Here is a 72,089-nt window from a genome sequence, read left to right as displayed (position 1 = left end):
TCATGAAAAGGTTCTCTAAACGAGCTATTAACCTAATCATCTGAATCAACTAATTAACTCTAAACATCTGCAAAAGATTCCTGAGGCTTTTAAAAACTCCCAGCCTGGTTCATTACTCAAAACCGCAATCATGGGTAAGACTGCTGACCAGAAGGCCATCATTGACACCCTCAAGCGAGAGGGTAAGACACAGAAAGAAATTTCTGAACGAACAGGCTGTTCCCAGAATGCTGTATCAAGGCACCTCAGAGGGAAGTCTGTGGGAAGGAAAAAGTGTGGCAAAAAACGCTGCACAACGAGAAGAGGTGACCGGACCCTGAGGAAGATTGTGGAGAAGGACCGATTCCAGACCTTGGGGGACCTGCGGAAGCAGTGGACTGAGTCTGGAGTAGAAACATCCAGAGCCACCGTGCACAGGCGTGTGCAGGAAATGGGCTACAGGTGCCGCATTCTCCAGGTCATGCCACTTTGGGCTACAGAGAAGCAGCACTGGACTGTTGCTCAGTGGTCCAAAGTACTTCTTTCGGATGAAAGCAAATTTTGCATGTCATTCGGAAATCAAGGTGCCAGAGTCTGGAGGAAGACTGGGGAGAAGGAAATGCCAAAATACCTGAAGTCCAGTGTCAAGTACCCACAGTCAGTGATGGTCTGGGGTGCCATGTCAGCTGCTGGTGTTGGTCCACTGTGTTTTATCAAGGGCAGGGTCAATGCAGCTAGCTATCAGGAGATTTTGGAGCACTTCATGCTTCCATCTGCTGAAAAGCTTTATGGAGATGAAGATTTCGTTTTTCAGCACAACCTGGCACCTGCTCACAGTGCCAAAACCACTGGTAAATGGTTTACTGACCATGGTATTACTGTCCTCAATTGGCCTGCCAACTCTCCTGACCTGAACCCCATAGAGAATCTGTGGGATATTGTGTAGAGAAAGTTGAGAGACGCAAGACCCAACACTCTGGATGAGCTTAAGGCCGCTATCGAAGCATCCTGGGCCTCCATAACACCTCAGCAGTGCCACAGGCTGATTGCCTTCATGCCACGCCGCATTGAAGCAGTCATTTCTGCAAAAGCATTCATGACCAATTATTTAGTGCATAACTGAATATAATTATTTGAAGGTTGACTTTTTTTGTATTAAAAACACTTTTCTTTTATTGGTCGGATGAAATATGCTAATTTTTTGAGACAGGCATTTTGGGTTTTCATGAGCTGTATGCCAAAATAATCAGTATTAAAATAAAAGTAAATATTTCAGTTGGTGTGGAATGAATCTAAAATATATGAAAAGTTTAATTTTTATCATTACATTATGGAAAATAATGAACTTTATCACAATATGCTAATTTTTTGAGACAGGCATTTTGGGTTTTCATGAGCTGTATGCCAAAATAATCAGTATTAAAACAATAAAAGTAAATATTTCAGTTGGTGTGGAATGAATCTAAAATATATGAAAAGTTTAATTTTTATCATTACATTATGGAAAATAATGAACTTTATCACAATATGCAAATTTTTTTTGAGAAGGACCTGTATATGTCCATGACAGGGTGGACATATCTAATGTTTTATGCTTCAAATAATGGCCCCTAATTACCTAAAAAAAAGGTGGGAGCTCAGCTAATATGTTTCTTTACTTAAGTGTCTACTATTTATGATATGACATTAAGCGAATGGGAAATTAATATCAAAGTTTTTTTTGTATTTTTATTGTGAGGTTTTTTTTTTTTACAATAGTCAGGGGTACATTGTCACAAGTTTTTTATAGCATGAATTGACAAATTCATGTGAATTGGCAAATTCAGGCTGTTTAGTGGCAGGTTTCATTGTGACAACTTGCACCTTATAAAAAGGTGTGTTAAATGAACAATATTTCTTTTTTCTTGGCTGATAATGGTGAAAACCTATAGATTTTAGTGGCCATGGGATGTTCTAATACAAAGGGAAATTCAAAAATGAAGAGTCTGACACTGACAACTAGCCTCCATCTCATTGAAAGAAGACAATCTGCATAATATTTTGGGACCTTTACATGTTTTATTAGTTATAGCCTATATATAAATGTTTTATTAAGCATTAAAACATATTTTTACGAACAAATATGTATGGACATAAATTGTCATTAGCTATCCTATAAATGACAAACCCTATAACTGACAAAGTCAATCAGACCTTTTTGCAAACCTGTTTGGGCAATTAGATCCTAAAGATTGCTTCATTTGCTCAAGGCATGGACAATTGATTCTAAGAAGAGATGACAGCACACATGGTTGTTGAAATAATGTGAGGGAAAATGATCAGTATACTAATAATATTTAACTGTGGCAAAGAACAGCAGTTTCACTGGGGTGGTCTGTGTCAGGACAGGAGAGGAAGGTGTTTGCGTGTGTACATGAGCGATTCGCCTTCAAACAGAATAGTGGTTGTGGTTTAGCGTGTGGTGTACGGCGGTAGTTGGTGCCGCGGCAAGGGCCGTAAAACTGGGAACAGAAATAAAAACTAATGATGTGTCATCGCCAGGGGGAGGAGCTTAAACGGATTCTCACCCTCCAAAGGCAACAGCCGTTTCTCATTACAGAGGGGAGGGCTGAAAAACGGTAGAGAGTGGACCGTAAATTACACTTTCATCCCCCTTCCTGATCATAAATTCTTGCGCCGGCTCCATGGAACGGAGCTCTCCCTCTCGTTCACCCTCTCTCGCTCCTCTCCCATCCTTTCTCTCCCTCGTTTCATCTCTTGCACCCCGGGGCCTCCCCTTCTGTCCCCCTCTCTGTATTTATTCGGCCACGTTTCCATTTGATCAGCTCTTGATTTCTCATTAACAAGCAGTCCCTAAGGGAACATAGTGATGAAAAATCTGAGAAGGGCTGAAAATTATATCTTCGATTTTATATTGCGTTCTCGCAAAACTAGGCCTACTGCATTAGCCTACTGTTTTTCCTCCTTCCTTAAAATTAGCTAGGCCTATTTCTATTGAAATATTAGACTATTTCTATTTATTTCTCAAAAGTTTTGCGAGTGAACGCACCTTTCTCGGGGGAAGTTTTAACACAAACGCATTAAATCATCCCCTCAACTGCGTTCGTTCACAGAAATATTGCAATAGGTAAATTGTCCCTTGTGCATTCATTTGAGATAGGCTACTTTAAGTTCTTATGTAAAAGTACTGACATTTCAAAACAGTTGATTTCAAAAGATCTTCTAAAGGATGCTAACATTTAAGGCTCAGTTCGTCGACGAGCCTGCATGTAGGCCAAACCTTAATAAATGACAAACAGCATTATACATATACCTCGGCTGAATATTTCACCTCGTGAGTGCTGAGCATTTTTGCTTAGTCACAGAACTCAAGATGTCCCCCGTCCTCTCTCAGGTCACAGACTCCACCGGGGTAAATGAGGCCACAAGTCTCCGCATGTCATATAGCCTACTCTCCGCGTATAAGCCATGTGCGCTCCCACTGTTATTACCAATTACCCAATTTCTGTCTTTCTTTCAAATCATAACCGAATCCAGCTCTCCTCACATGAACTCAGGGATTCCCCATAGAGAAAACCGCTCCACATTTTCATCTCTCCTGCTCTGAAACACAACAGCCTCTCTCGTATGGATCGAGATCAGAGGCAAGGGAAAATGGGGGCCAAAAAAGGATGTTTCTAAAGGGGTGCCTTTGGAACCGAGCATGATGGAGTGTGTGGGTGGTGGGATTTATAAGCTGGCACCGTGTTTGTGGTGTCTACCAGCGAGGCGCCCTGCCAGTGCAAGGAGATACTGGAACCCCAGAGGTTTTATGAGACTCAGACATGCAAGCTATATATAACCGAATCAATACAGCACAACATTCCAAATGGAAGCATATAAACATTAGAACTGCGAAACCTTTCGTTATAATCACTGTCTGGTGAGTGGTGAGACATACTCTTTCTCTTTTGAGATGATGGGCATCCACGCTGTAACAGAAACAGCCCTCGGTCAGCAGGTGCAGACAGGGTATAAAACGCCTGTGCGTGTCAGGATGAGAGCAATGGAGCCAAGAACTGTGCCTGACTTGCCTGGGAACTCCACAAACATCTGCTTCCAACCATTGGAAAGCACAGCAGCATTTGATTCACAGTTTAGGCTCTTTCTTATTTGCTCGCATTAGCTGATGCATTATTCTTGTCGGATTTTCTAAATCAACTTTACTGAGACCGATAAAGCACAGACTGCATGGTCAGCTTTTGTTGATAAAATAATTTTTAGGCTATTGAAAGGACAGCGACACAAATAATACCCCAGGTACAATTGTTTGCCTGTTAATAAGTAAGAAGAGCTCATATAAACAAGGCTAAATCATTTAGCCTACCTAGAATGATTCATTCAGGTCATCGCAGAATTTGTTTTTCATTGTTTAAAATGTTTGAAAGCAGCTTATCCAATTAGTCAAATGTGAAGTCCAGTTGTAAAGGAATTTCATCTGGCGATTTCATTACTTTTTAGCATTATATTGAGCATAAAGGATAAAATCACGCAACATACCATTCGTAGATTGTGAATATACTGTGGCTTTAGCTATGGCAATAGTAGATGAGTGCTGCCACCTAGTGGGTGTTGTACTCCAGTGCTAGTGGTCTTTGTTGTCTACAATAAAATCATGTTTTAATTTTACGGTTTAATTATTATATCGAGTATGTTGAGAGTTTCTGACAGTTAAGCTTATTGAAACATATATATGGATATATCCAGTTAATGTGATGAACTATTTATGTAAACTTGAAAGAAACTAAATTTTAACACACCTTGCATGGAAACATAGTTAAGGTAACTGGAAAACATGGCATCCAAGTGGGTGAGATACAGGTGCATCTAAAAAAAATTAGAATGTCATGGAAAATGTCTTTATTTTTTGTAATTTAATTAAAAAAAGCTAACTTTCTTATATTCTAGATTCATTACACAAATTGAAATATGTCAATAGTTTTTTGTTTTAATTCTGATGGTTATGACAAATCAGTATCTCTAAAAATTAGAATATTTTCTCAAAGATCAATCAAAAAAAGATTTACAAAACAGAAATGTTCAAGATCTCCAAAGCAGGTTTAATTATGCACTCAATACTTGGTTGGGGCTGTATTGTTTGTCAGATATTACTTAACTTCCTCTTCACAATACCCCATAGATTTTCTGTGAGGTTCAGGTCAGGTGAGTTAGCTGGCCAATCAAGCACAGTAATATCATGGTCATCAAACAATTGGAAGTGGTATTTGCATTGTGGGCAGGTGCTAAAGTAGGCTACTGCTGCAAAATGAAATCAGCATCTCCATAAAGCTTGTCAGCAGATGGAAGCATAAAGTGCTCCAAAATCTCCTGGTAGATGATTTGATAAAACACTATGGTGCAACACCAGCAGACGTCACGGCACCCCAAATCATCACTGACTTCAGAAACTTCACTCTGGATTCTGTGCCTCTCCAGTCTTCCTCCAGACTCCAGACTTTGATTTCCAAATGAAATGCTAAATGTAGTTTCCTCTGAAAACAGGACTGTGGACCACTGAGCAACAGTCCAGTTCTTTTTCTCCTTACCTCAGGTGAAATGCTTGTGACGTTTTCTTCTGGTTCAGGGGTGGCTTGACAGCTGTAGCCCTTTTCTTGAAGACGTCTGAGTGTGGTGACTCTTGATGCGCTGACTCCGGCTTCAGTCCACTCCTTGTGAAGCTTTCCCAAGTCCTTGAATCTGCTTTTCCTGACAATCTTCCCAAGGCTGTGGTCATCCCTGATGTTTGTGCACCTTTTCCACACTTTTTCCTTCCAGTCAGCTTTCTATGAATATTTTTTATAGTCTGTGAACAGCCAGCCCTCTCAGCAATGACCTTCTGTGGCTTACCCTCCTTTGTGGGTACTGTCAAGTCAGTAGTCTTTCCCATAATTGTGGTTGCATGTTCTAAACTAGCCCAAGAGGGCTAGCCCAAGAGTATTTATACTCAAAATTAATCAAACTAATCAAGCTCAAAATGAAATATAAATTTTTGTTTGAGATACTGAATTTTTAAGTTTCCTAAGCTGTAAGTCGTAACCATCAGAATTAAAACAAAAAACTCTTGAAATATTTCAGTTTGTGTGCAATGAATCTATAATATAAGAAAGTTTGCTTTTTAAAAAAAATGTTTTTATTAAATTACAAAAAAGACAAATTCCATGATATTATTATTTTTTTTAGATGCACCTGTACAATAACAGACAAACCACAAATAATGGAGTTTGACCAGCAGAGGGCGTTGCTCGTTATAGCGCCTTTGCACCTTTTTCGCTTTCATTCGTCTTCCTCAACTGAACTGTCTAGTGATAGCCTTAGGTTTGCCATTTAAACTAGACCGGGGTTAACGATTATTATAACGGATATTATTGTATTATCTTCAAAGTAAGCCACATACATAAAGTCTTCCAGTGCACCTTATAAAGACTGCGACTGGCTGCTTTTCGTTATGTTTCCATCACAGTAACTAGACTAGCTACCTTATTAAACCAGTTGAACAGTTCAGCTAAAACTAAGTTTAATAAGTAAACCAATATTCATAAGCAAATACATTGAACACACAGACTAGATTTATATATGTGAGGTAGTTTATGTCCTGTTTACAGGAGTTGTATTGATAAAACCTTATAATAACTTGAATAATATTAACAACCAATATGTAATGCTAAAATTTTTTTTATAACATCATGAACTTTCGATTCATATGATTATCATACCTGTCCATATTTTAATATTCATAATCTTCCGAGAAGTGTATTTGTAGGTTGTTCCAACTTGAGGGCTGCTGTTGTTTGTCTTAGTTTATTTGCTGTTGTTTGAGTCAGTTTAATTTAGTTTTGATATTAATTTCTGTGAATACGTCTAATGTATAAAGTGTCGGAATTATTATTTGTCCACTAGAGGGCGGCGCATCATAATAAATGAACTTGTTTTGTTCTGCTGAAGGAATGAGAATTTCACTCTGTGTTAACGTGAAAAATCACCTATAATAGCAGCAGAACTTTTGTAATCATAACACATATTACGAATGAATATAATGTGCGTATTAATACTACTGCTTTTAGTCAGGTCCTGTCTAAAGGATAATTAAGACCTTTAAATAATTCACTTTGATCGTTATGTGTGAAAACTGCCTCACTTATTATAGAGGTCAAATCTTTTAGAAATCAATGTCACTATTGTGAAACAGCTCAGAGCCACATGGCAGGTTGTCATGCTGAATCAATTTTAGTTGCACCATCCTGTTTGAACTCCTAAATGCTTAATTTAATGCAGTAATTCAATGATTTGTGTTGATAGGCCATGTGTAGTGTTTCTTAATAAATTTGACTTGGCTTCACATGACCTGATTTACAGGTGCAAAAGTCAAAGTGAACTAAAAATAGAGACAAAATAGACTACCAAAACCACAAATACAATTTAACGGCTTAAAGAAATGATTAGGACTTTTCCTATCTTAGAATAGTTTCTGTTGAAATGTTTTGGACTGACTATGTTCTTTTATTTTCAGTCAGTGTCAACATGACACTTTAAGTCACCTGGCTTTATGGCTCAAGTCGAAAAATTCAGAACTAAGCAAAGATGGTATGAAACCAAAAAGCACACTCATAGCACAAGATAAATAGGAAGGCTAATGGATAGGCTAGCTATTGGCAGGTATTACAGATCTTGGAGTTTTTAACCTTTGACTGAATTCCTTAGTCTAGAAGTAATTTGAGAGCATTAAATATAGAGTGTTTGTAATTGTCTCCTTCACCATATCTGCTTCACATTTGCTGTTCAATCTCACACAAGGACACAACTGTGTGTCTAGCCTTTTGTTGTTGTTGTTTAAGAAATTATAATTTCTTTCTTTTGAATCTATACATACCTCAAAATTTTGAATAGTAGGTGTCTCCACAAAAACATGAAGCAGCACAGCTGTATTCAACATTGGTAAAAAAGAAATAAGAAATGTTTCTTGTGAACCTAATTAGCATATTAGATTGATTTCTGAAAGATCATAATGGTACTGAAAACTGGAGTAATGGCTGCTAAAAATTCAGCTTTGGCATCACAGGAATAAATATTTTTTAAATAGAAAATATAAGTTAAAATAGAAAACATTTATTTTAAATTGTTAAATTCATATTTCAAAATATGAATTCACTTTTATCATTTAAAACAGTTTACTATATTTTTTTTATTTCATTTTAAATTGTATTAATATCAGAAATATATTGTTTATCAGCCATGAAAATAATAAGCAGTTTATAGCCATTGACCAAAAGTGTTATATCTGTGCATCTTATTTAAATATCATGAAGAAAACAGCTGATAATGCAAATAAATGTTTTGTTTCAACCACTGCATCTTGATGAAATTCAGCTCCATATGCACATCCAAGTACACGCTACTCTGCCAAGTGGAGTTTTGGTCATATACCAACACAAATGTAATGGCTGACGCTCTGTTGTCTTGCTGTAAGCCTGACACATTGTTATATTTAGAAAACGCAGCCCTTTTTCACCCACAGAAATGGCTGCTTGAAGAATGGAGTGTCGGATAACCGCTCAAACCATCATAGTCCATCCACAGGAAAGAAATGTCTTGACCTCAGAGCGACAGAGAAAGATAAAGATACAGAGAAGGGAGGAAGAATATATTTTGGGGAAAGCCAAACCACAGACGCAGCTTCCAGACCTTTAGCATTAAACATCGAGCCTGAGGGTGTCACTTAAAGACTTAGACAGATGACTTTGTGTTTTGCCATTGAGCTACAAATTCTCTCATCTCTCGTTTCAGTCTGTTGTGATGACAGCAATCGAGAGTGATGAGGTTTTTGAAAAATGTCTACAGCAAAAATACATCTGGCCCTGTTTGCCGAAACAGACCTCAGTGATGTTGTCCCTGACAGAAATATCAAATACATTGACTGTACTTTTGAACTGGATGAATACTGATGGAGAAACACCCCCTGCGACTAGTTTTAATTCCCCTCAGGAGTACAGTAGATTGCAACCAAAATCATCTTTAATGTTTGTCTATTATTTTGTGTTGTGAGTTTCTGCTTAATTTGCATATACAAGCGTCTTGTGTCCCCAAGTGTTGACTGCACAGACATGTCTGTGGCTAAAGCAACACCGAGCACCGTGTCAAGTGGACACCCGCAGTAAACCGAACGCTGACAGAGACTGGTGGAGAGCTTCTCTGGGATTATGAGTAAACCCTTGGAATGCACTGCCTGGTTTTACACAGCTCCTCTGTTGCATGTGCCTAGTGCCACGTTTCACAGCGGCAACAGTGAAAGGTCATCCCTTTTTTTCCCTTTCACAATTCTTTTTTCTCCTCCTCTTCTTGCTCCGTTTCTCTCACTAGTTTAAACACACCAAAATACGATGTTGCCAGTTTTCTCAACTGTCCGGATATGATGGTTATATACATGAATGAGAAGCAAAGAGTCAAACTCAACTCAATAGTGAGTTCTACTGTCTCTACGTGAAAATTCTTCTAGACTGGAAGGATCATTTGGCCTTGGTAGACAGATGACTTAATGCAGATGATGTGTTGAGACTTATTGTGTCTAGAGTTATTAAGAAGTGATGATGTTTATGTTTGTCATTGATTTATGGACAAGTAGTCAGAATTACAGCACTCTACAATACATGCCATCTTTTTGAGAGTAATGAAAACAGGCTGTGGAGTGATGCAAATAGTTCATGTTCCTTTGCCTATCCAGCTAAAAAGTGCCCAAACCCTCTATAAAACCAGCTAAGACCAGTTTTGTTTGAAATCATGAAAAAAAAGTTAAAAAAGCCTACAAATTGAAACATTTAATTAAAATTAAAAGCAAAAGTACTACTTATTTATATGTTGTTAAATTTTTTTTTTTTTTGACAATTAGTTTGTTGACTATAATTGTATTTATACAAACAGGCCCAATTTTGCATTAAGCTGACATTTCAGCCATTTATCCTGAGAAATTTGTATTATCTATATTCCATCTTATTGCAGAATAAGTTTCATTTTACTAGGCTGTTTCCAAAGCTGAAAATAACTAGGAAAATACATTTATATCACTGTACTTCTTTTGTAAGTGTTAGTTACAGACTTTGTCATCTTGACCTTAAATGATATCAGAAAACAGTCAAGTAGTTGATTTTTAAAAGGATATTTCGAAATACTCACACAGTAAAACCAACCAAGCTGACTAATTCTGAAAGCTTTGTCTAGACGTCTATCCTCTGGGAATCTGTCACCCTGTAAACTGCAGCTGTTTTGTGAGTGATATGCTATCAGCTCTGACATCATTTATGACCATAACAGCTAAATTTCTGTCTTTCATTGTTAAGACACATGGAAGAATTGAGCTGAAATGTGTAATCGATGTGAGTCATAAGTATTCTCTTCTTCTAACTGACTGTAAATCTTCTTTGCTCCCAAATTGCTTAGGATGTTGACCTTGTTTAGCCATCTTATACCTTATTTTTAGGTTTCTGTTGTGGTTGCCAGAATTCAACAAGAAGATCAAACTGACTACTTTACCTGGAAATAGGCTAGGTCCTTGATTTCTCAGGTCACCTACAGATTTCATAAAGGCCTTTCAGGTAAATAAGATTAAATGCACTTCTTGGAAATTCATTTCAACAACATGCTGACTTCAATCTAAGTTGTTCAGTTTGGCTGTCTGAAGCACAAGCTTTCAAAAGAAAAATTAAGCATTTGACATGGCTAACAATAATGTTTAAATTGTGGTCAAGTGTTTGTCATGCGGTGTGACCTACGTGGAGGATCTGCTAAATAGCCTGATCTGTGCTTTATAGAGCAACTTTCTGTTGAGCTGGAGTCCTGGTTTTAATGAGCAATTAAGTTCCATTAGCCCCTCACTAATTTTATAGGCAAATTTAGCGTGATGTCTTTACTGGTTAAGTAATCACTGTCTGGCATGTGTTAGAAAATGCGTCTTAATAATAACAAGCAGACACACAAACCAGTATTGCATTTCTTGTTAAGCTTAGGCTATCGGTTAAAAATATGTTATGAGACTTAAGGAATAGAAGAACCACAATCACAAGTGGCTTCATCGAGACACATTATGCCAAATAAAAGTGCACACAAAACAAGCTATTGTCTCCCACGGTGCTTTATTACTCTGCACTTAGTGTCATCATGGGAACTAGCAGTGTGTACAATAAATCATCTGGTATTTTCAGAGAGCATTTGGCTTTACCGGACAAGCTAATTGTTATGGACATTTCAGCACTTAATATACAAAGCTTTTAGATGTCACATGAGGATAAAGTGAGATGACTTCACACACTTTCTCATGGCTAGACTTTTCTCCTGATTCTCTGGACATGAGCTGGATAAATACGAATTGAAGCAGAATCCAAGGAATTCAGCTTAATTCTGTTTACACAAATTACATCAGTGATATTATTTTGGTTTAAAATGAACTTTTACAGCCTCCAAACATCAGTGATGTCTTGTTTGAAGAAAATTCACTTATAAGAAAATCAGATGTTCTTATTTCTGCTGTTTGTACTTTTATGGTCACTCTGGTTTTTGATACTAATTCTAAAAGTTTATTTTTACTTAGAACTATATATATTTTATATAAGTTTTAAAAGTATAGACAAAGTGTGTGTATATATGTATACATATTTGTGTGTAGGACATATTGAACATATCCAAAAGCTTAATAATCACTATATGATTCACTGACCACTAACTCTCAAACAGGTTTGGTAAATCACTTTAACTAACTCATTAAAAAGGACCAGTTCATTAGAGTAATTTTCATCACATGCTTTAACGTAGAACTGCCCTTAACTGCATATTTTTTGCTGTCAATAGCAACTAGCAATAGAACACAATTACCACCCACTGTTTTGGTGGTTTAAGTTCGAAAAAAGTAGTATTTTCCATTCATTTTCTCCATAGGCATTTTAATTAGCCTACTAGCTGCAAGATTGTTCAAACGACCTTAAAGCTCTTAATGGATTTTTTTCATAAAGTTTTGCTAGAAATCATTTTATCCAAATTATTGGAAAATCCAAGGACATATTACTTCAGGAACTATACTCTTGTGATCTTTAAATCTATAACACTTTAATGGGATCCTATGCTTTTTCACTTAAAATTTTAGTCAGTGTGTAGTGTGTATATTTGGGCATAATTACAAATCTCAAAGTCCACTCCAAAGGGAGATATTTCGTTTTTTTTTTTTTGTTTTTTTAAATCCCTTTTCAAGAACTACAACGAACGGCTCGTTTGGACTACAGCGTTTGTTTTCCGGGTTTTGTGATATCACAAAGCGGCCCATTAGAATATTATAGAAATTACCCCCTATGAAAATTAGAATGGTTGGGGGGTGGGGAGGGGCGAGGTGTTTCGAACCACCAAGCATGTTCTAGTACACCCCCAAAACAAATTCAAGACATTGTAAAAGAGCATAATAGAACCCCTTTAAATTGAATAATATTCCTTCTCTGTACTTTTTTGTACTTTTAGTTTCACTCTTACTCCTCTATTGCTAAACCTTTAATCTACTGTATTACATTAGAACGAAGTGAGATAACAATACTGGTGTTGTCATCCCAATCCTGAAGGAATGTTGTCTAGATCCTGCAGATTTAAATTACACATGTATCTTTCATCTCCCTTTTGACAAAAATGTGTTGGAGAGAGCTTTCCTGTCAGCTTTAGTTGCACCAGGTTTCAAATAAACCTTTTCAGTCTGGATTTCATTCTAGATATAGAACTGAGACAGTTCCCCACAGGTTGTTAATGACCTCCTCCTTTCTGTTGTCTCAATCTTCTCAATTTGAACGGTCAACCGTCAAGGACTTTGCATGCGATACTGTCTGCAGTAATATACAGTGGCGTGAAAAAGTTTTGACCCCCCCCCCTTTCTGATTTTTTTTTTTTTGCATGTTTGTCACATGGTTTCAGATCAAATAAAATGTAAATATTATTAAAATAAGTCAGTGCATGCAGTTTTTAAATTATGGATTTTTATTAATAAGGGGGAAAACAAAATCCAAAACTACAGGTCCCTGTGTGAAAAAGTGTTTGCCCCTAAACCTAATAACTGGTTGGGCCACAGTGAGCAGCAACAACTGCAACTAAGCATTTGCGATAACTTGCAATGAGTCTATTACAGCGCTGTGGAGGAATTTGTCCACTCATTTATGCAGAATTGTTGCAATTCAGCAACATTGGAGGGTTTGAGCATGAACCGCCTTTTTAAGGTCATGCCTGAGCATCTCAATTGAATTCAGGTCAGGACTTTGACTAGGCCACTCCAAAGTCTTCATTTTGTTTTTCTTCAGCCATTCAGAGGTGGACTTGCTGGTGTGTTTTGGATCATTGTTCTGTTGCAGAAGCCAAGTTCGCTTCAGCTTGAGGTCACAAACAGATGGTCAGTCATTGGTAAAGAGCATAATTCATGGTTCCATTTAACACAGCAAGTCTTCCAGACCCTGAAGCAGCAAAACAGCCCCAGACCATCACACTACCACCATCATGAACATTGACCTTAACTGTGGCAAGTGAGGCCTGCAGTTCTTTGGATGTTGTTTTGGGGTCTTTTGTGACCTCTTGGATGCGTCGTCACTGTGTTCTTGGGGTAATTTTGGTCGGTTCTCCACTGTAACATGTTTTTGCCATTTGTAAATATTGGCTCTCACTGTGGTTCGCTGGACTCTCTAAACTTTAGAAATGGCTTTGAAACCTTTTCCAGACTTATAGATCTCAATTACTTTTTCTCATTTGTTTCTGAATTTCTTTGGATTTCGGCATGATGTCTAGCTTTTGAGGATCTTTTAGTCTACATCACATTGTCAGGCAGGTCCTATTTAAGAGATTTCTTTGACTGTGAACAAGTTTGGCAGTAATCAGGCCTGGGTGTGGCTAGAGAAATTGAACTCAGGTGTGATAACCACAGTTTTAACAGCGGGGCAAACTTCTTCACACAGGGCCATATAGCTTTGCATTTTGTTTTCCCTAAATAATAAAAACCTTCATTTAAAAACTCCATGTTGTGTTTACTTGTGTTATCTTTGACTAATATTTTCATTTGTTTGATGATCTGAAACATTAAAGTGTGAAAAAAATGCAAAAAAGGAAAACTTTTTCTCACCACTGTACTTAGCAATTGGCATCGCTGACACAGTTCACTTCTTACCCTGTTGAAAGTAGTAGTAGAGTTGAAAAGTGGAAAAGAGCCCTTTTAAAAAGAGGTGTTCCCCAGGGATCTGATCTTGGTCCTCTCTTTTTTTGTAAACTGGTAAAACTACTATACAATAATAAAATGTTGAGAGCTTGCAAACAGTACATATCTTGTTTGCAATTAAATTTTGACACAATACATAGCATGGCTACTTTTGAATGGTTGTACCGTAGTATCCACATCTACCAGCAGGTGTCATGTTAACCGGCAAAACATTAACCTGTTGGTCTTGCCCCACAATACTTGCTCTTGATCTACTCTTATACTGTACCTGGAGTATCAGCCACAGTCAGTTTTACTAATTTATATTTAAGTGAAATCCATTTAAATGAGTTTTATATTTTCAGTCAAATTCAGACATGATAATGTCAGGCAAAAGTTAATCTATTCAAAACTGGATAATAGAAGAGTATTCATCATTCATCCAAGTACGTTTCAGTAGTTGTAGGGCTTCATCATTCATCTCAGAGACTATATCAGGTTTGGTGGCCTCATCACTTGATTAATTAAATACAGGAGTCACTTAAGTCAGTAAGCTTTGAATCACTTTAACTTCACAGTGTCCGTTTTTCCCACAGGCCTTTCCTGGTAATGATTCACCCACCACTCATGTGATCCTTCTAACCCTCCTCCATTGGCCCTCTCTTTTTTTCCCATAAACCTCTTGACTGTGTGCATGTAACTGAACCCCAGTGGAAGTGCCATGGACCAACTCCAAAAGCTTCAATCTTCCCTCCCTCTCTCCTCTGTCTTCCTCTCATTTTCATTTTCAGCTGTTCTCTCCCACATGCTCTCCCAACTCCACCAGTAGGCCTCCCTCCCCCACCACCATGTCCCGTTCTCCTTCTCCATTTCCTTCTTTGGTGAAAATGCTGAAAAAGAGAAGGGGAGGAAGACCTTCACCAGTGTTGAGAGGGAGCAGATTTGGCCACGTGTTTGTTTTAAGTTCTTATGCCTCATCAAGGCGAATAAATAGCAGACTCAGCAAGTTTGCACATAAACACACCCATCTAGAGGCACAAGGTAACCTTGAATGAGATTGAAGACTGTAGAGGATACTATTAGGCTCTAGGGTCCTTGGCCAAAGTCCAATTTTTTGCTAAATGTAGACTCTAAAAAAAAAAAAAATTACATCACAATTGATTTAATTTATAAAATATTTATCAACAATCAATCAATAAACTTTTTTTTTAACACACCTCAAACTTAAAAAGCTTGAATCACTTTAATTAAGAAATGCACATTAGCCAACTCTTTCTCTCCTGCATTAAAGCTCAAAGTGAATATATACTTGTACATTTAGAAATACTCAGAAGGTGAAACTAGTAAAATTGGCATCAATAAAATAACAATACGTAATGTCTCATTTTGACAAAGTTTGTCAACATGCATACTATCATTTTTGACATACTGACAAATATTGTTTCATTTCAGTCACTCTTAACACAGAGGAGGTTTATAAAGATTTAAAAAATTATGACTGTAGAGGTCATAATAAATGATCAAACAATTAAAAAACAGGAAGTGAACAGGAAATAATATGTAGTTTGTATATATACAGTGTAATGCGTGCTGTATCTCAAAAGTTTCTGTGCTTTTACAGATAATTCAAGCTATAGTAGTGCAAATGCAAGTCTGTCCTCCACCTGTATACAAAATTCAAACTCAATTTTCCCACACATCTCTAGACTGCAGAAACATTTCAGCTGTTATTTTTATTCTGACATTGCTATGCATTTTGGAAGACTCCTTCTGAAGTGAATGCATATGCGATTCATAAAATGTTGTTTGATGCTGAAGTTCTGCTAAGAAAGACAAAAGGTTGTAGTGAAGTTTTAGAAAAAGTGGTCACTAACTACAGCAGTCACACATATTTATGTGACATATATGGTTCGTAAATGCTTAGATGTTTAGCTTTTGGTGGCTGCTTCTCTAAGTGTAACTTTACTGTACCCAAAACTCAAAATCAGTTGTGCTTTCATTCACGTAGCCTACACTTTGCTTGGCACAGAGTGTTTGGAGCAGTTCTAAATAGCTGTTCAGTCACTTTAACAGAACACCAAACCTTTGACCTTTTGAGTGTTTATGAAGGAATCTGTTTGAGTTCTTTCACAGGCTGCAAACACAGACTACATCCAACCATTAATGACCATTACCAGCCTAATGACAGTTCTGAAAAATAAAGATGGGAATAACTAATAGGCAGATCAGATATTTTTATCTGTGCATAGAGACTTACAAGTTTATGGAATGTTGATTCTGGATTGTGCAATGGATAGACTGTAGTTGGAACTCAGCATCACGTAGCTTTCACAACTCAACATCAATCTTTGGTACATCTTTTAAAGTCTTGTTAATTCAATCGTAAACCAGCAAGCTTATTCTTTGAGTATTTTGATGAAGCTCAGACTATTGTGTGTGTGTTTGTGTGGGAGCAGACTGTTGGTGTGATCTCAAACGGCAGTATCTGCATGGGTGCAACTTGAGATGTGACGTTCTCATTTGAGGGCACAGCGGTGTGAAATAGACGTGTGCATGTATATGTATGCGTGCATATGGGAAGGTAAGGTGTGTGGATAGGGGTTGCGTTCTATAAGCTGCTGTTGCAGTTGCGACAGAGAATCTCATCTTGCTCGGGGAAGAAGCCTGCGCCCACCAGCGACACGGAGCAACGAGAGCAGGTGAAGCACGGCTGGTGCCATTGCCGTTCCTCGAACGAAATGTACTTTCCTCCACCAAAACCTAAAATGAATTAAAAACCATGTAAAATCTCTGTGACATTTCAGATGAGTTCATCACATGATGTCAACACTAAGACATCTGTCATCCCTGACACAGAACCAGTTGCAGCACCACTGTCCCTATCTATTTTTAAACCAAAGTGACATCCATGCATGTTACCTGTAATAGGTTTTTTGCAGGCTTCACACTTCTTGGCGTACAGATTGCCAAAACATTTGAGGCAGTATGGGCTGTCATCACGGGAGGTGAAGTGTTGGCCAGCTAGTTGGACTTTACAGCTTGTGCAAACAAAGCACTCCTTATGCCACGGCTCATCCCTATAGGTCACACCGCCTTTAGCCAAGGCCTGAGGAGGAGAGAGTTCATCAGAGACACAAACAGTAACCTGACAGCATGACTTTCCGTATACTTGACCTAAACCAAGTTACATGGAAAAAGGTACTGTATGATATTCAAACACATGCATAAACCCTCATGTCATGAGTGTAGATTCATATGATATTCAAGAATTGCATGCTTGGGATGGGTCACAATGGGTGTATAGTTAACAAGTTTGCTTGTAACTAAATTGCTAATAACTGAGCACCAAATTAGCATCGATCAGCATAGATCATGTGACAATGAAGACTGAAGTAATTTATGCTGAAAATTCATCAATGCCACCACAGGAATAAATTACATTTTTACAAGATTGCTGTTTTTACAGTATTTTTCATCAAATAAATGCTGCCTTGATGAGCATAAGAGACCTTCAAAAACAAACAAACAAAATTCATAATTATAAGTGTTCAATAATATCCATATATGTATGTGTGTGTGTATAAAGTAATTTTTTTTTTTTATTAATTAATTTTTTGTGTTTCACAGAACTGTAGAGCCAAAATGGCAAACAGATGGTGCTTTGTCAGGACAGGATGTGAAACTGACAGCCAGAGTTAATCAGTGACCAGTAAGACTTCTGATATGCAACAGGAAGGAGAAATGAGGTCAGAATTCTGATTCTATGTGGAGGAATGTGTGTGTGGACTGATGAGGAACACATGGTTAAAGATTTCAGCCAGAGAAGCAAGTAAAAACCCACCACTGACCTGTTTACATCGAGTACAGCGTGGTGCAAACTTGTTCTCATAGCAGGGTACACAATAGTGGTCATCTTTATCTGGAATAAAGGACTTGGAGCCTATTGGCTGTTGACAGCTGTTGCAAATGAAACAGCCCTCATGCCATGTGGAGCCGGCGTACTCGAGCTTCCTGGTTCCTGTGAGAGACAGAAAAAGGAAGGCAGCCTTTAAAATAAACAATTTCTATGTTTTCGACAGCTGTGCGTACCATGTTGCCATAAAATGTATAACTTTAATTCTGTCAGGACCCCCTGCACATTCATGCAGTCTAGCGTGCATAAGAGCAGGGAGAGCAGCAATAATCCCCCAATGTAACAGAACAGAACCAAAATAAATGTATTGGAGATTTCATTAGGTTCAATAATTTCATGTAACATTTTGAAATTAGTCTGATTCAAGGAGAATCAGAGGCTGAATCCTGATTGACAAGAGGAGTCGTCTGGGATTGAGGTGGGTAATTAGCTATTGAGCAACGTGAAGCTGGTGATGATAATACTGAAGGACCTTCTACAGTATATGAATGCTGTGATAAGCATCGCATCCATATAGATGCGACTCCGCTGAGAGTCAGCTGATATGAGCTTAACTAACAATGCTCTGCCAGAACTGACGCTACACTATAATTTAGTGATGTAACTTTACATATATAACTAGCACACTGAATTGATTATATGTGGTAAAGATCATGTTCCATAAAGATATTATGCAATTTTTCTACAGTAAATATATAAAAACGTCATTTTTGTTTTTAGTAATACGTTTTTGGACCCTCAGATTCTAGACTTCAAAGAAGTTGTATATCAGCCAAATATTCCCATATTCTAATAAACAACACATCAATGGAAAGCTTATTTATTCAGCTATCAATAAAAAAAAGACCCTTATGACTGGTTTTGTGGTTTAGGGTCACATATATTTGAATCAAATTAAGGACATGATGTGCTAATTAAAATCGTTTCAATTAAATGAATCATTAAGCATATAGTTAAACATGTAAATACTGTATATTTGAAATAATTCTGACATTTATTAAAGCTTGATTGTGATAGGATAAAGACACTGAAATATTTTCTCAAAAATAGAAGAAAGACTTAATAATAATAAATAAATAAAAAATACATGGTCAATTACACCATTGTTTGGTCCTCAAGTCAGGGGATTTGCAGAGATGTCAGATCTCCCAGTTAAGTAATGCTGCCATGTTGGTGGAAAAGAGTAATATTTCTTATTCTCTGATAGAAAAAGTCTTCTCACGTATAGGACCACAAATGGAGCATAACAAATAAATAAATAAATAGTAGGCCCATCGTAATTACCTTGATTCTTTGTATTTTCCCATTGTGGGACATGTTGATGAGCATGTCACCAACAGTCACTTCACCCAGTTTGAAAGACTTTTTTTTAGAAGACTACTTATCTCTTGGGTTTCCCTACAAAAGATGAATTTGAGCTTTCAAAGTGACAAAATGATGATCTGACAGTCAAGGTTCATCAAATGATTAGCAGGTTAAAGGTTGACGTTCATAATCCACTAAGCGTTTCACACGTTACCCAGATCAAAAGCCCTGTGGAGATCCTCCTTAAAGAGGCCCCACTCCCAAAATCACCAAAGCTTTACACAGAGAGCAAATGATAAAGGTCATAATTCCCTGGATAACAAAAAAACTAAGAAATATCAAGTTACAGCAAGGCCGCCTCGCTCAAGTTCAAAACTCACCCCAAAATATGTGTCACCACATTTATCAAAGCAAAGTATGAACTATAGTTGAGAGCCCCCCTCAATCCTTTGTCTTTCCCTTGTCATCTGCACATCACAAACAGAGGCCCTAACCACTAACAATGTGTTCCTCTTCCTATAAATGTAGCCCTCAGGTTACATGCATGAACCAGGACTCAAAATTGTGGCAGAATATTTTTTAGCTTCTTGTTTTTGGTTTGGCAATTTTTGGAGATTGTAATACTGCTTGATTTGTTAACTGGATTTACCTCAGAAAATAACAGCCACACATTTTTTAATGCCAAAAGCAACTAGATTTACGTTCACAGTAGGAAATAACAGAACTTTCAAGCCAGCTAAATTAATGTTAAAATTTCTGTCTTTGCAGTCTAAAGACGACAGTCTAAACCTGTAAAACCTTTGTTCATCAGAACAAAAATTAAGATTTTATGAAGCTATGAGAATAATTTTTGTGTGCAGGCTTTGTCACAATCTGTATTGTTAAAAGCGCTATATAAATAAAGGTGACTTGATTTGACCAAGACTATGGCAAAGCAAAATTTTCAGCAGAAATCACTCTGGTTTTTAATGCCACATGAAATCATTCTAATATGATGATTTGTGCTTAATGTTAAAAACAGTTGTACTGCTTAATATTTCTCTGGAATACATTTATTTTCATGAACAGAAAATTCAAAAGAACATGTTTTATAGAAATAGAAATCGCTTGTAATCCATTTAATAATCCATTTTATGCAATTGCTAAAAAAAATAAAATAAGATTCTTACTGACCCCAAACTTGTGAACAGTAGTGTAAGTGGTTTAGGCTGAATAAGTTGCAGAAGTTTCATACTTGGGTTAAAAACAAACTCTAACCACAACTAACCACATTTATGGAAAATCAATGCCTTGGAGGCATTAGAAAAATACATAAAAGGGCTTTCAATACAGGGCTCACTTTGCATGCCTTGTAAAAGAACAACATACGTAACCTTTTGGAATCGTTACCTGAATTTCAGATGGATGCAGCCTTGCTGAAACAGTTTACTGGCTTATCTCCTCCTATCATCAGAGGCTTGGATGGCAGCCATGCGCAATGATTTGGCTGAGAGATGGCAAGCCAGGCAGACTGGCAATTATTTTGTCACATCTAACCTGTGCAACACTCCCTCACTTCTCTCTCTCTCTTGATTTTAGTCATGCCTCTGGTACTTCAGATTTGCTTTGGCAGAACTTTGCAACTTTCCCCCTTTCTCAGTTTTGGCTTCTTCATGTTTATGAATCTAATGTTACCTGCATACCTGTGGTCGTGACATGCTGTCTGTTTTACAAGTGTGAAGACTTGAAGTCTTACACAACAGTATTGAGAACAAACTGAAGGAACGGTGCCAGAGTACGATTGGACTAGACTTGAGACCAGTCTGAACAGGATTTGTCAGGTAATTACATGAGTTATGACTGATGATGTGTGCTGATATCATTCATACCAGGCATGACAGTTTTATCGCAGGCCACACATTTGGAGGAGAACTCGTTGCAGTAGCAGTCATTGCACAGAAGGGCATCATCCTGGCTGGTGAAGGGCTCGTCTGCCAGCGAACGGTCACAGCGGAAACAGCGGAAGCAGTGCTCGTGGTAGTGACGGTCCTCATAAAATAGCTCCTGAATCACAAGAACAGAGATGTTATGAACCTTTAAAGGGTTAGTTCACCCTGTCATTAATTACTCACCCTCATGTCGTTCCAAACTCGTAAAACCTCTGTTCATCTTTGGAAATTTGGAAACGGTCACCATAGCGCCATTTTGCAGAGTAACCACTAAATGCAAAGAGCTTATGCTGTTCTGTGTCAGCCGTACTACAAGGACTCTCCAAAATGACGCTACGGTGACACGGAGGAGACGAATTGTTGAATAAAGTCTTTATTTTTGTTTTCTTTGTGTACAAAAAGAATTCTTGTAGCTTCATAAAATTACAGTTGAACCCCTGATGTCAAATGGATTATTTTACTGATCTCCTTGCTACGTTTCTGGACATTGATCGTGTTAATTACATTGCAGTCTACGGAGGGTCAGAGAGCTCTCAGAATGCATAAAAAATATCTTAATTTGTGTTCCAAAAATGAACGGAGCTCTTCTGGGTTTGGAACGACATGAGGGTGAGTAATTAAAGATTTTCATTTTTGGGTGAACTATCCCTTGAAGGTGAGAGTTCATACAAAAATCATGCGGTATGAACTTTTTTCAATGAAACACAAAAGGTAAAATGTTGAAGAATGTACTTTTGTTAGGGTCAGTAAATCATGAAAAATTGTTCATTTTTAAGGTGAAAACCAAGACGTTTTTACCACAAACATTAATTAGCAGAAGTGCACTGGTGTCTCCACATTAGAATATATAAAAATTTGCAGTTATTGTTAAAGACAAGTTGACATAACAACAGTTTAGTCATGATTATGAGAAAAAAGTCAGAAGAGGCCACAAATTAAACCACTTTTCCTCGATCCCAAGAACATTTCTGATTAAGATCTCAAGTAGTGGCTATTCAGCCTCTCAAATGCTAGCACATGTGCATCTAGTTATGAGCGTGTGTCTGTGCCTGGGTCAACTCCTCATGTAAAATATGTAAACACATAGTAATAAGACAGAAAGGGTGAACTTTATGACCTGTGCTGCAAATTGGCAAGACAAAAACAGTGACTTAATTTAGCATCTGCCGTCCCTTATTGTCAATAAGTCATCAGACTCTTTGTCTGTAAGAACATGGACTCGTGATTTCCTGTGGGGAGTTTACTACAGTGGTAAATGAACTGCATTGCTTGTTTTTTATTTAATTTTGAAGGGATTAGTTGCCCTCAGAATGGGAGGGATTAAAAACTCAGTTGGTTGCTATTATGTTTTGCCTTAGGTGTTTAACATTGTTGGCCTGACTGAAGTTGAATGACATTTCTAATTGGACAATAAATGCCTTTTTCAAAAGAACTGCAAAATGGACAGTTTCAGCCTGAAACCACATAAAAACGCTTTTACGGTGTAATTGAGTCTCAAAAATTTCCAACTACCATGGATAAGCTCTTATAAAATCAACATTTTGCATGTATTTTTTTAGGGAATCATTCAGTCAGAAGTTCAAATTTTGGAGTTCTAAAGGTGTGGTCAAATTTATCGTCATTTGCAAAATTTTGTAGGAGAAATCTAGTTATTCCAACACAAAGTCACATCTAGAATTTTGTGAGAGAAAGAATAGGAAGTAGAAAGCGAATAGAAAGTGACTTCTGCCAAACTACTGATAATGTACCTTTTTTCTTCATCAAAATGTGACCCTGGACCACAAAAACAGTCTTAAGTCTTAAGTCGCTTGGGTATATTTGTAGCAATAGGCAAAAATACATTGTATGGGTCAAAATTATCGATTAAATTTTCTTTAATGCCAAAAATCATTAGGATATTAAGTAAAGATCATGTTTAATAAAGATATTTTGAAGATTTCCTACTGTAAATATATAAAAACTTAATTTTTGATTAGTAATATGCATCGCCAAGAATTCATTTGGACAACTTCAAAGGAGATTTTCTTGCACCCTCAGATTCCAGATTTTCAAATAATAGTATCACGGCCAAATATTGTCTGATCCCAATAAACCATACATCAACCTAAATCTTATTTATTCAGCTTTCAGATGTTGTGTAAATCTCAATTTAAAAAAATTGACACTTAAGACTGGTTTTGTGGTCCATGGTCACAAATGTGTTTGCACCTTCAAGCAGCAGTCCATATTTATTGTCATTGTATTTAAAAGAGCAGCTTAAAAATATCTTCTTTTGTGTTCCACAGAAAGAAATAAAGAAAGAAAAGAACAGAAGAAATAAAGTAAATCAGGTTTGAAATGACACAAGGGTGAGTTCAATTAGTTTAACTATCGCTTTTATAAGCAAAACTTACTCTTGAATCATGGCCAATCAGCTCTTTGCACTCATCGCAGGTGTTGGCGAACAGGCTGTCGTAGCAAGGGATGCAGTAAGGGTTGTCCTCTGCCTGGATGTACTTCCTGCCGTATAAGGACTCCTTGCAGTTGTCACAGTCAAAGCGTTCACTCATGTTGCTCTGATCCGAGTCAGTCCCTGTAACAACACAAAGCAAAGAAGATTCAGGGAGGTGAGCTTTCAATCACAGCTGCATCGCACTGAGAAAAAAGTCACACACAAACAAACATAAACAGGCAGATCTGTCACAAAGCACTTTGCAAAACGTCTATTAAATTTTATAGCTCTGTGGTGATAGCTGGGAAATGAGAGGGAGGAAGCTGGAATTTTAGCAAGCACACAACCTTGTGCTGCATGTGACGTGGCAGCTGTAGCAGCGCTTCAATGGGAGGTCACTAGACATTTCTAAGTTTGACCCCCACTTTTTGAGAGATGATCACTGTGTTTTAAGAGATTTGTTTTGCTTGGCCACAGAGCAAAGACCAAAGTTTCTCAATGTTTTTCACTATGTCACACTGTGATGATTGTGTTTTTGAGACACTGTAGCAAGATAAAAGTACTTTAACTTTTAAAAAAGCACCAAGGTCTTTTCCCCCAAAACTTTCGTCTGCATCTTGCTGTTTTTGCATGAAAGTAAATTACCCTTTAACATGGCTAGTTTTTTAGCAAGTTATGTAAAACTACATAATCAGGTAAACATTAAAATCTAAATTTAACGTTCACAAACCAGTTATTAATGAGCATAATTTTTAAACCACGGCTTGCACATATGGCCAAATAGGCAATTAATGAGCATTGAGTTCCTCTTTGTAGTTTCTATCCAAAGCCCAAATTATTACTTCACATTTTATCTGTATGCTAGGCATATGCCTGCAGTGCGCGCAATGTGAATTTTGTCATCAGAATAGTATGTGCACCACCTGATTTTTGTAACCACATATACTTTGTCCACGCAGGTTGCACATGTGCATTTCATTTGTTTTGCACTAATCAATTGTTCCACAAGGTGGCAACACTGGCCTGGGCCACTGTTTCTCATTAGAAAATGGAACTAAAGGCACGGAACAACAACAGCAACAAAATAGCGAAGATTGCAACGACAACAGACGGCTGCATTGACAAGTGCGTCTGTGACACCTTGTCTACACCAGACGTGAGCAGCGCAGCACAAAAAAATACAATAGAATCCATTATAATAAGCAATGCTGTTTACACTGGTCATGGCACTGCACAAAAAAATCCAGTAAACTAATGCCTAGTTCTATTTGTAACGTACTGACCCATAGTTCAAATGACTTTTAACTGTTTTTTGTCAGGTCCAGTGTAGACAGACTTCAGCTGTTCAGCTGTCACGTCCAGTTAAGACACGTTGTGAGTTTTATGATATTGCTGCAACTTTAGTTTAAAAGAGTACTCAGCTCAGTAGTGTTGTCAAAATTACTTCTGTACCAGTCGGTACTGAAAATATGAAAACTGAAAATCATTTGAACGCTGTTGAATGGATTCCTAAACACTGCTCAAATGTTAGCGGCAAATGGACGTTTTTAAAATTTCAGTGCCTACTGGTCCCAAAGTCGGTTCTTTTGAATACACTATAGCACAGACACTAGACTAAGGTAAAGTTTTCTAGTGTGCATGTACCGTAGAAGTATAGTTTGGGCTTAACCCAGACTTTCTCACTTGGTCATCCACGTGCCAAAAAAAAGACAAACCCTTACTGCCTCACAAATAAAAGGCCTGCAAGAGTGGTAAGACTATATTGTTGGAGGTCTGTGCATTTGCATGCTTCACCAGCAAATATTTGTGAAGTAAACACTTCTGCCTTGGATGTGCAGACCACCTAGGGAGATTGTTTAGAAAACCGCAAAAGTGACAAGAACTCTTAATTTTTTTTGAAAGACCAAGCACTGATCCCAAACAACACAGATGGGTTTTTGTTTTTCATTTTGTAATGCCTGTCTTACATCAGACACACATCTTCATAGGGGAGTATGGATCAGATTTGTTCACATTCGGTACAAAAACATACCCCATGTTCACAATGCAAGGCGCTAAAACCATTTACAGTAATCACATAAACCGACAGTGCAATAAAAACACCAGCTTGACCTTAAAGTGAGTGTATGGCCGTGTGAGTGCCCGTCACGGAATAATATTGTTACAGCGTTGCGGCAACGCTATCAGGTTGCCAAAACATTACAGAGACGTTGGAGGAAAGCCTTATGATAAGTGATGGGCCTCCCTGGAAGAGACGAGCTCAGTGTATCAGTTTCCACCCAGCTAATAATAATAATAATCAGCCACCGCTGAAATAATGAATCTATTTGCACTCCCTGTCTTACACACGCCCACAGGGAGGGTGTAATCACAGGATGCAAGATGAAAGATATCAACCACCGTGTTTCATCTTTCCTCTTCCCCCTGGCATGACAAAAGGCTCAAATGAACGTGGGTGTGAAAGGCTAAGATAAAAAAAAGGGCAACGCACCTCCCGAAGCTTCATAAATAATCAGCTGACACTCTTTTACTACGATGATACCATTTACTCTCAGCTGAGAGCTGCTTTAAAAGCCTCTTTGCCCTGGATCTGCTCGTAAATTAGGGAGTGTTAATGTTAAAGGCTCCAGTGGCCTGAGGTGGCCCATGGTTTACATCATTACAGACCTACGTTTGAGGGAATATGATCCTTCTCTGTTCCCATCAAGGCTATAATGGTTCTGTGTTTCTCGTTGATTGGTAAATGACACCACATTTTTGTCTTGGTCATTAATTTAGTCAAAGGTACATTTCAATTGCAAGAATTTTAATTTTTCAAAATCAGATATAATTTGGCTTTGCAGATTCATGTTGTAAAATGTCATGTGGTGTCACTCTCCAAAAATGTATGATACTTAAGAATTAATAATTCATAATTTGTATAAAAAAATAGGTTTTGACCTTGAAAATATATACAACTTTTTAGAAAATAATGGAAAATTTGTAAGATGTGTAGATGGGTCTTTAAAATGTGTTCAAAACCAAACTGAATGAAATTAAAGCGTTTCTAAGAAATAAAGGCATCATTTTTTTTAATTTTGACATCTTTATTAATTTTGTATTTTTATTCTTAATTACTAATTTTTTTTTTTTTTTTTTTTCAGTTGGTTATTTTAGTACTTCAACTTTATTAGCTTCAGTTTCAGTTTTATTTTATTTCTGGCTCATTTCAATTAATAACTTTTTTTTGTAGTTTTAGTTGACAATAACAACACTGCTGCCCTTTGATGACAAGTAACAGGATCTTTATTTAGTACCAGAGGCAGTTTTCGTGCAGGTGTGTGAACACCTGGCATCCATTCCACAACCGCCATCTACTTCCTTCATCTTTCTTCAGATCGCCAGAGCTAATGGTTGTCATTTCCTGGCAACTTTTTAGGCTGCAAGAAGGAGAGCTGAAACCTGGCTTAGTGCTAAATGTAGCATGTTCTAAAAAATAAGTCATGGAGGTCCGATAAGCATCTTTTAAATGTATGTGAAGAAAATGCATTGCTTATAATGAAAGCTGACAGATCTATGCATCTCTTTTCTTGGATTTGGCAAGCATATGCTAAATTTCACATTCAGTTTCATCTAAACACAGAACAGGCTGTTTGCACACGCCAGAAAGGATCACCAACAGTGCTTCGAAGGCCTCATCGTTCACCCAAGTATCGTCAACAATAGCTGTTCTGCAGCCTGACTACAAGTGTGTTTACGGTCTCTGGGGAGACGTGAGCTTTAGTTAGAATAACTCGCCTCCTGGTAATTATTAAAGATGAGGTAGGACCGAGTCCTTCACTGTACGAGGGAAATATTGTTGCAGCTAAGACTATATATAAATACTTATTTTGTCAAGGGCGGCGGCTGTTATTACTTCCTTTCTGTTCTGAGTTACTAAAACTTATAAGAGCAACAAATGAAACAAGTAATATGAGAGTAAATGGCCAGTTTGGACTAAGGTGGAGGGCATGATGTCATCATTGACCCCAGGGCTAGACGTCCAGAAGTGATTCAATCCAGAAGCTGGGAAAATGAAGCAAGACCTCTCCCTTTACTTACAAAGTCAGAGCTGGCTTTGGTTGAAAGCTTACATGGTATTTTATGCAGAACCACAACGAACCCTCTGACACATTGCAGCTGAAAGTGTTATCAGGAATTTCCTCTCCTTTGGACAAAGTGTTTTGTGACTGATGAACTGGTCTGAGGTAAAATACCAGAACTCTGAGCAAAACAGTCCTTGAGGGTTGAGGATGTCCAACAAAACACCATGACCTATCAGCTGTTTATTTAATCTAGTCTGCAAAATGTCTGCTTTTAGACAAACCATCAGAACACAACACAACATGTCTTCATAGAAAACATGTTCTATCTATCTATCTATCTATCTATCTATCTATCTATCTATCTATCTATCTATCTATCTATCTATCTATCTATCTATCTATCTATCTATCTATCTATCACGTTCAAGGTCCAGAGAGGTAGTATGGACACTGATTAAAATATTCCATGTGACATCAGTGGTTCAACCATAATTTTATGAAGCTACAAGAATACTTTTTGTGCGCAAAAAAACAACAACAAAAATAACGACTTTATTCAACTTTTTTTCAGTTTCTTCTCTTCAGTGTCAGTCTTTGATGCATGTTCACAAAAATACCATGTGTGATGCATTAACAATGTCTGTACCACCCTTCTAGGCCTTGAATGTGTCAGTTGCATTGATGTCTATGCAGGGTCAGAAAGCTCTCGGATTACATCAAACATATCTTAATTTGTGTTCCAAAGATGAACGAAGGTTTTAAGGGGTTTGGAACATGAGGGTGAGTAATTAACGGCAGAATTAAAAATTTTGGGTGAATTGTCCCCCTAAACAACATACTAACCAACTAACAGTTATTTGACTTTTACTGTTGCTGATTGCTTGTAGTGAACATCCTGAGACAAGATGCAGCTTTGTGGCTTCCAGTGTAGACAGTTGCTACATACTTTCGTTGGTCACTTCCAATGCTGCCAGGCTGTCTTCCTGCACTACTATGAAGGAAATAATTGTTTTACCGGCCTTAGGCAAACTCTTAAATATTTCAGAGCAGCTATCTCATTGCCTTCTGGTCCTATCTGTATCTGAAGGATATGGCGGTCCTTCTCAGAACAGTCTGTGAGATTCTTGGGGAATGACAAGGCCACAATGGCATGTTTGTCTAACTTCAGAGAGGCCAGACTGAAAGGGAGCAGGGCAGTAGGGGCATGGGCAGCGTGTTCACGCAGACCCCTGTCCCGCTGCAGTTTCACAGACAACAGCACTAATCCTCTGACCAAACTCCCATCACGCTCCGCTTCACTTTAAATGGGCCGGCTGTGCCTCCCGCTGGGAAACTGACCCGGGCCTTTCCTGTTCCTAGGGTCCAGCCAGAGCTCGGCCTGTCAAACATCTGCCTGGGCAACAGGAGGCAATGGCTGCTTGCCATCTCACCGTGACTATTACACAACACCCCAGATTCAATAACTCACCTACTTTTACTGTATATTGTCAGATATAGTTATCAGTGAATCAAATATTCTGTCAATGGAATAACATCCTGTTCTGCATCAAGCATCCCATTGCAGAATAGATTCTGTCAGATTAATACTGAGGCTGCCATGATTGGCCACATAATTTCAGGCTTGTGGCAAATGTGATAAATGTAATATTCTCAGTTAGATATTAGAAAAGAATAGTATGCACTGTTTATTCAATGTGTAGCTTTTAGAAACTTTAAGGCTAAAACAGAGTGATAAAGGGCAGGTAGGACCGCAAAGGTTTATAAATTAAATTGGCGAATGAAAATGCAGCATATGGATAAACAGACAACAGCACACAGAGATCAGTCTGCCATTGGAGCAGCTCCAGGTACAGCGATAGCTCTACATTTGATTTACAGTCAGCAGGAAACACACCACCAGCAGATACTACTGTATATCATCTGAGGCTAAGGAAGCAACATTGTACGTCCAATACTGTATATACACACACAAACACACTTTTTAATGTACTAAATTTTTCACATTATTACAGTTTTTACACTAATCTTAGGAGGTAATATTTTTGCCCAGAATTAGTTTTTTCTATCCAACATTTTTTGCCATAACAAACACAGTGATAGTCCATCACTAATGCTACAGTAAAATGACACTTGAAGACAGTGGAGTACATTGACTCTGTAATGAATTTCAGAGGTCAGATATTCTTGACAAATCTGAAGTGCTAAAAATAATTGCTGACAGGTTCCAGAGACAATATGGAGGTGATGGCTGCCAGACAAAACACTTATGTTTTTGTTGTAAAGTCACAGTATCAGGCCATCCTTAAAAATATTCTTGTTTGGCGTAACCCGACCGACCCTGTCAATTTAGCACTGACTCAAATTTTTTTTTTTTTTGCTTTTAGTCCGACCGACTTGCCGATTGTAAATTTGCGTTAAGACCGACCAATTATTTTTTTACTCTTCAAACAACTAATACAAACGCAATAAAATACTATTCATTATATTTAAGTAAGTATTGTAAATATATAAATTGCCTTGGCCTACATACAAATGAAGGCTATCTTCTTTAATTAAAAAAAACCCCTTGACGTCATCTGTGTTTACACGGATGTCACACTGTGGCCTGTGCGTTCGCTTCGTCCCATACTCTCACTCACTGTTCGTGCTTGGTAATGATGGCTGCGGCTGCAGTAAACTAAATGTTCGCGGTCACTGTTCAAAGTCATACGGGTTCGGGCACCATAATACATCTAAAAAATTCATTAAAACAGCTCGACACCGCTTTAACTTGGCAAAAAGTTCTGGAAAAACTGTGCCCAGATCTTTTCCCATCACTTCTCCTCTCTAGTCTAAAACCGTGACCGTGTCGACTGTCACTTTATGTTCGAAAATCTATTGCACGAATCAACCAACACAAGTTTCGAAAACGAAAATAAGAAAATGATTTTAACGACCTTTTTCGGAGCGCGTCCAGGTTTTTTTTTTTTTTTTTTTTTTTGAACAGGCGTCTCACAGCAACTGCAGCTTCGGACAAACACGCATAACAGCAAATAATACTTCTGCACAATGTTTCTCTTTTTACAACAGAAATGTGAATTCAGCCGGTATTCAGTCTCATACAGTTTCGGGCTTGAATCGCCTAGGGCTGTCAAAATAGCTGAAAAAACTAAATTAGATTTTTTTTACTTAAATATGATCAAAATTCGAATTGTATTCGTATTTTAAATGCATAATTTCAGTTAGGTTGAAGAAAAGCTTTTTGCTTATCTTCTGAGGCTCAAGATAGCGCATCGAGCAAAATATTACTGCATGTTTATTCAAAGCATTAGAATACATGACTGTGAAAAAAACAATCTTTAAAATAATGTTTATGAACCAATTATTATTAATTAAGTTGCTTAAAGAACTATAAACAAAACAGCATCATGTATGCATGCATTGTTAAATAAATAAAAAAGGGCGTAAAACCAGTCACACAGGATACATTTTTTCATTTAAAAACATGAGATGCGCGAAATATGCGTTCTGTGCGAACGGCTTGGTTTCAGTTTTGAAGTAAACAAGATCTTCTCCACATGGATTTTTTTTTTAAGTGGCTTCAACTGGATAGGCTAACATAACCTTATAATGCAATGACACATATATTGTCATCGCATCTCGTGCGCGTACACGAGGTGAAAGATGAGAAAGCAGATCTGCGTGTCGAGCTCGTCCGCCTTTGAGAGTTGTGTAGAATCGCCTATGCAATTTTTTTTTGTTGTTGTTGTTGTTGAAATTTAATCGTAAACACAGCCATGTTGAAGCCTGCAGTAAATGTTTTGCATTATGGCAGTCCACTCTGCTTATTGTTTTTCGAAAATGTTGCACTCTTGTTTGTCATTTTGCACGTAACTTCATGCCAATAAATCATCAGAAATATTGGTCTTTACCAATATATTGAATCTTTACATTCCTCCTGCCTGTTGTCCGTGGATTTACCTATATTTGGTGTTATTTGCCGTATACAACTTTAGACATGCAAAATCGATTTTACAATCGATTCAATGAACACTTGTCACTCAAATCAAATCAAATCAAATCAAATCAAAAAATTTTCACAAAAGTGACAACCCAAGAAAGCAGCGGTGGATGCAAGTAAAACAGTACCTCATTTTTTTTCTCACCTGAAATTCATGCAATAAACATGTTGTTGACAAAGATTTAAATTTTTTTGTGGTCTATATAGCCTGCATCAAAATGAGGTTTGCAATGATGCGCCCGAAGGCACGGGTTGAAGACCCAGTCCGTGACGTCACGATATGCTAATTTGTTTAAATTCATACCGACGTCATCACCATCTCAAAAATGTACTTTTTTTTTACATTGAAACTTGAAAAAAAAAAAATAGACCGACCTACCGACCCTTTTTTTAAAAAAAATTACTGTTACTGCAAACCAAAATATTTTTAAGGATGGCCTCAACTTAATATGAGAATGCTGTGGTGGAGCAGATCTAGGGTATATGTGCACTTATGTGCCTTTTAGGATTGGCTCTTAAGACATCAGATAAGGCAAAATGGCATAGAGAAGGAGGAAAGAGAGGGACAGCGAGTCTTATCAGAGGAAGCAGGGAGGCAATTGCCAAAGAAAGGGGAGATAACATTAAAAAAAAAACCTGAACGTTTGCTCTCGCTCATTCACACATTATCTTTATCAGTTTTCAAAGCTTGACAGAAGAGTAATCTCCACTTACAATAGTTTTTTTTTTTCTATACAACACAGTACATAATATAGCCGTTTTCTCACATTGGCTGATGTTCACATGCTGAACAGTCATGCAAACTACCTTACTGAGTAAATTAAAATTGAATAAAAAGCTAAATAAATATTTTGTTTTAATTTCTGGACCACTGTTTAAGATCTTCTGCTGTAAAATATGCCTATTGTGCCTAATATGCCTAATGGTTTTGCTTGTGAAATTGGGCCTTTGTTGTTTACTCTTCCTGGAGAGGATGCTTTGACAGTGTTAGTAAATGATTTGTTCGACTGCCGCCACAGAGTTTAAAACCTACACATTTATTCTAGTGTGACGGTGATAACAGTTAACATTCGTACTGGCCAGACACCAAATGTCACAACCGCAGAGGGCTTGATCTCACTTTATACCATGAATCCATCTTCTGTTACAGGCCCAGCCATGTGGAACAGACGTCACTGACCACAGTTATCCTTCAGAATGACCATCATCAGCAAATAATCCACACCGAGACAGCTTTGCAAAAACAACAAGCTTTGACGTAAACCAGACAACAAGCCGTATAAACAAACGCTGTTTCTTTCTAACTCTTTTTATCAACCCAAAGTATTATTTACCCCTGCAAAAGATTAAATCACTATTAGCCTCACTGACGCATGAAGGCAGGTACTCTTGGCTGACTGATCAGTATGGGTCTGTTTATTAGTTTCTGACCCTATTCTATTCAAGTGCATGTTAGATGTGAGACAAGAACAAGACATACACAGAACAGACATACACCAGGCCTAACATGTCATTTCCATTGAGCCCTTAAAACACAGCTTTGTGCCGCATGAGGATGGCAAAGTCAGGTTCACCTCGTAAACATCAATGAACATTAATGAGCACCTGCTTCGGCAGCTAACATTAACAAGGATGTCATTTTCCTAGCTTTTGAGCAGAAGGGAGGTGTGGATATATGCCCTGAAAATCACCTTCACAAACCACCAACCCTTTAAGAGGCATATGGATGTGTCTGTAAGCCATCATCCAACGCTAACTCTAACTCCCTTCACAACAGTAGTAGCCTTATTTGACCCTTTTGGCTTTTTCATTATAGCTGTTTGACATTTTAGACTCGATCTGTGCCAAGACGGTTTAGCTAAAGGCTAGCGCAGTAGTCATTAAAAAGGACACGCAGAGCTGCACAGACAATTAGCAAATTCCCAAAGTCATTGTCAGCAGAGTCTAGCTAAAGCCTCTATGCTTTAGCAAAGGCCCTGAGGAGGAGGAAATTTTCTGTTTCACAAAATTTTTATTCTAAATTACAGCTCTGTATGAGAGATGCATTAAACCAAAGTGAGGGGGAAAAAAGAGACACAACAAAACAAATACAATAATGCTACTTTATATTTATGCTGCAGCTATAGTTAACTGGTGATCGCCTATACACAATGCTACAGAAAGTATGTAAAATACAAGTATGTTTACATAAAATAGTAACTACTGTTTTAACTTTCTATTGACCAAGGAATCCTGAAAAAGTATAATGGTTTCAAAATATTAAGTAACACATTTATTTATTTATGTGCATTAAAGTAGAAAAAAATTCTACTTTATTAAAGTAGAAAACAATTGGATTTTTTTTTTTACTAATGAAGCCTTGGTGAGCACAAGAGACTAATTTCAACAACATTAGAAAAAACATAAGAGACCCCAAAACGTTTTATAGTTATGTGTATATTTTCCGTGGGTTTGATGATTGATAAGTACTGAAAAGGTAGCACAGCACTGTGACATACTTTTATTTAAAAATCTTACAAATTTATTACTTTATAGAATGTTATGAAATAAACATGGTGACACTTTTTTATGTCTGCATTTCATTTCTGCTTCTGCTCAAGCTGCTCAATTGTGCCAAGAAAAGGTGAAAATTGAATTAGATTTATTCATCATCTGTATTTATGTCCATGTAGCTGGTTAAAAAAGGTATTGCCTACATATTTCTCACTGTGTAGTGAGAGACAGAAGGGAAAAACTTCCATACATTAGAGTTTAACATCTGCTTTCTATTGACAGAAGTATGCAGTTGACTCCAGAGTTTTAAAGTAGGTTTTGGAGAGTCACTGCCCAAAGAATGCAGGAAGGGCTGTCTTTTCTTCACTTTCTGTGGCATTTGCCGGTAAGTGCTTCAGAGGCAAGAAGAAAACAAAGATAGAAACTGACAGTATATAGGGCAGACTGGGATGAAGAGAAAAGCTTAAAAAGAGTAGGTTTGTATGGTTTGAGTTGTATCAGGTCATGGAATCCAAGACAAACCAGAGAAAGACCTGGTGAATTAAATGTTCACAGCTTTGTTGCATTAAAAGGAGGAGAGAAGGAGGGAAAAATGAGAGCGGTGGAGAGAGTCAGAACAAGAAGGAGTCTTTTAACTGGAGTGAAGACGACTAAGGTTGGGTTATTGATGGGGGAGGGGTGTTCAAAGGATAATGTAAGACAGTAAGAAAAAAGCAGTGAGTATATTATTGCTCCCAGAACAAACAAACGCAATTGTAATCCCACGAGCCTGCTCGCTTTTCTGTTTCCCAGTGGCTACGCAGAGTAGAATTTATGACCAAACATGGTCATTGGCGTCACTGTCCTCCATGTGTCATCAACCTTCTGTAACTGAATGTGCCTTTGCTTTAATCTTTGAGAACCGTAACCTAAAGTCACATAAGATCAGGTCAGTATCAACACATGCATCTATGAAGGGATGATGTGAGAGAGGGCAATAAGAGGTAAAAGACAGGGAGAATAAGGAAAAGAAAAAGGCAAAGAAAATGGAAACAAATGTACACTAAAAAGGAAATATAATTATTAAGGAAATAAATCATAAATAAGGGAAAAGAAAATAGGAAAACATAAAAGGGAAAAGGAAAGAGAAAAGCAATGAGAAAAGAAATGGAAAAGGAAAGCAAAAGGTAAAAGTAAATGGGAAATAAAATAACAAAAAGCAATGGAAAATGAAAGGAAAAGGTAAGTAACTGGAAAGGAAAAAAAGAAAAAATTAAAGGGGGAAAAAGGACAGCAAAGGAAAAGAGGAAAGCAAAGGGAAAAAGAGGAAAGCAAAGGGAAAAGGAAATTCATTTGGAAAGAAAAGGGGATAGCAATGGGAAAAGGAAATGGGAAAAAAGAAAGCAAAAGAAAAAAGGAAGCAAATGGTAAAATAAGTTGAAAAGTAAATGGAAAGTAAAGGAAAAAGAAAAGTAAAATGGAAATGCAAGGGAAGAAGGAAAGCAAAAGAAAAAGTAAAGGGAAATCAAAGGTTAAAGGAAAGAGAAAAGCGAAGTTGTAATGAAATTGGAAAAGGGGAAAAGAATGGGAAATAAAAGAGGAAGGCAAGGAAAAAGAAAAGAGGAAAAAAACGCAAAGGGAAAGGAAACAGGAATAGAAAAGAAAAATGGACAAAAAGAAAAGAAAGCAAAGAGGGAATGAAAAGCAAAATTGGTGATGAATGGATTGACTGACAAAACTCAAATAGCAAAATCAGTAACTAGCTTTCTCATTGAAGCTGCATTACACTCGACTTAAAGGCAGGGTAGGTAAAAAAACTTTTTTTCCAAGTTTGTTTAAACTTTATTTATATATCAATACATAATTAAAATGTAAGTACTCTGAAAAAGAAAGTATAAAAATCGAGTGACTGTAGACCTCTCACGACTGTTTTAAAGACAGCTCATTATTTCCATTCACTCCACCCCCTCCCTTCTGGGCTCCTTCCAAAGCCTCTACTACGGCTCGCTAAGTAATGTTATGTTAGCTATATTACGCAGCTAATGTGTGCTAATGACACATGCTTCATGAAAAAAATATGTATGATCAAAATACAAAAAGAAAGATTTACCTGTCCAGCAGAAATAAAGCCATCAAGGAGTCACTTTTCAGCCCCTTGAGTTCACTCAGTTCTCGCCATCGCTGGAAAGCCACGCCGATATAAACTCGCGTTTTATTTCTTTATTTCATTGCCTTTTCTTGTACTGTTATTGTCTTCCTTTTTTTGCCTGGTTTGCCTTCACTAACTGCATAGGCTGGTACTGTGAATTTTGCTTGCTGTTTCTCTGCCATTGTTTTGGTATTCCTAGGATCCGTGCCTGTTGAATCAAACGTGCTGTTTCCTCAAATCAAACGTGCACGCGCAAGTGGGCAGGTCATGTGTGGCAAAAGGGTGGTTGCCATGGTTGCGAGAGAGTGACAGTCGCCTAAGCCAATCCTATGTTTCGTCCCGAAATGGAAATAATGAGCTGTGTTTAATACAGATTAAACGGTCTAAAGTCACTCGATTTTTATACTCTTTTTATCAGAGTACTTACATTTTAATTATGCATTGATATATATAGAAAGTTTAAACAAATTTGGAAGAAAGTTGTTTATACATGTATTACCTACCCTGCCTTTAAATGGGACCAACTAAGCTGATCACTCATTAGAAGTGAAGTGTGGACACTGGATGCCTGAATTCTGCCCGGGACAAAATATTGCTCTGTATATTCCCAGAACAACCCTACGATTACAGCAGAGTGCTGCAGAGGCTTGGCAGTGCTACAAGTCAGATGTCTGGACTCGTTCTTCTCCATGCCGAGTAGAAAATAAAGATACAGAAAGGTGGTCTGGCAAACACAAGGGGCATTTGTAAAGCATTTCCTTGGGCTAAGGGTGGGCTCCTAAATTTCACTGGTGGTTTTTCAATATGCTGTAGCAGAGAGCTTTTTAACCTCTGAAACACTTGCCTTGATCAGATGTCTTTTGATGTTGTTGATGGAAACTGGTCTTAAGCACGCTTCATCCTCAACATGACAAATTATTTACAATGGTTAGAATAATCACTGGCGAGGTAGATTGAGCGTAACATTCATGTCTGACTTTCCAAACCCGGTTGCCAAATTACTGAGACGCTGTTCATTGACTAAACAACAGTATAATTGAAGAGCCCAAATTCATCCAGTCAGTTGCCAAAAACATTTATTTAAAACTCTTATGTCGTTTTCACTCTCTCGTTCCTCTTTTTCACCACAAACGTTTGACATATTTCTGAGAACCCAAGTTTGCACCAGTCTCTGACCAGTCTCTGATGTGCTCTGACCTGTTTGAAGTTAGGAAAACAATGAGAACAGTGGGAACATAATTGATTAGTTGAGTCAAGTTGTGATTTTCCTTTAAGTGCCAACATAGCAGGCTGAGGGGGTTCAAGGCCTTTCCTATTTGCTTTCATTGTTTGTACTTCTCTCTGCTAGGCACAACTGCTATGTGCTGGCATTCAAATGTGGCCTGTTAGGTCTAGTCTCCAAGGTTTTTCGTGCTATCTCCTACATTCCTTTTCATGTCAACACAGTAAATTAACTATAAGTGCCGTACTTTGTTTTTCTAAATCTAAGGTGGAGTATACACTGAAACACCTTTATTTTACAATAAATGTTCAGTGAATAGAGGTTTTTATTTTATTTTAAATTCTTAAATAAGATTTATTCCTGTTAGGAAAATTGTACACATCGAAATGCAGTTTCTATGATTTGTGCTATTAGAAATTATACCAGAATGGGTATCAGGGCTACAAATTTAGCATTAAATTAAACTATCACTCAGTAGAAACTAGCTATTTTGGGAATAAATGTTGGCTTGTAGTTACTAATAAACGTATATTTTCTCATAAATTGAATACATTTTGTTTTATAATATTATAATAAATATTACACTACGGTCTAAAAATGTTGGTATCAGTATGATTTTTTTTAAGCAAGTCTCTTATGCACACCAAGGGCATATCTTAATGATACAAGCTCATGGTATAAAGTGCTTGGAGCAGGTGCACTAAGGGCGTGTCTGAATCCACTTTTGCTAGTTTAATGACGGAAAAACTGTCGGCACACCCGGGCGCATGATCTAAATGGGTTATCCCTATTCTCATAATAAGTAATAGGTGTTTTAGGGTGTAACGTGCAATAAACCAATCAGAATCTCATCTCCCATTCCCTTTAAGAGCCATCTGTGCTTGTGCCATGACAGATTTGCTATATACATGGCCGAATTTGCAAGCGCAAAGACAGAACGCATCTCCAGAAAGAATACAGAGCTGCTTGTGCGCAAGCAAATAGGTAGACTAATTCTGATACATGCGATGACTATTCATTATAACATGTAGTCATTTTTATATTGATGTAGCCTACACAATATTATTTAATCCTTAATTTTTTTTATATCTGGCATGTTTGTGTGCTGCTGTGCGTCCCTGTGTGTGTGATAATCAGCGTGAATGCGTTCTGTAGACCCGTCTATACTAACGCGCTCTTTAAATAAAGAAAAAACATTGCGCCAGACTTTAGACCACGTTTGAGTTGGTCTATGGCGCAGTCTATTTTCAGTTCCTCAAAGTAGCAACAGTGCGCTTGAACACACCTCGTTTTCAGACCAGCACGCCCCTGAGTGCACAAATAGGCGAAAATGCATTTGCTATTTAAACAACGCGGTGCAGTATGGGAAAATTAGAACTGTGTTGGGCATTTGACTTTTGGTCGAACAGGGCATTTTAAATAGACTTTTAATTCTAGGTTAATTATTAGGTTAAATATATATCTCTACAGTTTGCCATTTTAGTGGAAAATGCATTTTATCTCTGGTACAAAATGTGCATTCGCACGGACATCATTCACCACAAGTATTATGATTCTGACAAACTCTGACATTTGTCTCAGGAATTAAATTAGGTCATGGAGTGGTTAAAGCTCTCTTTTCCTGAATGGTTTTCCTCTCTGATACTTATTTCTTGATGTGTACCTAAATAATAGATTTGATCTGTATTAATAATAGATTTGCTTAACAAATGTTTCCATTCATGGCAAGCATCCCAAATGAAAGGAACATAGTGTTTGTAATGATTATATGAATTTAGCACAGCACAGTATAAGAGTGCATGCTCACTTTCATGTAATGCATGTCAGTGGGTTTAACCACTGCACAGTACAAACATAGGGCTAATTTGGGTTGAAAACAGTAGCTAGTTGGTCCTAGGTGGTCTTTTTCTCACTTTGTTTTTTAATGAAAAGGCACTAAATCAGCAAGGTCAACCTGACCAGAATGAGAGAAGCAGCGGCTGCTGGGTCAGTCTGCACACCTGCAAGCAATCAAACCTCAACAAACACAGACACAAATTTGATCCATATAATAATATAGCTAAACTGAGGAAATGCGTGTCTTCACTTTTCACTACTATTTTGTAAGAGTATTTCATCCCAAAATTAAAATTGTATTATTATTATTTACTCACTCTAATGTCTAATGTTCTACTTTTTGTTCTACAGACAAAAGTAAGGGTTTGGAACAATATGACGGTGAGTAAATAATGACATTTGATAAGTAACTTGATACTATTTTTTAAGGCAATGCCTTAAAAAAAAAACATTTAGTTCTCACAAGGCTAAATGTTTGTCTTGTGTGTTATCACATTTTATCTAAAGATTAGCAGTGTGGCAGGAAACAGATTCTCTCACTTTTTGTCCCTGGCAAAGGCAAGCTGACATAAAGGGGAAAAAAATCTCATAATGCTACAGCATGAGAAGGGATCCTGCTAAATGGGAAGTGTCCGGTATGATTTACCATCGGAAGTCATTCCAGGATAATATCCTTTTATTTTTCTACCATCCCATTTATGGTTCTTCTCCTTGGCAACATGTAAACAGTGCCCTGGGTCCTCAGAGCAATAAAATACCCAGCCTTCATCATGTAAACTGTATGGGCATCTCTCTCACACACACACACACACACACACACACACACACTTTATAGCTTATCCTCATGGAACGTAACCAAATGAAGTCTCACAGGTTCCAACAGTTTATGAAATGTTCCAGTGCAGTTTCTAAATAAACAGCACAAGTTTTTAGTCTTGCGTTGATGTATTTCCAATTAAAACAGGAAATTTGTTGGGATGGATTGCAAGAGTTGGGTTCCAGAATAAAAAAAAAAAAATCTCATTCACTTTCTCCATAGGAAAACTGACTTTTAACTTAAAAACCTCAAATAGAGCTTAGCCAGATTAGTCTATTCAATAATTTACTAAATTTACTAAAAACAGTATATACTGAATATAAAACATAAAATAAATAATTATAAAAATATATTCTAAAATGTATATTTAAAATATGTAGGAATTAAAAAACAAGTGCAAATATCAAAAATATCAAAAGTTTCCTGCTGTTTTTAAGCCATGAAGGTCTGATGTCTTTTGTCTTTTGTTCAGCTGCTGGCAATACAACAGAAACTGACTTCCTGCTGTAACGTGACCTATAGCTCAGCTGCATTGTGGGGGTCTTCGTTGATGTCAGTTGATCTCAGACCTAATCTATAAAACATCTGAACTTCTGTAAATCCACGTAAAACTGTGCTCATATCATTATATTGAGACCCTTTCATTGGATATTAACTGAAAGTCTCAGTTTTCTCAGGGGCGTCTCTTCCTATATCCCTTCAGTAAGAGATCTGCCTATAGCATCTGACAGCTAGACAAACAATCACAATTTGTTAGTAACACAGACAGAAAAGCAAGACAGACATGTAGGATAATAATGGTGATGCACACATGCACAAAAATGAAAATAAATGCAACAGAGGATCTAAAGACAATGGGGGGAGTTGTTCAGGAGGGGCTGACACTCCGAGCAGCTGCATACACACATCTTTTCTTTAACTCAGTTGGTGGTTGCTTTCCACAGCGTAACCACAACCCCACACTGGCCCACTTCTAATCCAACGGACTAGATAAGATTATATAATGCGATAAAGTTTGGAAATGAGAAGCACAAGACTGTCAGGTCTAATTCCCAATGGTGGATGAATAAAAAACTATTTTATAGCACTCTGGAATACTAGATTCTGACTGGTCAGGATATCTGCAGTCAAATATATTTGTAAAATTATTGCTAAACTGACTATTGTGCCATTGTTTGTCATTAGCCAGTCAATACTGCAAAATATTACAATCCTATCACTATTTAATTTACTTCGCTAAATTACAAGCAAAGAATCCAAATTAATCACGCTGTTTCAACTCAATGAAGAAGAAAATAAATGCTCCTAAATATAGACTTGCATGTACATGTGCGCACATGTGCAAACACACTTTTTTTTTTCCAGTGGAAGGATCTAAGAAAAACACAACCGCCATTGGCGGCTGTATTGGTCTCCCTTGGTCCTCTTTTATGATTCTCCAAGGACTCATCTAGACCACCTCCCTTATTTTCCTCATCCTCTCCTTCTCTTTTCCTGCCACGTTTTTCTGTAACCTTCAAGATAAATGTCACATGCAGAAAAGCAAACCAAGAAAAAAAAATGTAAGCACATGGCTAAACGCATGCCTATAAATTGCAATAAAATGAGAAAGTGTATACTTTGCATGCAAACGGCTGTGGGTGTTGGCGACCTCCAGGGGTCTTTTTTCCCGTTTCCATTCGCAGGGGACTGAGCTCCAGGCACCAGAAAGCAGAGCACTGGCCACGCTGCTGGAATGAGCTCACTTCAAAGGTGACCATAAATCAAACAGTTGTGCCCCCGCCATCCGCTACACCATCCCCCAAAAACCCTTCTGTCATTCTCAAGATGGTGGGGCTGGTGGAGAAGCATTACCTCATAGACTCCGAGAACAGACTTCTGCACAGTCCCTATACGGGTTGTTGATTAATTCGCCAGTTTCTTGATTGTAAAACTGTTCAGTCCAGCTACACCATCAACTAATGCTAAAATGTCATATCTGTGGCTGTGTCCCTTCACTGGCATCCTAAATCTGAATCTCAGAGGTAACAAAATTAGGTCAAGTGACAGCAGAAACCCAAGTCGCAGAGTTCCGAGGTGGGTGAGGTAATTGTGGGTAAACTCCTGTCGATCTCTTCTGCAGTTCCCATGGCGCCTGTGGTCGGTTGCCGGATCAATGGTAGGTTAAATTGGTGGATGTTAAAACGGGTGCCCAATCCTGTTCCTGGTTACCCTACCTTCGAGCAGAGGTCATCTCCAGCCCTGATCAAATACAACTGAACCAGCTAATTAGGATCTTCATGAGCACTTGATAATTACAGTCAGGTGTGTTTGAGCTAGGTTGGAGCCAAACTCTGCAGGTAGGTAAATCTCCAGGAACAGCAGTTTTATTCCTATCATGACAACTTTCTGGAGATTTTAACATGGTATTGGATATGACAATGTTAATGTATTTGGTCTTGGCGGAATAGATCTGCTACGCTGCTGCTCCTGTTGGCTGGTGTTGTAGATTATTTATATTTATATATTTAGAGTTTCATGACAGAACTTGACATTCATTTAATGTACTTTAAGATGGACTTAATAGTTCTTAACCTTGGTTTGTTTTGCTAGTTGTATCATCACAATAGTTTTACTTGTATATTTGTTTTTGTGTAACTACAGCTTTTCACAATGCATCCACAGGGCAGAAATTAGCATGCAAATTAGCTTAGCACACATTCACATAGCTGGAACAATAAACTATGGTGTAGGAGTTGTCATCTCATAGATATGAGTAAGTCTGTTTTAAGGCATTCAGTAAGAACTGTAATACTCTACATTGATTGCTTATGTGATTTTTAGGTCTGATGGGGTAAGTTAGGAAAAAAATACATTTCTTTGACTTTGCAAAGGATAAGAAGGGCAATTCATCATGGTCTTATCTCGCTGCGTCACGTGGGACTCTCTTTATCATGCAGCCATGCAAAAACACCATTTGTCTTCAGTGCCTTGTTCATTGCAAGTGATAAAATGTACGTTCTTGAGTGAAAACAAAAAACGTTAGCATAGGTAGTTTGGCGAATGCCGATAAGACTGTATAGTTATGCAGATATCAAATCAGAAGGCCTCATCTAAGTGTCTATCAAACTTGGGTACCTTCTTCTATCCACAGCTTTCTGCAATGATGTTTCCAACCTCATTAAACCCCACAACCCTTTATAACCTCCATCTGTTCCACTTACTAAAACAAACCTGGTTGATTTACTTGACAAACTGAGTTCCACGGTGCAGTTGTGCATTTTTTAGGCCAAGTGGAGCAGCTCACCACAGATAAATGAATACGCAGACAGCCAAACAGACCCAAAGCCAGACGTAAAGACATCGGTCTTAGGTGGCGAGTGGCGCCAGGTTCTGCACATGGCTTTCTGAAAATCTCATCATAGATCATCCAAAAATATAGATTTTGTCAAGACAGCTGCATATTAATAGGAAAGACTGCAGTTTTTGGGCTGAGCTTGCAGCCTAGTTCAGAGTCAAGGCATTTTGCTCTATGTAATATTACTGTGTGTAGAGCATAATGCACATTAGAAAATATCTGCATTCCCATTCTTATCCATTTAAGTTTTTTTTTTCTGTTTTCATAATCATAAACAGTATATATTTAAGCAAAAAGGCTTTTAAGCTTAACATTTAGCAGTTAGATATTTTCAGAGTGAGGCAATGGCTTTTAGTGTCAGCACTCCTGCATTTGAGTGTAGTCAATCTGGCTCTTGTTTTGTGTAATTATGCATCTCATCCATTTTCCTGCACTGGTTCAATATCCCTCTGTCTCCTGTATATAAAAGAATGGCAATTTCATGCCATGGGGAGAAACACAATGTTATTGTTTCCATTGAAGAACCCCTCATTCCAATTCAGTCAATTTAATTCCTCTCGAATATCTCTTAAGATCTATTATTTGGGAAAAATCCTAATAAAGGATTGCTTTGACTTTTCTGGAGGGACAGAAAATATGGCCTCTCCATATAATATCCTTTAAGTGGTTTACAGTTTGACTTGTAAGTTTTTGCAAAATGCAAGTCTCTTTAGACAAGAGATGAAGAACTTCACTGAAAGAGGAAAATGACCATCTGTAATGCAAACAGCATGACAGGATGCGACGTAATGCAACAAAACTAGATGGTCCCCATTATAATCAACCCAGCTGTCAACACTGCAAGAATCAAAACATTGCATGCATGCAGTGTAGACAGCGCTGTTTATTTTATATTGGGAGTGACTGACTTTTGACACTATTCGCATGCGGACATACTCTGCATCCAAATATGACGATGGTTGAGAAGTGCGTTTAAAAGCAATTCATGGTTTGGTAGACTTCACGCGCAACTGCAAATCACTGAAGCATTCAAAGGGGCTCTGTCTTTGTATTCTCAAGGTTTTGCTCAAGGCGGCCTTGTCAACAAGTGTCTTTGCTTTCTCATCCCTCTGCTCTTATCCAGACCCTCTGCACTAAATCATCTTCATCTTTCTATCCACTATAGCCGCCATCCTTTTATAGACACAACAAGGACACTTTCTCCCATTTATGGGCTTCTGTGAAGTGCAGAGCCATGGTCAGCGAAAGTCTTGTGAAGGTGTTCACTCACAGAAGATGACAGCTACCTCCGCTTTCCCTGCTCTATGGAACATTGAGCCTCTGTGCCAGGTAGGATTGTCGCATTAACAAAAATTAGTGGCCATCAATACAAGGGAAATGTCATGATTCATACATATACACAAATGGGTTTTGAATATTTATTTTTGAAAAAAGTCTTGCATGCAAAACCAAGCACAAAATCAATAATATTGTAAAATATTTTTAGAATTTAAAAGAACTTGTCGGCGCCAATAGCCTTGTGGTTAGTGTTACTGCTCAAGGAAAAACTCTTATAATAGTCAAGTCAACGCTGAAATTAGTTAATGCTTAATGTTTTTGTGGAAACACTCCTTTTCCAAAGGTTTAGGGTTAGAAAGTCTTAAAAATAAATAAAAAGAATTGAATACTATTATAAAACAAGGGAGCATTAAAAAAATAATATTGCAAGATATTTCTATTGCAAATAAATGTATCACTGATTACTTTTTTTAACAATTTCAAAATTGATAATAAGAACCATTAGTAATAACTGAGCACCAATAATAATTGATAATAAATGTGCATTAAATCAACAAATAATTTAAATGATTTCTGCAGGATCATGTGACACTGGAGTAATGGCTGCTGAAAACTCAGCTTTTTCTTCACAGGAATAAATTATATAGATTTGAAAATATATTAAAACTGATATTTTAAGCAAATAAAATGCAGCCTTCTTTCAAAAACATGACAAATCTTCAAAAAAAAATTATTCAGACAGTAAAAATGTAAATCAGAAAATTCTTCTGATTGTAAATATGTGTGATAGAAATTCTGATATATAGCCTATAAAACAGAATACATAGTTCATTCAGAACTATAAATTAAATTTATGTTTATTAAATATATGACACAAACAGTTATCTGCATTTTTAATGCAAGGCACAGATTTATTTTGTCCTGCCTGTTTACAAACCGAATATGTCTACACTCATATCCAAGTGCATTTGACCATTCACACATGCATCTGCATTGCACTACCAGATTTCTCCATGATGCAAGTATTTTGCAGCTGTTTACTTAAGAGGGAAACACTCTCGCACAGCTGTGCATCACATAAACATCAGCATAAATTGGAGAGGAAGAGACAAAAAATTTCAGAAATGATCCTAGTGAGCACATCTTATTTAAATGCATTTCATTGCAGTGTGCTCCGTAGGTTAGCAAAAACGAGCCGGTTCATCCTGCTCCATAAAAGATTATGATGGCTCGTATGATGTCAAAGTCAAGGTCTGTTTAGAAGCCCAAAAGTAACCAAAATGAGTCATTCATCATCACGAAATGGAAACACTTGATTCAGATTTCCTCTCATCTGAAATGATGTCAGCCATTTGCTCTCATCTCTTACAGATGTGGAGGCTAATTAAGCATTGGGAAGTGATCAGCACTTACAATCCAGACTTGGCACTCTATAATGTGCTTAAATGTGGATCTGTGCATATGTGTGCTTGGGTTCAGATAAGTCCTGTGCAAAAAACAGGAACTGTGTGGTGGTGAATTGCACGTGTAAGATGTAATGATTGTGATTAATCTTTTTAAATGGCTTGTTGGAGAATTAATGGTTCCTCTTAGCGATTCCAGGCCAAGTAAAAAGCTAAGCAGATGGGCCACTGTCTCTGATTCACAACCAGTGGTTTCAAATCCAAATATTAGTTTTAATTTTTTCCTACACTGTACATCTAGTTTATTATTCTCTTAATGCTTCTGTGCTTTTACCACTGAAGAGCCAGCAGAGCATTTACTGGATCAAATTGACCCTACGTGACAAATTACAACTCAAGAGTTACATTTTTCTGTTTGTAACTGGGCATGTGTAAAAGACATGGTGACAGTAAAAGTATTTTAAATTGCCCTGTAGAGATTCTTTTGATGAATGATTATTTGGCCAGTTGTGTCCTTTGTTTAATGGAACATATGCTGTAGGCTTTTAACATTTGAAAATAAAAGTATATGTTTTAAAAAGAAAATTTCACATTTATAATGCAAGATTGCAAGATAAGACACTTAATATTTAAACCCTAAATCTGATGTCCAACAACAACTATTAAGTTACTACTAAGTTTAATGGCAACAGCATCATTAAATAATTTACTTGCATTCATGTGGATGTTGCATTAAGAATTTTAAGTCCAATTTAAGTGCTGCAACTTTAATATAAAGTGCTTGTTACACTGTACATATTATTTTCATATTTTACATTCAAAATGTAATTTTTAATTAAATGTTTCTTCATTTGTGAAGTTTCACAATTCTACCTTTGAGTAAAAATGGTAAATCCCATTCCAGTTTTTTTCAGTACACTTGTTTTCTTAATCCATTTCACTTTGTGACTTCTAAATGTTTTTTCCTCTTAGAAATGTGTTTTTAAATACTTAAAACTGATGTCACTGATAAAGGTTCTCCATGTGGAGTGCAAAGAACTGACTAATGTCATCAAGACAGAGAGGGTGGCACAACAGATGGAACATTAGAAAACGGTTTGATTTATCAGCAAGAATAAATCAAGTCAAAATAATCAGTCTGCAGGACAGATGTTTGAACCATAAGTTTCCAGCATGTGGTGTGTCACCGTCAGATGGAGAACAACTCCAAGCCATAAAGACGAAGAGAGCAGTTTGTATCAACCTACATCCCTATTCACTATTTAAAATGTGCTATTTATGTTCAGGCAAAATATGCTTTTTCATTACTACGTCGCATTGGCAATATGTAAATCTAGATTTTTATTTTAGATATCCCATGTTTATTTTTATTTTTTTGATGCATTTTATGAAATTATACTGTTGATTACTTTGTGTTATAATAATTAAAATAATGATATATATATATATATATATATTATATTATATTATATTATATTTGATAATGCATTGTGATTTCTACAGCTTTGCTCCATGGCTTTGGTTTTCCAACATCCCTAAACTACAGATTTTATTTGCACTGGATCCAGATTTTACAGGGAACTCCCTGCTGCTATACAAATATTTCATTCTGATTCTGATAGCATGTTACAGTAAGTTTGAGGGTCATAGCTTGCCTAGAATGCCAACCAGACACGTTTTATGTGACTGTTACAAGTACGGACCAGTGTTTACGTTCCAATGTGGGTATTCATTGTTAGGTTGAATGCATCTCTCTGACAGATTTGGGAAATTTCCCTATTGGGAGTTGGTGATAAGTGTGCGAGACAAGGAGTGAAAGAACCCAACCCTGTGACCGGACTGCTTACAGTGTCTGTCTATTACAGCCCGCACCTCTAGGGTGAGCGAATTCCTGGATCTGTACAGAGGTGTGTGTCAAAAGGTGAATCAGGGACTGTGGCTGGGTGACAGAAGAGTGTGGATGGACAGACTGCACAGTAACATCTGTTGTTTGTGATACAGCTGGTATGACAGACATAAGCATTGACCATTAGAAAAATGGCAGTTGCTTAATCTGTGTAACCCACAGACGTTTACTGATGCAACTCATGCATACAGACACATGCCATCTGGCATTGCTAATCACACTTCTAAGGTCTGAAGTTTTGAATGCCTGCTTATAATGGGAATTGCAAGGACTTTAATGATTCACAGTCTGGTTCCATTAATTCTTTATTTAGCATATTTGACAAAGGCCTATTTGGGGAAAAACAAATGCAATTCAATTTTCAAATTATGAGATATTGTTCATAATTAATGTAAAACGAATTATTAAAAATTTTGTTTACACAGACTTTTTCATTGAATTTTTGCAGTATTATAAATTGCAACATAAATAGAATCAAACAACTGGACATAACTATATTATTTCAAATCCTAAAATAAAAAAGGCAACATGTCCTCATTCATTCATTTGTATAAAATACTACTGACAAAACTACTGATTTAAGTCTCCCAAGCCTTTAAGCATCAAAATGCAATTTAATTTTTTTAATATAACCCACTCATAAGGTTTTTTTTTTTCAGAAATAGAACTACACTAGTTACACATGTAAGTTCCTCTTCAGGAACTCGAGCTGCGTCGAGAACGAATGGGCAACGCGTCCAGCGTGACGTCTCTGAATAACGTGTATAATCAGTCCAATGGAAGGGCGAGACGTCATAGGCGGGTGACGTCAGAGACCAGGAAGCATAAAAGAATGAGCGGCAAAGCCGTTAATCAGCCTTGTGTCTTCAGCAACCGCTCTGTGTGTGTGTGTCAGTCGCTATCTGTTTGTGAGTCTTATTTAGTGTCGTTTGTCCACTGAAAAACTCCATTGTCAAAGCTACAATCAAGAGAAATTTTGGGCAAGAGCAGGCAGCGTTCAGGCTGTGTGTTTTCCCAGCCAAAAAAAGGTAGGGACACACGCAGCTCGTTTGTTGTCTGCTTGAGAGTGAAGCGTGCAGTGTCAGCTCTCGAGGGAGTTGACGGCTGCGATGCGAGCCTTTGCTTCACTCTCAGAAGGCTCTCTTTGAGGAGAGAGCTTTCACTGGTTTTTCTCGCAGTGCTAGCCCCGCTTTCGCCAAGGCGGAGTGGTGGTTGTGCTCACGGGATTCGCGTTCGGATCTGCTGGAAGGAATGTAAGACGAGCAAGTCCCTATCTTCTTTCTTAGCCACCAGATCTGGCGCCCGCTCTCGGTGGTCGGAAGCCCGCGTTTGCAGTACTTTCTCCCCGGTGAGAGGGCACGATGCGCTGCATCCCCGTACCCGCAGTGCTTAAAACCGCATCCGACCCGTTTTCCGACCGCAGCACTAATTAAAATCTGCACCCGACCCGACCCGCTTAAAATAGAACCGACACCCGACCCACACCCGAAATCAAATCAGTTAAGCCAATCACATTAGACACACTTTTTTCGAATTTTATTGCCAGGTCATAGAGAAGTTATTTATGGAAAACTCTTTTTAAAAGATATTCGTTTTTTATACATTTTATCTTAATTTTGATCAATGTTTTATCAATCAATTGCCCGTATTTAATTAATAAGAAGCAAATATATAGCAGACAATGTAATAACCTTAGTGTAATTGACAGAATTACTAAAAAATATTTTGCTACCTAAAAGTTAAATATTTTTTGTGTCACGCATGCATGCATGTCTATTTCCCTCTTATTAAATATAAAACGCATGTGGACTGATATTTTTCCAATGTCTGGACTCCTTTATTAATGGAGTAGGCTATATAAACAGACGTTTCAATATATTGGTATTAAATGCATTTTCTGAAAATTTATATTTCACGTTTTTACTGCAAATGTCGAAATACGTGCTCTTTGGTCCATCAGTGCTTGAGTCACTGATCATATTAGAATAAAATATCTCATAATAAAATACTAAATTGACTGATTTATGAATGTATATGCATAGTTCTCATCAGTCGGAAATACAGATAAACGCTTTCATTTGTTGTATTTTTGATCCTGAAAGAAAACAGAACAACAAAAGAGCGAATCATACCAGGGTGCTTCAAGACGAACGGTTCACAGCTGAGCATCGCGAGAGGCGGATCTGCGCCAGAGCGCACATGTGAATGAGCTGCACAAAGTCATTTTCAGATGCAATTTAAAAAAACAACAACAACCCTGGATAGCCTAGATTAGGCCCATATTCACAAATGTGTTAGCTATGGAATGAAATATCTGATATGCCGATTGTCAAATACATGCAAGTGGAAGTGTATTGTTGTTTAAACACCTTTATAACGATCGCGTTAGTTGAGCTGAATGCGCGATATAATTTTACGACACAAATTTTGAAATAGGCTTAAATCAAACACATTTTAATTTAGATTCTGTATAATATATATATATATATATATATATATATATATATATATATAAACGGAAAACAAAAACAACGAAAAAAAAAAAGCTGGCTGATCTTTTACGTCTGTAAACTAATGACTTATGCAGCCGTTCGCGCGATTGTGATTTTTTTTTTTTAAGTGGAACGTAGGCCTATTTTTACGTTTGCTCGTGACTGTTTTGAACCCGTGTTTAGACCCGTGTTTCCCCTGTGTCCGACCCGACCCGCATCCGACACAGTTGGATATTTTTCACCCGTTTCAGACAAATTTGCGGGTCACCCGAACCCGTGCAGGACTCTAGTGACCGCGATAGCGGGAATCGCACATGATCTGGCGAACGGTGTGGAGACGGCTCGTCCTATCTCCACCCGTGTTTACTAGATTTAGAGCTCATTCTCGAGGCTTGGAAACCAGTGCTGCGGTTTCTTCACCCTCTGAGACAGCTCGCTGCAGCATCCATCTTTCTCTGAGAAGATTGATGTTGTTTGTGTGACTGAGTAGCATAAAAAAAATTTAAAAAAATAAAATAAAAAAATATATGTATATATATATAAAAAGACATGCCCGCTGCCGAGGCAACGCGTGTATTACATTGTATCATTTTTATGTGAGCTTTTCTACACCAGACCGTGTTGACTAGTCTGGTTGCTGACTACATTTAATTCTAAGGAATAAAATGACATATTTATCTGACTATGTGAAGTTAGATGTACAGGGGCTCTAGGGATGTGATTTCTTGTGTGAGAACACGTGTGCACCGCTCTTCCTCTGAGGAGGTTGAGGCGGTCAGGGGCTGCTGGGCGGAGCAGTCCCAACCGTGTTCCAGCCCCTCGTGCCGGGGATGTCACTTTTATACTCCGCAGACGCTAGAGTCAAAGTGGCGCTCCCAGGCCGAAGGCTTCTAGTGGAAAGCAGTTCTACGGACCGTTGTTTTCGCTGGATAGCCTTCATCATAACGTCCTGATGCCTAGGCCTAGGACGTTTTGAGGGCCATCACCCTCTGAGGAAGAGTGGTGTACACCGCATTACATGGTGCCCGTCTCTCCTCAGTGCCCTCAGGAGATCGTTCTGCCAACCCTGCCGGTGTTCCAGGGCGCAGCGATCTCCGGCGAGCGCTTCTCTCAGTTACCGCCCAGAAACGTAGCGGTGCTGAGAGGCTCGCTACCTCTACGGAGGTCTCTAGAGCAGCTAGTATGGTCGTCCCCTGCCGGTCCACCGCTTCAGGGCACGGAGCTAGTGGCTCTAGGCGCACCAGAGGCCAGTCTCGTGAGACTGGTTCCCTTAGGAGGTCACATGGCGGTGTGGGAGCCCCTGCCAAGTGTACTTCACGCCCCAAACAGGCTCTGGTCTAGTCTTCCTAGCAGACGATGTGAGTCTGAGGACCGTCGTTTTTAGGTGACTTCAGCTACGAGAGTCCTGATGCTGCGGCTCAGGACCTCGGAGGGCAGGCCCCTCTGGGGAAGAGCGGTGTACACCGCATTACACGGTGCCCGTCTCTCCTCAGTGCCCTCAGGAGATCGATCTGCCAACCCTGCCGGTGTTCCAGGGCACAGCGGTCTCCAGCGAGCGCTTCTCTCAGTTACCGCCCGGAAACGTAACAGTGCTAAGAGGCTCACGACCTCCTGGGAGGTTTCCAGAGCAGCTAGTTCGGCCGTCTCCTGCCTGTGCGCCGCTTCAGGGCACCGAGCTAATTGCTCTGATGCAACCAGATCAGTCTTGAGAGGCTGATTCCCTTAGTAGACTATTTTGCAGCGTGAAAACTACTGCCAAATGTGTCTCAGTGGGTCCTGCACACTGTAGTGAGAGGCCACAGAATCCAGTTCTGGTGGGCCCCAAGCAGGCTCTGGTAATGGAACAGAAGTAGACTCTCTCTGAGGATGGAGACCATCGAGGTGGTCCCTCCTTGGGTTGCAGAGTCCGGGTCCTACAGCCGGTACTTCACTGTTCCGAGGAAGGATGAGCTTATGTGTCCTTTTCTAGATCTGTGCTTTTTGAACCTCTCAGTCAGGGGACTGAAGTTTAGCACGCCTGCACAGGCCAAGTCCGAGGACTGGTGTGTCACGATCTATCAAAAGATGCACTTATCTCCATCCTTCTTCATAGGAAGTTCCTGAGGTTTGCTTTTGGGGGCAAAAGCCTACCAATACGGATCTTCCACTGGCCTTGCACTCTCACCCCACACTTTCACGACTCAACCACATTGACGATTGGTTGATATCAGCTCAATCAGAGCAGATGACGGTTCGGCACCGAGGTGTCGTTCTCGCTCACATGAAAGAGCTGGGGTTAAGACTTAATGCCAAGAAAGCTCTCGAGGGAGTTGACGGCTGCGATGCGAGCCTTTGCTTCACTCTCAGAAGGCTCTCTTTGAGGAGAGAGCTTTCACTGGTTTTTCTCGCAGTGCTAGCCCCGCTTTCGCCAAGGCGGAGTGGTGGTTGTGCTCACGGGATTCGCGTTCGGATCTGCTGGAAGGAATGTAAGACGAGCAAGTCCCTATCTTCTTTCTTAGCCACCAGATCTGGCGCCCGCTCTCGGTGGTCGGAAGCCCGCGTTTGCAGTACTTTCTCCCCGGTGAGAGGGCACGATGCGCTGCATCCCCGTACCCGCAGTGCTTAAAACCGCATCCGACCCGTTTTCCGACCGCAGCACTAATTAAAATCCGCACCCGACCCGACCCGCTTAAAATAGAACCGACACCCGACCCACACCCGGAATCAAATCAGTTAAGCCAATCACATTAGACACACTTTTTTCGAATTTTATTGCCAGGTCATACAGAAGTTATTTATGGAAAACTCTTTTTAAAAGATATTCGTTTTTTATACATTTTATCTTAATTTTGATCAATGTTTTATCAATCAATTGCCCGTATTTAATTAATAAGAAGCAAATATATAGCAGACAATGTAATAACCTTAGTGTAATTGACAGAATTACTAAAAAATATTTTGCTACCTAAAAGTTAAATATTTTTTGTGTCACGCATGCATGCATGTCTATTTCCCTCTTATTAAATATAAAACGCATGTGGACTGATATTTTTCCAATGTCTGGACTCCTTTATTAATGGAGTAGGCTATATAAACAGACGTTTCAATATATTGGTATTAAATGCATTTTCTGAAAATTTATATTTCACGTTGTGAAAGTGTGCTTTCTCCAGTTCAGAGAACCACTTATCTGGGCATGATGTGGGATTCGACCACGATGCAGGCACGTATGTCACCTGCTCAGATCGAGTCGATCCTCACTGCAGTCGTGAGAGTGAGAGAAGGCCGGTCACTCACTGTCAAGCAGTCACGGAGATTGCTGGGTCTGATGGCAGCTGCGTCCAACGTGAATACTATTGGCCTGCTGTACATGAGACCCCTACAGTGGTGGCTCAAGACCAAGGGGTTCTCCCTGAGGGGAAACCCACTTCGCATGCTAAAGGTCACGCGGCGCTGCCTACGTGCCTTAGATATGTGGAGGAAGCCTTGGTTCTTGTTCCAGGGCCCGGTGCTGGGAGCTCCTTGTCGCCGTGTGATGCTAGCGACGGACGCATCCCTCACCGGCTGGGGTGCGGTCATGAGTGGCCACCCTGCCCGTGGTCTGTGGAGTGGTCGCCATCTGACATGGCACATCAACTGCCTGGAGATGCTGGCCGTGCTTCGTGCACTTCGTTATTTTCTCCCAGACCTAAGAGGTCACCATGTGTTGGTGCGCACCGACAACACAGCGGTGGTCTCTTACATCAACCACCAAGGAGGTCTGCACTCACGCCGTTTATACAACTAGCGTACCAGATCCTTGTGTAGGCCCAGGATGAATTCCTCTCGCTCAGAGCAGTTCACATTCCTGGGCATCTTAATATGGGCCCGGGGAATGGCGGCTTCACACTGAGGTGATGAAGCAGAGTTGGAGATGTTGGCCAGACTCGGGTGGATCTGTTTGCGACTCGAGAGACATCGCACTGTCCCCTCTGGCTTCCTCTGACTCATCCAGCTCCACTGGGGCTAGACGCCGTGGTACAGACATGGCCGAGGCTTCATCTGTACATTTTTCCCCCAATTGCTATGCTCTCGGGAGTTCTGGAGAGAGTGCGCCGGGACAGAGTCCGGCTGCTGTTAGTAGCCCCATTCTGGATGGGCCGGGTATGGTTCCTGGGCCTGATTTCTCTTTTTGACGGCACTCCATGGGAGGTTCCCGTCAGGAGAGATCTCCTCTCGCAGGCGGAGGGTGCGCCCCTGCATGGAGCTTAGAGGCTGTAGGTGTTGTCTCTGAGGAGGCACAACTCTTAGCTTCCGGTCTTTCAACCGAGGTTGTAAGACCGTTCTCCAATCCAGAGCTCCCTCAATGAGGAAACTGTATGCCTTGAAGAGGAAGCTTTTCACTTCTTGGTGCAGAGACCGCCAGCTCGACCCAGTTAACTGCCCGGATGGTACAGTGCTGGAGTTCCTGCAGGCTCTCCGCAGGGTTGACCCACTCCACCCTGAAGGTCTACGTGGCGGCCATGGTGGCCTACCGCGCCCCTCTCGGTGGCCAATCAGTGGGCAGAAACCCTCTGGTTACATGTTTCCTCCATGGTGCTCTGAGGCTGAGGCCTCCGGCCAGAAGAAGCTTATGCTAAGCGGTGATCAGGATGTTATCCTAAGCCTCGAGTCCTCTGATCTCCCCTCTCCTGGGGTCAAGACTCACTCCTTCTGAAGTTTGGCCATTGGACGGGTTGTCCCCGAATTCTGTCAGGCTCCTTCTCTTGCTTTAGCTGTGCTCTTCCACACTAGGCAGAGATTTGAAAGTCTGGCGGCGTGGGCATTCTCGTTCCCCATTCGTTCTCGACGCAGCTCGAGTTCCTGAAGAGGAACGTCTAAGGTTACGTATGTAACCCTGGTTCCTTGAAGGAACGAGACGCTGCATCGCAGTGCCACACTTCCGGCATCTCTGGCCGGCGCTTGCTTCATCCTTTGAGGCTGATTAACGGCTTCGCCGCTCATGCTTTTATGCTTCCTGGTCTCTGACGTCACCCGCCTATGACGTCCCCCTTCCATTGGACTGATTATACACGTTATTCAGAGACGTCACGCTGGACGTGTTCCCCATTCGTTCTCGACGCAGCGTCTCGTTCCTTCGAGGAACCAGGGTTACATACGTAACCTTAGACGGTTTTGATTCACTAAAACAAATCTGCTCAATATGAGTCATTTATTTGAGAATCAGACTAGTTGCCCATAATTTTAATTCACTATTGATCTGATTCATCATTTGTTTGTGATTTGAATTATATTATTTGAAGTCTATGGTTTTAATTCACTAAATCAAAGAGTAATAAGAGTCAGTTGTTCGGAAATCAGACTACATTGATTGCGCTATATATGTTCAGCACTATAAATTAATTAACAGTATTGCGGCAACACTGAATAGTAGTGCAGGAAACAGTGTCACAGTATTGTAATACTATATTCCATTCAAATCAGCAGGATAACTGAAAAAAAGTCTGAGAATCGTTATCGGAATGGGTTCTGTTAACGTTTCTCGCTCAATTTTTATTTAATTTTTTTACAAAATGGAAAAAGATTTGTTTTTTTAAAGCCAGATATTATAGTCTACCAGAAGGAGTTTAACCAGCTGAATCTTGACCCAAGACAACAAGTGGCTCAGAGCAAGGCACTAACCATCCATGAAGGACAATAAGGACTGCGAGAGGAAGAGGGGAAAGGTAAATAAACAGTACAAGCCAGCAGATAGCACACCGAGCAAGGGGTTGCGTCTCTTGGGGCCCAGGCTGTGAGGATCTGATTTCATCCATTCTTTCTCCTCTGTCTGGGAGGAAGCCACCATCTCACTGGATCACAGATGCACCTGGAGTCCCCCGCAGGAAACTCCCAGTTACTTCCCTTAATTCAAAGTTAACCCTCCAAACAACAGTTATATGTCCCCTATGAGCGATTTTAAAAAATGTGGCAGTAGTACACAAAAGGTCTGAATCCTTTTTCGCACAGCAAGATTTTCGCACAGCGAGCTTGTGTGGGATGGTCCCAGAGTTGATACAATAACTCATGATGATGTAAAGAAGACAGTAAACATAGTGTACTGCTATGTGTTGTCCAATTCAAGTGATCTGAATTCACATTGCTTCATCTGGCACTCTTTTTAGAGATGAATTAAAGGGTTTATTGTCTCTGGCTTGGCGTTATCTTACACATTTGACTACAGAGAAGCTTTATTGATGGACAGATGTTCAGTCCAGTTGATTTGCATATGGACGGTCTGATAAATGTTTATGGCTTGGGCACACATGTACGCTCTTTCTGTGTGTTGTGCTGTGACTTGTGAATGGACAACTACTTTCTGTGTGTTTCGTGACCAAACAAGAGGCAGTTTTTGAAAAGAATACCACACTATACAATAGTATGTATAGTGAGAACAATATGCCATTTTTTTTGCATAACATGTAACTGCAGTTTTCAACAGAGCTCACTTTATGGGAAACTTGTCATAAAATGCATTGCGCTCTGTCCCATCACTGATGAACAACAGTCTCTGCGTAAGATAAAGTTTTCCGAAAACAAAGCACAGTGCTTCCAAAGAATATGGCCATGAACACACTGCAGTCACATCGCCCTGACCCAATAGGGAAAAAACAAATGCATTTTCAACCTCCTTCAGTTTCTGATGGGTATGAATATTCCAGACCAAAAAAAAAAAAAAAAAGTGCTCCGAAGATGACAAAATCACACTTTATGGACTTTTTTTGGGATTTTATGGACCTTACAGACTGCCAAAGAGTGCATGGATTTTTAACCACAAGAACACTCTTTATAAAAATAACAAACCAAATTTTGTTGCCACACTAGGACACTTCAGAAACCATGGTCCTTATAAGAGAAAGCCCTGTTGTGGTAGGTAAATAAAATACAGCCCAATTTACGAACTTGGATTTCTTTGATGGACAATACTAGGAGTTATTTACAAGCACGTTTTATGAAATGTATAGAATATGGTGGAGACAGGAAAGTCGGAATAAACAACTTTCTATATCTTTTTGAATTATATGGCTGGCCATATAAATAAAAAAATTATAGTTTAAATATGTAAATGATATAGGTAAGATTTTTTATTTATTTATAAATTTGCACAAGTCTTCTTTTATTTGAACCATTCTACATATGAATTATTTTTCAAATGTATTTTTGTCCAGCTGAAATTTTGTGATATTTTATGCATTCTTGCTGAAAAAAGTAATTTCTTTGAAAAATAATATTATTTATAATAATAATAATAATAATATTAAAACAATTGGAGTAACTGCAATATTAGATATTAATTTTAATATATAGATATTAATATATAGACATTAATTGCATATATCAATAAATGCTGAGAAAAGCCCGCAAATAAAGACACTTTGTTGTGGCAGATAAACCACTGAACACTTTTTTTTTAAAGCTGGCTTAGAAGCTAGTATATTGTAATGAATACAAAATATAATGAAACAGTGCAGTAGCATATGCAATTTTATTTATTTTGTAATTATAATTTTGTAATTATAATTAGAGTATAAAGGACTGGCATGTTAGCAAGTGTTTGGATAAAGTAATGAGTTTTATATTGCATGTGGCAATCAGTTGCTATGGAGCAGCCAGTTAACTCATTGATACTATGAGACACACTAAGGCCTCATAAAGTTTGTGGCATGTATATGAGAGGCATTGAACTTAAGTTTCAAAGGGATGATTTTGTTTCTCCTCAATCACCTCTGAACTCCCCCTCTTGGAATAATGAATGGGAATGGAATGGCAGAGGGCTGGCGGCAGACAGCATGGGAATCTGGCTCTGAGGTAAGCACTTTCAAAGGCTTCTTAATGCACCAAAAGACACAGTGATGCACCTCAAAGATCTCTCTGCTTTTTTCTCACACACACACACAAACATTTGCATGCCAGCACATGCCATACTACACTTAAAACACTCAGCACAACTCATTAAAAAACACTTCAAGGGTTAAAAACTCAATGAGTCACTGAATACTAGACAACTGACTGGCTGCCTATGCGTAGACTACAGGATGTCAGAATACAGTGGCCAGTCTCAGCAGCTGGGCTTGAAAATAAAAAAGAAAGAGGAAATGAGTAGAGGACGCAGTTCTGTTCTTCCTGTCAACTTTTCTGAACTACTCACTGCAGTTTTTGCCCTGTTGTCTCGGTCTTGTCAAGACTTTCCTTAGACAGAAAATATTGCTTAAATGGCAAATGTCTGCCAAAGGATTTTAGTCATCATCAGCGGATCGGATATACTGATAGATAAATGATTTCCACTCACCTGTTTCCAGTCACTCAAGGTGTGTCTTTATGAATCACATCACTCCCTGATATGCATAACCCATTTCCTGTTTTATGTTTAACTTAAGGTTACTTTCTATAAACACACATCACATATTATGAAATAAATCAATAAAAATGAAAACCATAAGTATTATCATTCTGAATGGGCTTCTATATTATTACCTCAGTGAACAGGGCTGTAAAAATGTGCTCTGAAGTCATTTGCACAGTGGGAACCTTACGAGGAGTTACTCAAAGTATTCACTACGCCTTGGAATGCAACGTGTTCTGGGATGAGGTGTGTTCAGAGATGAGCAATCAAGTTCCAACCTGGATCAGCTTTGACTAAACTCGGGAATATGTCAGACCCCTACGGCATGTATGCATTTGTTCTGTTTTTCTAATGGTTATCTGCACGTGTGCATTTAATTACAATGAAGACTTAAGGTCTGACTGTCAGAAAACTTACACAAATAACTGTCAAGTCGTGACACGTGTGTCAGATTCCTCTGAGAATTCTAAGTGTGTGAAGTACAAAATGTTCACCATATCATGAAACTCTGACTTGAGGCAGAGTTGAAGATCACTTAGGAATGAATGGCCTAGAATTAATTTCAATTTATACTAAAGTCCAAAATGAGAAAACTTTTAACAGGTGATGCTAGGATTTTCTTCCATGCATCTAAAATTCAATTTATACTTTTAAATAGTGTGATTAAAAACATGTATATACTTTTGCTTTATTGTTTTTCACTTTTTTTAAACGTATCTATGGAAGCTATGTAAGTGTTATGAGTTGGTCCAAAATATGATTTTACAAGTAGGCTACAGAGGAAAAACAGTGTACTTTCTAACACTTCGACAAGACATGCTTCCATAACCTGGATGAATGAAAACTTTCACAGGCGAACAAAGTCATCGATTTTTACTCTCTGGTTATGAATGAAAAACGTTTGAAAATCATTAGCTCTCTGTCATGCGAGTTTAAATTTAAATGACGGGGGGAAAGAAGTTAAGAAGTAACGCTTACCCTGTCAAAACTCTTTCAGTCTCTGTGTCGAGTGCGCTGTGGTCAGTTTAGCTGGCCTGTTTAATAGCTCTGTAGTCCTGTTGCTCCTCAGGGGTGTGCAGAAGTGTTCAGCTCCCTCTCAAAGCACCGAATGAGAGAATGCTCGCGCTTAACTCTTCCATGCGCTACTATAAAGGAAGTTGAGTGAGTCACAAGCTCCCGCCCCAATGGATGAACGGTCTTCGTTCTTTTCTGAAGGACGTTTCATTGAATGATCTTTAAATTGAGACAGTTTGCATTGTTATTTGTCTGACTTGCCGTTTGCAGTTAACATAGAGCGTAAGAGATGTCTGTCTGTAGTAAATGAAAGTAGCACAATACATAGCCTACCTGTTACTTGACACCCACATCTGAGGTGAATTATTCGTCATGACAATCAAAAACTTTTTTTTTCTTCACTCCTTAACCGCACTGGTCATGGGGGATGGATTAAGAATATGGTCAAACATATTGTCACATTTAAACTGTTTTAGAAACTTTTATCAATGGAAAGTTTTCAACTGTCTTGGATATGTCATTATTTTTGCTACTTTTCAAATGCCTTTTATGTAAATATTTTCATTTTAAAATATGAAAACCTTTTTTTAAAATCCCAGCAAGTTGCTATGGTGTGATGAATGTGAATGTGAAAATTTGAAAGAATATGAAAACGTTTTAAAATCTGATTTAATATTTAATATTAGCTGCAAAAATGTACTTTTTATTCCAAAATATTTTAAAATACCATTTGCTTTTATACCACTTGTTCACAGAATGCTATTCAAAACACTACTGTGGTTAATATTCAAATTAGTTTTGAGTAAAAGAGATGGGATGAAAATGACAGTGTGGTGGGAAAAAATCCTATCCTGCTCTCCTCTGTAATGGATGAACAAATTATTACTACATGATATTCACAAAAGTTTTCTATGAAAACACTCTTCAGGCACTTACATATGTTATTGTGTAACAAAGAGGTAAGTGTTGGATTGATATCAGTTTTCGCTATGCGGTTATGTTTGTAATGTAACACTTAAGATACACAGATACAATATAAAGAACCTCTTGATAGATTAAAGAGAGTGACTTTGTCCTTATAATTCAGGCAGCTGCAGAAAACACAAACAAAGCAATTGTTGTAAATGAAATGATGCAGTTTGTCTCCAGCCATCTCATTAGAGATTATATAACTGAAACTAAATTTGTAACTGTATCTTGAGTTGACTTGCTTGTATGATTGGCTAACAATAAACTGATTCAATGATTGTCTCAAAACAGGTATTTAGTTCCATCGTGCATGCCCTTACCAATGAGTTCATACTCAAATTCATTCAATTACACCCCTAACAAGAACAACACCTCTTGTTTTTCTCTTTAACATGGTATGATGTACCAGATGTCTGATCCTCAGAGTCAGGAATGTAATCCCATTGGGCTTTTATTACCACTCTTTAACAGTTTAAAAGAAATGTTTATCAAATTACACCAAATTTAATCAAGTGTAAACTGTGAATACCTCCACATTTTACGATAATTATTTCACTTATCCCTGAGAAAAACTAAAAAAACAGACAAGTGTGTCCTTGTCTATCATATCTTTAGATGTTTCTCATGTCTTTAGGACCTTAAAACCCTTTTTTACTGACATTTTGTACTGCCAGCTCAAAATGGGTAATGTAAATAGTGGAATGACTGTTAATTGCCCCATATCCACTCTTTACAGGGTTTTGTGGTCGAATTTTGAGAGTGAGAACCAAACATTCAAGAGAGGCCTTTTCCTGGAAGGATATAGGGTTCAGACGGTGTCGTTAAAATCCTTGGTAAAACCTGAAATTATAAGTTTTAAATCTATTAAATGGTTTGCTCTGATTTAAAGAAATACTCCTTAAAAACCTTTCCCGCTGACACAGGAGTAAAACGTGAATAAGATTTCCCAGAATGCAGGCTATCCACCATTTACAATTTGTATGAATGGAATCAAGCAAACTACATCTATTACTTGAATACGACCACTCAAAAATGAGTTGAAACCTGATTTATGAACTATGATACAGTGTAATTCATGCGGGAGCTCCTCTCGATTCGGATTAATCTCACTATTTGTGTATAGAAACCCTACATTGGTTAAGAAAGGCATTCCAAGGTCTTGAGCTCAGCTACTGGCCAGTAACATTATGTCATTTGTGTGATTTTTAAAGGCCTATATTAAAAACCAAATAGTAATATATCTGTCAAGCGAGGGCATTCCAGAAACTCCAAGCTATCATAAACCTATAACCCCTAGTTTTGCCCATTTGACATTCTGCCCTCTCTTAAACACAGGTTTGAATACTTAGTTGTTCCCTAAAGATCTTTTTTTTTTGTTGAGAAACATATAGAATCCGATAAAAATTTAGTCAGGGAAATGCTTTAAATCTCTTATTTTTGTTTCACATGCTTTACTGTGGTTTATTTTCTGTAGGAAAAGTCCATCGGGACACTTGGTTTTATATGTCTAGCATTAAGAAGTTGAAAGCCCACAAACCCTGGGTCAGTCTATGACATCATATGGAAAAAGTGACCCCATGTAAGGGTTTCCTTCTCAGAATCTGCATGTTTTGTGAATTTTTGCAAAAAATAATATTTAAACATTGCCCAGTAAAAAGAGGATAAACATGTAATATGAGGTAATACATAGAGTGAGTTTGTCCTTCTTCAGTTAAATTACAAATGAAAATACTTTTTATTTCATTTAGGTACCTCATATTAAAACTTGAGTGTTTTTTTTTTTTGGTAAGTTCCCCTGTACCTGTACAGTGCTTTGTGTGTTAAAAAAATAGTGGGAAAAGACTCGCAGCACTGGAACATGATGTTCTGTATTTCTGAGAAAAACACAGGTTTTTTTTTTTTTTTTTTTGCCAGAGGAAAAGCTGGTTGTTATTTCAAATCTGCCCTTGCTTATGTCCCATGCCCTGCATGTTTTGACACACCAAACGGCCATTTCTTCCCACTCTTTCATTCTCAGAAGACGAGCCAACCAATGGACAAACTGGACCTTTAGAGCTATAAGAGGCACACAGGTGTCTTCATCAGACTTTAGCTCCGACATTTGTCATTCTAATGGCTGAAAGCTATCCTTCTGGTTAAGTTACAAATTAGGTGTCTGGAATGGAGTAGAGCACCCTTTAAAGACCCTGCTTGAGAAACACCAAGTATTATTTGTTAGTGTTAACCAATCTCTTTGGTAGATAGAGGTTGTCATTATCATGACCAAAGTGATTTAAAGTGTCAACACACTGGCCAGGATATATAAACTAAGTGTCTCAGCACCCAAGGTTTGTTATTGAGATCTTCCCTGCCATGAGCCTGGCTATCTTTCTCATACAAAACAGCAGACAACTCCTGTGATGGATATCACTGATTAGATGGCCATATAAAGCTAATGTTGTGGTGTACGCTCATTGCCAAGGTTTCAGCTTGTTACTGGAGCTTTGTGACTTTCAGAAAGTGCAGTTTTTGAAACAAGAGTAAAAGATTGGATTTGAAAATCAAAAACAACTTTGATAGAATGAAACTTTCAAATTGTAAAGGTAGGATATGAGCGTGTATGAGGGCGTGATTGCATTGGAGGACACTGCCCTCTGCTGTCGACACTTCGTCAACATTTCTTTTATACTTCTTTTAAAATTAAGATACACGTAAATATCTGTTTTTGTTAAGGCGCCGCTTTTACACGGTTAAATAATACTGGAAAAAAGTAACTGTAGAATTATACTTTTATTAAGCAAAATATTCAATTTACGAACATTTGTATATTAATTTATCGTTTATATATTGTTCATATTCTATGCATTCTATTAATTTGAATTTCATAGTTGTTATTTTTTTATGTCTAAAATATTAATAATATTAATAATACTTTTGATCAGGATGGAAAGATAAAATCTTCGCCGCGAATCTGCTGCTGAGAAATAAGAAGTTGCTGCTAGTTGCTACTGTACTCCATCGTTTCCACGTGAGTTAAGAACCATACATGTGAGGTTGTGGGGTGTATACATACAAATTTCTGTCTTAATTTTTTTTTCTCCCTCAATCAGTCGCAGTTGGGTTTGTTTTCAGATATTTACAGCCATGTCTTCTTTTCGAAAAGCCTTGAAATCTAAACAACGAGACCACAAAGAGCGATCACAGGTAGGCTCAGTTTAAACCGTTCAAACTTGTGTGATGCCTTGCTGAGTAACGTTAGCGTTTTCAGCTATTTGCTGAAACAATGTTTCAACGGTGTTTCAATTGCATTTATTCTGACAGATAAATTAATGCACGGAGGTAGTTGTGGTGGCAAACGAATGGGGCGTAGCGGGGTTTCCTGAAATCCGTTATCATTTCCCAGCAGTGAATGAGAAGAAGGTTTAGCTTTCCATAACTTATTTTGTTTATTAACCCGACTTTTCTCCCATCTCAGCTCGGTTTCAGGAAACATTTGGGACTGTTAGAGAAGAAGAAGGACTACAAACTTCGTGCAGAGTAAGAAATCACAAAATTGATATTTTTGTTATTGTTGTTGGATATTTTATGTTTGTTTGTTAAATGCATTTAGACGCTCTCCCATTAGAGGTGTTATTACCTTCTCTTTGGTGATGTTACACAAGCAGCAATTTGTCACAAGTATTAAATGTGAGGTATTATAGTTAATATAGTAGTAAATATTATGTACTTGATACAATGTGATAACAGCGAGTTAAGATATGATAACTTTAGATGTAATAAGTGTAAAAAAAAAAAAACAAGGATCAAATTACGCAGGACTTTGTACTTCAGATTTGTTTGTAATTTGAATGTAGTTCAGATAGTGCACTTTATAATTTTGGTACAGTTTACAACCTGCTGTGTCCATTCCAACCTGTTATTTCTAATGCAGTGACTACCACCGGAAACAGAAGACCCTCATGGCCTTGCGCAAGAAGGCCATGGATAAGAACCCTGATGAATTTCACTTTAAAATGATACACAACCATTTAAAGGTTTGTTGCCTTTTAGTACTACTGCTGCGTTCAACTATCATAAACTGCATTGAGAGCACACCTACAGGTGTTTTATTTATTTATTTATTAATTTTTTTTGTGGCTATGAGGTTTTGTGACCTCTGTTCATTCTGCTACTGTCCAGGATGGAGTTCACATGCTCAAACCAAAAGAGGAAACCATGACAGAGGAGCAGAAGAAAGTGATGAGGACTCAGGACATCAGATATGTGGAAATGAAGCGAGTGTCGGAGATGAAGGTAGAGCTGGATATTCCCACTTATTTGTGTATTTGTGACTTTATCCCTTTAAAGTAAAAAAAATGTTTTTCAGAAAATCGAAAGGATGAAATCAGAGCTCCACCTTCTTGATGTTGATGACGAAAAGAAAAATAAACAGGTTTTTTATGTGGACTCAAAAAAAGAAGGTAATATTGTCTAATTGCACCTATTGCATAGTGTAATAAATTCTGTTTTGCATTTTAAACCTGCCTTATAATAAGCTAGTATCATGTTCATGTTTTTATACACTTTATGCTGCCTACATTGCTGTGCCAGTAAAATAATCATTAATATTACGTAATTTATATCTTATATATATTTTAATGTGGTTGATACAATGCAAATGCCTCTAGCTTCTTAACTTGAGCTAAAAAGAGCTCAAGTTAATACTGTATGATTGTATATTTGTTAATGTACATTCTCATAATAGTTTGAGATCAAATGATACTTGGTGGACCACCAGCTGCATTGCTGCAGACCGCTTGTTGAGCTAGACATTATTTATTTATTTTTTCATTTTTATATTTTAAAATCTGTTACTTTTTCATGCTAGTGGAGGCCTTTGACCTGGCCACCCACCTCAACACAGTACCTGAACTGGTGGGACGAGCATATAACAGACCTACAATAGAGACCCTGGAAAAGAAAAGCATTGTGGGAGCAGTGGAGCCTCGGAGTATAAAAGTAATGCAGTCACTGTATAGCATGCTGTGTACATATTTGTTATAAATAGTAATTATTGTAATGACTTGGTTATTAATTATGTTGAATAATGTGTATATATGTAATTAATTTTAACCCATGAAAATGCAGATCCTGTTTTAAATAATAGTGAAAAATCAGTTTTTAACACTAACTTCTTTGCATTTATTGTCCTCTTTTTTATGTTTATTCCCCCTTTCTTAGAAACTGGCAAAGCAGAGAGAACTTCAATATCTGAGGCTTTCACAACGTATTGACAGAGAAAAGAAGATGTTTGTCATTAGTCAAAAGATCCAGACTAGAAAAGATCTTCAAGTGCGTGCAATCATCTACATTTCACCTAAACCCCTTCAACATGGGCACTTGTAGTGTACTGATCAGAATCATTTCAGTTTGGTAATACATGAATTTACCATTGATCTAATGTTTAAGAAACATGTTATCTTGTCTTAGACTAAGTATTGGTTGTGCTTTCAGAATGCATTTGTTTTCATTATTGTGTGACATCTGGGTTGTGCTTTTATCTCTGACAGGATAAGGTTAAGAAAGTGAAAATCCGTGAGGAGACCAGAAGTGCTCCAGCTTTCTATAGATTTGAGGCCAAGAGGAAAAGATGACATCTTTGAATTAGCACCGTGAAGAAACTCACTTTGTCTTGTGGCCACCAATCAGCCGTTTGAGTTATGAAGTGGACTGAATCTATGGATTTGTCTTTCACTTCTACAATGTAGTCTGTGAGGCCATGCTGGGAATCTTGCACACTATAAGGCAAGGAGTTTGTAAATTATTTATTACAAAATCATTTATTGCTTTAAAATAAATTTTTGTCTTTCATGTTTTGTAGTTCTTTGATTTTAACAGTAGATGGCACTAGCATATCTCATCTGAGCTCGTCAAATCTGCAACCATGTTCCAAATTGAGCAACTTTTGTCTCTTCATGTAGGCATCACTTTTTAAAATGTTTCTAAATTCAGTTGCAACTCTCAAATTATTTGGTTACATAGTGTTTATTTTACATGGGGTATTACCATAATTCAGAAATACTGTTAATAAAATAAACAAAAAACAAACAAAAAAGATATAAAAGTATATTTAAATTATAAAAATATATAAAATGTGAAAAAAAAACAGAGTAAAATCTTAGTAAAGTCAAACATAGATTTTTTTATTATTATTATTTTGTTTTTGTACTTATCATAATCTTTACATTAAAACCTGGTAATAGTTCCAATGGTTTTCAGTAAAATAAATATATATATATTTTTATTCTTTATTGCTTATTTATTTGGATACATAATGTTTTTAAGAGTTAATTTTCTCAGAACTTTAAATGGCCCACTTTTAAACACTCTTTGTACCATTCTCATTCCTGCTTGTGTAATTGTTCATGTGAAAGGTTGTGTGCTGTCTGCACAGACTGAGCTTTTTGTGTCATCTCTGCGTGGCTTGATTGATCATGCAGGTGGCAGCGGCTTCATAAACAGGCCCCATCCATTACTCTCTCCTGGGAAAGAGAGGAGGGGTGAATCAGGAACAGGGAAATGTCACTGTGTTTGGGAGGAGCAGGCCAGGAGTCTGTCTGTGCCAACGCTGACCACAGGAAAAATGTTTGTAATGAATGCTGTGTGCATACTGCTTCTGTACTATAATACACTCAACATTTTGAATTCCTACATTCTATACTTTTTTCACTTTTAAAAAGGGTTTACAAATGCATGTTCACAGTGACATGAACATACATGTCTAAGCCTGGTGATATTTACAAAGCAGCTACGTGTGACCTATCAATATTGACCTTCTGTGTTTGCACAATCCTCAGCCAAAAGGAGTGACAGGCAGAGTTTGTGCGTCATGTGCTAGTGCATTCGTCACTGCCACCGCCTCGGTTTGGAGTGGAGGGTCATGCAGCCGTGTGCGCAGTTCCGCTCTGCTTCCGTCTGTCGTTACACAGAAGGCCACTGTTCTTACTGAAGCCTGTCTTTCATTCAGATCAGCTTTTGCACAGGGGTCATGGCTGCAGGTCTACCAGTGCGGTGTTGGTAGTGACCCCTAGATTTGAAAGATATTGGTTAAAATCCTCACCATTGTCCCATAATGTTGTTCACATAAGGAGATGTAAAAGAGGCCTCCTGTGGCACTTATGGAGCTCTTGAGTAATTTGTTAAAGGTTGAGTTGACAATAGTTTTGAATAGGCACATTTGATGGGATGCCATTGGAAGTCTACAATGACCCTCAGTGCTTTTGCTGTTGTTGTTTTTTTTTAGCTATGTTGTTCATTTTGGTGTTGTAAATACAATTGTACTGATGTGTTAAGTCCGAAGAGGTACTACAGATCATCATTGTTGTTTTTGATAAATAGATCTACATTTGTATTTAATTTTTTTTATTTAGAAGACGTAAAGAAAAAATTGCTTTCTGAAGGTACCACTTTTTTTTTTAACATAGATTAAAAAGTTTTACACAAAGACATAAAAAATTATTTGTACACTGTTATTGTACACTCACATAACCTGAAGTTGCCTGGAAAAAGTTTTTTTTTTTTTTTTTACAAAGAGTAAAATGGCCTCATGGAGAGCCATTTTGAGATCACATGACCAGCTGTATGCTACATATTTAGAGCTAGCTATGGTGTGGTTTTTAGACCTTTTAAAGTCATTGTTAATTGTTGTTTGAAACTTTTTGCTTATGTAATGAAACATTCAAACAGGGTGGTACTTCTTTTTTTCAGCTAGAGCTGATTAAGTTGTAAAGTGTGAGCATTGCTCACTAAATCAAATAACCAAATGTGATCTAAAACAACAAAATTATTTTTAGGGAGAGCTAACTTTTCATTAAAGTCACAATCTTACAGAGGTAGCGATGAGTCAGCTTTTCCCTCTTATGACGATGAAAATCCAAGTGAAACGAATTAGCGAAAAGTAAAATAGTTTTATAAGGGACTTTGTTCTCTCAGTCTGTAGTTGATTGGATAGAGGCAGGTTTGGCTGAATTTGATTGTATGAAAGGGGTGGGATTTAAGCACACTACATGTTTGGAGATGTTTGACATACTTCAAAGAGAAGTTGGTCATTTTATCCTGAAGATGGAGGTCAATAATAATAATAAAACTATGCGTGGACAAATTCACAACAAGATCTTTAACATGCATTAAAAAAACAATAAGGGGGATTTCATGATGAATTCAAATCAAGATATTTTTCTTTTGTTCAAAATAACACCATTTTAAACACCTTAGCTATGAACTCATAAATATGAGATAAAATATGTTGTGAGATGTTGTAAGCCCGCATTAGTGGTTCAAATATATCAAGAACCTGGGTATAGAGGTCATATATTTGTCATTTTCAGTTAGAACTGTCAAGTGTTTCTTACAGTAAAAGATACTGTAGTGAAATCATTAAGATGTGTAATTGGGATAACGTCTTAACCTGACTCCTGAGTAATTAATATGAAGTGATTCTGAATGGTGCTAATAAAATAAGCTGTAAATGACGTTGGGGCCCCTCAGTATGTAAGTGAGTGGGAAGAACCATTTCATAGCAGAGCAGTTTGCTTATTGCCGATTTGTATCTCTCTATTTTTGTTTTATTTGGAGGTTTTTTTTAATGTACATCACGCTGTAATCATTTCCATGGATTAAACTGTAATTTCAGGCACATAGTATATCATGAATAATATGAAAGTGTTATTGTGCAAGCAATTAATGCAAGAGCTTTTTACAGCTGTATAGTGAATATAGAGCATCGTGAAACACTGGAAGTAAGGCCATTTCTTAATCACGGTCTGTACATAACAGCGTTGGTGACTTGGAGTAGTTTTGACCAGAGAATGATGGCCTTGGCTGTTATTACAGCACCTGAGCCCGCTGGATGTCAAGCCCTTAGCCTCCTCTCCTCTGTCGTGCCTCAAAGACTCCTTTCATGAGTGAGGTTAAGAACAGCACTAATCGATTTGCCAATTATGGTGCAGGGTTACCGAGTGGGTGAACAGTAGAATCGGTGGGTCGTGTGGAGAAAAAATGGCTGAGGTTCTTATATCTGCCCCTTTGAGTTGCAGCGCAGTTTGTCACACGGCTTTGAAGTAGCGGATTGTAGCGAGATGACGAGGGGTGGGGGTTCGTCTCTGTTCCAGAAGGAAAACGATTGAAGGAAAATCTTTATAACCCTTACTGTGTGTGCGTGTGTGTGTGAGGTGGGATCACAGAGACCCCTTTAAATTGTCACTAATTAGCCATGAGCCTGTTTGGAAGAGGCACTTGAATTGATTAAATTTGCATGGGAGTCTAAATCACGCTAAGGCCTCCTCCCCGGTGAAGCTCGTTTCCCCCTCTGCTCCCCAGACATGGCGGGCCCATGGGGGGGACCCGCTGTGGGTGAGAGGACAGGACAAGGCGTGGCGCGCACCCATCTGCCTGGGTATTACCGTTAGTCCATCACTCTCCCACTGGCAGCCGTGTGCCTGGGGGATGTGTTCATTACACTTTAACTACTGGATCTGTCCTTGTCTGCAGGCAGCCGGGTGTCATTGTCTGTCTATTTCTGCGTATCCATCCACACTCTGCTTCACTCAGCCTTATAGAACAACAGTCTGGCTTTATGGTCTATTATGGCCCATTTATGGATGCACCTTATTGTTGTTTGCCACATAGTTTCCCGGCTGGTTTGTGTAAAGTGCTCTCCAGTATTACTTCAAAAACTTAAGTAGTTCAGCCAAAAAAATGTAAATTGTGATCATTTACTCACCACCATCTTGTTTTAAACCTGTATGGCTTTTTGATTGTCTTTTTTTTTTTGTCTATGCAGTGAAAGTCACTAGGTCCAATGTTGTTTGAACTCCAATATTCTTTAAAATAACTTATTTTATGTGCCGCAAAAGAAAAAAAGGCATAAAGGTTTGGAACGACATGAAGGTGAGTAAATGACACAAATATATTTATTTGAATATTATGAGTTATTAATCTTTAACTTTCGATATTGACGTTGACCCTATTCCAGATTCTCCATTGAGTTGTAAAAATAATAATAAAATTCTCACTTTTAAATTATTGTAATAAGTTCATATGAAGCTTTACGCTTTTATCACAAGGTAGGCATTCATATTTCGGAAATGTGACGTGCAGGAATGTGCAATATATTTGTACCATATTGGTTATCAGAGAATATTACAGTTCTTTATATATATATATATATACCAGTGGATTATTTGATGTTTAATTGTGTATGCTCAAGATTACTTTTGCCATCATCTAATGCTCAATTAATTCTAATCTTTATAAAACGGTAATAATTAAATAAAACTGTTAAATCTGAACATTAGAAGAAAAGAAATAGTGTATTATAACGCTATGATTAATTTCTAGCATTTTTTATAGCATTTTAGTGTTTTAACTGTACTGATTAAGAAAAAAAGTTAGATTTTAAATATTGTCCATAATCGGTTATCAGCCTTAGCATGAAATTATTATCGGCTTAACGGTCAGACTTTTATCATTAGTAAATCTCAAAATAGATATTAATTTTTAAAAATTTACATTATAACCTTGTGATTCCTAGGCAATTAAAATAATGAATTTTAGTTTTTAGTGCATTTAATCAGCCAAAATAATGTAGAATTTTGAATATTGTCCATAATTGGTGATCAGACATATATCGGTCAGGCTTATTGGTATCAGTCAGGCTTTTATTATTAGCAAATCTAAAAAGAAGAAGAAGAAAAAAAACCTGTCAGACCTTTAATATCAGTGCATCCCTGGATTGGAATCTTTTCTAGCAACATTATTGGTTTGCTCTTGATTTTACCTTAGCAAAACACATTGTAGAAAGTACATTAAAACAAATAGCAGTATGTCTACTGTGTATATACAGTCGGCGAATGTTAACATAAATTCATTACATTTATTCATGCTTTCAAATCTGGCTTCTCTAAGAACACCAACATATGAAAAATTTTTCAACGAGTCACTTTGAAATTTTGTTAAAATATGAATCATCAACCTGACACTTCAAT

General features: G+C 38.1%; 2 protein-coding genes across 2 annotated transcripts; one reads left to right on the top strand and one right to left on the bottom strand.

Annotated features, from left to right (window-relative positions):
* Positions 1-15,370: 15,370 nt before the first annotated feature.
* fhl3a (four and a half LIM domains 3a) lies at positions 15,371-60,237 on the bottom strand. Its single transcript, XM_059568154.1, has 6 exons — positions 60,082-60,237; positions 23,749-23,927; positions 21,296-21,470; positions 18,058-18,227; positions 17,129-17,315; positions 15,371-16,969 (listed from the first exon to the last, which is right to left on the bottom strand). Exons 2-6 carry the CDS (start codon positions 23,902-23,904, stop codon positions 16,818-16,820), a joined length of 840 nt encoding a protein of 279 aa, XP_059424137.1. The 5' UTR covers positions 23,905-23,927; positions 60,082-60,237; the 3' UTR covers positions 15,371-16,817.
* A 3,833-nt stretch (positions 60,238-64,070) lies between these two features.
* Positions 64,071-66,762, top strand: LOC132157808 (probable U3 small nucleolar RNA-associated protein 11). The gene is made up of 8 exons (XM_059567082.1): positions 64,071-64,269; positions 64,541-64,602; positions 64,997-65,099; positions 65,245-65,358; positions 65,432-65,525; positions 65,933-66,063; positions 66,286-66,396; positions 66,615-66,762. The coding sequence occupies exons 1-8, from the start codon at positions 64,210-64,212 to the stop codon at positions 66,696-66,698; spliced, it is 759 nt and encodes a 252-aa protein (XP_059423065.1). The 5' UTR covers positions 64,071-64,209; the 3' UTR covers positions 66,699-66,762.
* The last annotated feature ends 5,327 nt before the right edge of the window (positions 66,763-72,089 follow it).

The sequence above is a fragment of the Carassius carassius genome, chromosome 15 (genome assembly GCF_963082965.1).
Source record: "Carassius carassius chromosome 15, fCarCar2.1, whole genome shotgun sequence".
Classification (NCBI taxonomy): domain Eukaryota; kingdom Metazoa; phylum Chordata; class Actinopteri; order Cypriniformes; family Cyprinidae; genus Carassius; species Carassius carassius.
Note: the sequence above shows the minus strand (reverse complement) of the source record. Positions and strands in the feature narration are given on the sequence as shown.

Bases quoted from the DNA above. Each gene is read 5' to 3' on its own strand.
- fhl3a (XM_059568154.1), bottom strand. From the start codon at position 23,904: ATGAGTGAACGCTTTGACTGTGACAACTGCAAGGAGTCCTTATACGGC. The intron at 18,228-21,295 runs GTATGAATGATA...TGTCTCTCACAG, and splicing joins CGATAAAACTGTCATGCCTG to GAACCAGGAAGCTCGAGTAC. The intron at 17,316-18,057 runs GTCAGTGGTGGG...TCTCCTCCTCAG, and splicing joins GCTGTACTCGATGTAAACAG to GCCTTGGCTAAAGGCGGTGT.
- LOC132157808 (XM_059567082.1), top strand. From the start codon at position 64,210: ATGTCTTCTTTTCGAAAAGCCTTGAAATCTAAACAACGAGACCACAAA. The intron at 64,270-64,540 runs GTAGGCTCAGTT...CTCCCATCTCAG, and splicing joins ACCACAAAGAGCGATCACAG to CTCGGTTTCAGGAAACATTT. The intron at 66,397-66,614 runs GTGCGTGCAATC...TATCTCTGACAG, and splicing joins AGACTAGAAAAGATCTTCAA to GATAAGGTTAAGAAAGTGAA.